Source organism: Nuphar pumila, chromosome 13 (assembly GCF_984573655.1).
Source record: "Nuphar pumila chromosome 13, dmNupPumi1.hap1.1, whole genome shotgun sequence".
Classification (NCBI taxonomy): domain Eukaryota; kingdom Viridiplantae; phylum Streptophyta; class Magnoliopsida; order Nymphaeales; family Nymphaeaceae; genus Nuphar; species Nuphar pumila.
In genome coordinates, this window is record NC_143261.1 from 86720560 (window position 1) to 86792648 (window position 72089).

General features: G+C 37.4%; 2 protein-coding genes across 3 annotated transcripts; both read right to left on the reverse strand.

Moving 5' to 3' along the window:
• Window positions 1-9299: 9299 nt before the first annotated feature.
• LOC149818998 (serine/threonine-protein phosphatase PP1-like) lies at window positions 9300-50399 on the reverse strand. 2 transcript variants are annotated; one of them, XM_089985834.1, is made up of 5 exons: window positions 50240-50399; window positions 49809-50047; window positions 29067-29626; window positions 28757-28981; window positions 9300-9583 (listed from the first exon to the last, which is right to left on the reverse strand). In XM_089985834.1, the coding sequence occupies exons 2-5, from the start codon at window positions 49984-49986 to the stop codon at window positions 9560-9562; spliced, it is 987 nt and encodes a 328-aa protein (XP_089841960.1). In that variant the 5' UTR covers window positions 49987-50047; window positions 50240-50399; the 3' UTR covers window positions 9300-9559. The 2 variants fall into 2 exon arrangements, with proteins under 2 accessions (XP_089841960.1, XP_089841961.1); XM_089985835.1 differs by having other exon boundaries at window positions 49809-50044; window positions 50240-50372.
• A 16554-nt stretch (window positions 50400-66953) lies between these two features.
• Window positions 66954-69525, reverse strand: LOC149818999 (low affinity inorganic phosphate transporter 1-like). Its single transcript, XM_089984566.1, has one exon. The coding sequence runs from the start codon at window positions 69238-69240 to the stop codon at window positions 67639-67641; it is 1602 nt and encodes a 533-aa protein (XP_089840692.1). The 5' UTR covers window positions 69241-69525; the 3' UTR covers window positions 66954-67638.
• Between the last annotated feature and the right edge of the window lie 2564 nt (window positions 69526-72089).

The window sequence follows — 72089 nt, forward strand, 5'->3', positions numbered from 1 at the left end:
CTCATGGGTGACAACAACTCTACCTGGAAATGAGCAATGAGAATGACACTGAACGCGAAAATAAGCTTGCATTCGTGGATGGTTCATTGCCCCAATCAGAACCCACCTTGAATGAGTACCAACTATGGAATCGGTGCAACAACATGGTGTCGTCCTAGATTTTCAATGTAGTTTCAAAGGACATTTCAAATAGTATTATTTATGTGGACCTTGCAAGTGAGGCATGGAAGGATCTAGCAAAAAGGTTTTCTCGAGGTAATTCTACTCATATTTATCAACTTAAAATTTTGATATATGATTTGTGCCAAGATCAATCTCCCTTGGCCACATACTTTAATACCTTAAAAACCTACTCGAAGGAATTGAGCTCATATTCTATAATTTCAACATGCACCTATGGTGCATTTAAGAAGTATAGTGAATGTCAACAGAGGGAGAAGGTGTTTGAATTCCTCATGTGCCTTAATGAATCCCTCTCTAGGATTCATAGTAACATTTTAGCCATGGACCCTTTGTCTAATGTGAGCTGAGTGTATTCATTGGTAAGTCAAGAGGAGACTCAACGTCTCTTGACACCATCAACAAATTAAGCCTCCAACTCGGCAACATTAATAGCAAAAGGCATTAGACAATACACTAGTCGCCTAAATGATAATCAAAGCATTAGGAGGGGGACGATATTTTCTCACCATCGTCGATGATTTTAGTCAAAGCACTTAGATTTATTTGATGCACTACAAATCTGAAACGTTTGGTTTCATTCAACATTTCCTTTCTCTCATTTTAATGCAATTTCAAACTCAAGTTTTAAACATTCGATCCGACAATGGCAAAGATTTTTTTTCAAATGAAATGATCATATTTTTGGACAAAAAAGGGAATATCATTTCGAGGTCCAGAAATCTTGATTTCAAAAATTTTCAATCCAGATTCGAATTTCAATTCTTTTCAAAATTGATTTCAAAACCCTGGGTCTTCAAAATTGTCAATTCTTCCTATTTTACCCCCACGACTTTGAATTTCAAAAGATTTTCTCAGGAAAACGATCTGGATAGTTTTCAATATGGATTTTAGCTTTGAACTTTACAATTTTATCCCAGATTTTGCCCTCTTGTTAGCAATTTCAACTATCATTCTTTTGCAAAATTGCCCTACAGGGGCCACCTCTTTTCAAAATTTCTACAATTAGGCCAAGTATTTCTTATTTACCAGTTAGTCTAGGTTTTTATGAAAATTTCAAAAAAGAGGTTTTACTGTCTTGGGTTTATTTCAATAAAGAAGCAATGTGGGGTCCACCCTGAAGTGGTGCCACACGGCCTTTCCTTTTGAAAACTTTGAATTTTGAAAATCCCAAAAATATAGGAGCTTTGTCCCAGAGGTGGCGCCACGTGTCATTTTCTCTCTCCTTCCATCCTCTGACATGTGTCAGTGTGGGGCCTCTTTAAGATGGTGCCACATGTCTTTAGCCACCTTCTTTATTCCATGCCACGTGTCAATGTCCACCACCTTCATCCCTTGCCATGTGTCATGCTGATGCCACCCTGAGCTACCACATGTCATGCTCTGCTTTTTTTAGAAAAAGTGGAATTGTCTCCCCCTGAGGTGGCACCATCTGAGGTGTTCTCTCCTGCAGTGGACACATGTCACTCTCTGCTCTTCTCAGAAAAAGCAAGTGACACATGTCACTCTCTGCTCTTCTCAGAAAATGCAAGTGACACATGTCTCTCTCTGCTTTTCTCAGAAAAAGCAAGTGACACATGTCACTCTCTGCTCTTCTTAGAAAAGCAAGTGACACATGTCTCTCTCTGCTTTTCTCAGAAAAAGCAAGTGACACATGTCACCCTTTTGCTCTTCTCAGAAAAAGCAAGGGACATGGCCATGTCAATGCTCGATGTTACAGCCTTGTAGGCTATTCAGACGGTCATATGAAAAGTCAGTTGCTATTGAAAAGATGAGTAGTCAGGCAAATATTGTAAGTGATAAAGAAGATGCAACATAACAACTAGTTTAGCCACAAATCAAACCAACCAAATCAATGGGACATCAGCCTTGTCACAACTATGTGAGGATCAACTTAAACAAATAGATAAATGACTCAATTCATATTCTAAACTGGCTTCTGCTAACCTTGCAGGTGATACATCATACTCTCATTCATTTTCTTTTTCGTCACATGTTTCTTGGATTATTGATATAGGAGCATCAAGTCATATAACTCCTCACTTAAATTATTTGTTTGATGTTCAATCTATGTCTAAAAAAAAAACCATTAGACTACCTAATGGTCAGACCATATGGGTATCTCATTTCGAAAAAACTCAACTATCACCAGATCTGACCCTCAACAATGTTCTTCATGTTTCTTATTTTTATTATTATTTATTATCCGTAGAAAAACTAACTGAATCATTAAATTGTGTTGTATTTTTTCCCTTATTTTGTGTTTTTCAGGACTATTCAATGAAGAGGCGAATTGGAGTGGGTAAGCTTCACGATGAGCTCTACCATTTTGACCATCTCTTTCAACTTAGTTGTGCCCTTTATGCTAACAAACCACCAGATACCCAAGTTTGGCATGTGAGACTTGGACATCCATCTTATGATCAAACCATACATTTATCTAAAAAACCTGGTGAATTATCTTCTTGTTTTAATCGTTTGTGTGACGTGTGTCATCGAGCTAAGGAGACTTGACTTCTTTTTCAAATAAGTTTTAATAGGAGCAGTGAACATTTTTCTCTTGTGCATTGTGATATATGGGGAACCTACAAAACACAATCACATACAGGTTTACATTTTTTTTTCACTCTTGTGGATGATTTCTTCTAATGTACATGGGTGTTTCTTATGCGATATAAGTCAGAAACATATTTTTTCTGACAAAATTTTGTTCCATTGTTAAAACTCAATATAAAAGACAAGTGCAATGCATTGGATCTGACAATGGTGCTGAATTCTTGTCATAAGATATGCAATTTTTTTTCACCAGAATGAGAATGATCACCAACAGTCATGTGTGAGAACTCGTCAACAAAATGGTAGGGTGAAACGAAAGCACCGTCACCTCCTTGAGGTTGCACGCACTTTACAGTTCCAAGCCAATTTACCTATAGATTTTTGGGAAGAGTACATTCTCACATCCACACATTTGATCAATCTCATCCCTGCCCTTATTTTGAAAAACAAGACTCCACATGAAGTTATTTAAAAAAAAAAACTAATTATGATCATTTGTGAGTATTTAGGTGTTTATGTTATGCTCCAAATTTAGGATCCATCCAAGACAAATTTTCTTCAAGATCTCATAAATATATTTTCATTGGATATCCATATAATCAGTGATGATACTGTCTTTATGATCTGGACACTCATGAAATTTTTTCTAGCCGAAATGTTTTAGTTTATAAAAACAAATTTTCTTTCCTCACCAAAATTTGGCACAAGTCTCCTCACATGACACCTATCATATCAAACCCAATTGAGGATATATTTACCAATTTTGCACCCTCCTTAGCCGTTGATCATAATGAATGCCCACCACCTCTAGATCCAGACATATCTCTAGAACCTAATATCGTTGCACACCCAATAGCTCCAGATTCTGATGCAAATACACATACCTCTCCTGCAATCATTTCCAACACTCGACAATCCACTGGGGTCTGTACCCACCCCCACATACTTACTTGACTACATATGATCATCAACAATGGTGCCTAAGCAAGACTTACCCATGCCTTCAGGTCATGCCTCTTCAGGTAAACCTTGTCCTATCCAAAACTCTTTTTGTCTTTCTATTTTTTTTGCTTCACATATAGTCATGCATTTTGCTATTCTAAATGATGTTGAGCCTTGCAACTATAGCGAAGCCACTAAGAATCGATATTGGCAAGACGCTATGCTCAAAGAAATCCAAGCTTTAAAAGTGAATAACACTTGGACTGCCATCCCACTACCATTGAGTAAAAGACCTATTGGATGTAAATGGGTTTATAAGGTCAAGCATAAATTTGATGGGTCTTTTGAGCGTTATAAAGCCCATCTGGTCACCAAAGGATATACTCAAGTTGAAGGATTTGATTATCATGAGACGTTTGGACTGATGGCCAAACTCACCACCTTGCGTTGTCTACTTATTATTGTCTCAATTAACAATTGGATGGTCTACCAATTGGATATTAACAATGCATTTTTACATGAAGATCTTCATGAGGAAGTTTATATGGATTTGCCACCGTGATACAACCGTCAGGAGGAGCATCATCATGTCTGTAAATTAAACAAATCAATTTATAGATTAAAACAATCATCCAAAAATTGGTTCAATAAACTCATATTTGCGTTCAAAGAAGCTGATTTTATGTAGTCATCATCTGACTACATTCTTTTTACCAAAAAAATGAGATAAAAAATTATAGTCATCTTAATTTATGTAGATGACATCAATGTGGCAAGAAATGACAACTATACCATATCTTGAGTCAAACATTTTTTGAATTCCCAATTTCAACTTAAGGATATGGGTCGACTAAAATATTTTCTAGGAATTAAAGTGGCTAGAGCACCATCAGGAATCTTCTTAAGCCAAAAAAAATATGTACTTAATTTACTCTCTGATTCTGGAATTATGGGTGCAAAACAGTTGATTTTCCAATGGATCAAAAATTGAAGTTAAATGCACAAGATAGAGAACTCATTCAAGAGCCTACTCGCTACAGGAGACTAGTAGGACGTCTAATATACCTGACAGTGACTCGACCAGACACTGTCTACTCGATTCACATATTAAGCCAATTTATGTAAGTGCCCAGAGTGCCACATTACAATGCTGCTATTTGGGTTTTAAAATACTTAAAATCATCTCTTGGTCATGAAATTTTGCTGCCCACCAAAAGTGAACTTAAACTATCAGTCCAAGATCCATAATTGGTTATCTCACTATGTTAGGCACTAGTCCCATTTCATAAAAAAGTAAGAAATAAGCCACCATTTTGAGATCTTCCGTTGAAGTAGAACACCGGTCCATGGTAGCAACAACATGTGAGTTAGTTTGGTTGAAAGCACTTCTAGCCGATTTTGGAATTATCTACAAAATCCAAATGATATTATATTGTGATAATCAATTCGTTATCCATATTGCAGCAAAATCGGTATTTCATGAGCGAACCAAACATATCGAACTACATTATTATCTTATTCATGAAAAAGTGCAATCAGGGACCATATGCACTAAATATGTTTCTACAAAATTATAACTTGTAGACATCTTCACAAAGGCCCTTGGGCGAGACTAGTTTCAAATTCTCATAAGAAAGCTGAGTCACATATCTAAACTCCTCAGCTTGAGGGAGAGTGTCAAAGTGATAAGGATCGGTACAACTGAGATCACACATGATTTAAATCATGCGTGATATCTAGTGAAGATAAGATTACACTTCAAAGATCATGCATGATCAAATCATGTGTGATTTTAGTTGCTTCATATGCTTAGCAATCTTGCCTCATTTGGAAAGATGGCATGGTCTCTTGTAAATTTATATTAATCCCTATTATCAAGGGATCTACCGGTCAGTTGTATAAATGTAAATATCTCATATTCAAATAAAATATGTGAATTAACCCTATGCAAATCGGCTTCTTTAGAATGCCCAATCTTCTCACATATTTGACAAATGACTTGTTCTGGCTCTTATTAGAATGATGTGACTGGTTCTCCACCACCACATCTTCCACAATATCCTCCCTGTTGGTTCCTCCTATGATCATGATAGTGGTAATAACCACTGGGGTTACGATAAGTAATGTTGGCAGCAGGGCTCCCGCTGCCATGATCAAGAGCTGATTCTTCCGACTCAAGTAAGTGAGCCTCTTGAACTAAGAGAAAGATATGGATCTGACTTAAGGTAACAGGATCTTCCCTAGTCACAATCGTGGTTTTAAAAGCATGATATTCATTCGACAAAACCTTTAAAATATACATGATAAGGTCATCCTTCTCAACCGGTTTTGACACAATGACCAATTGGTGTGTTGAAGCCTTAGCAAGTAAAATATACTCATCCATCGAATTGGTTCCCTTCCAAATGTCCTGCAACTATGATTTGAGTTGCATAATCTGGGACCTTGAATAGGAAGCATATAACCGCTTCAAGGTGCTCCACACACAGCATACGAAGAGTTTAAGCTAACAACCTGGCTATGTATCAGTTCAGTAAGGAAAGAGAGAATCCAACTAAGGAGTTGGTCTCTTCTCAACCAATCAATATATTTAGGAGGCAAATATGATGTCCCAGCCTTAAACTTTGGTGGAGGGAGTTTCAAACCATCAACGAACCCCAACATATCATAAGAAATCAAAACAGGAGTGACTCGTGACTCCCATAAAAGATAGTTCTTAGATGATAACTTGACGGAAAGAAAGTGCTGAAAATTGTTTGGATTTTGCAAAAGTGGCATCAAGGTTGACATACCAGACATTGTGGAATCTGTAGAATCCGATGATTGTGCTGAAGATGATGACATGCTTGCAGATATGGTGTGACTCTGATACCATGCAAAAATAGTTGAGGCATAGTGTACTCACACGCACACTCATAAACAAGAGAAGTACACACAAGTTTACTTGGTTCGGTCGGTGTGACCTACTTCCACAGATCAATGGCTGATCTTCCTTAAATCTCTCAGCCTTTTTCTTCATTAAGAATTAATGATTCATACAATGCATGTACATTGAAAACACAACCAGTTGAAGGGACCAACTTGCCAACTAGTTTCCTATCTTGAATAGGATCCTTGATATCATAATGAGCTAAGGAAGCTTCATAGTTTCCTTGTGGAATACAACACCTTCCATCATGTCCAAGAGTTTCTGGTTTTTACTCCAATTCATCCTTAGCTGGAAGGCTTCTAGAGTTTTCTTGACATTTGGAAAGAGTTGCTTTCTTATGGGTCGGATTGGACTTGAACACTGCATTGGATTTGGACCCTGCTTGGAGAGGCAACCTTTGATCTGTTTCTCTAACGTGTTTTACCGAAGTAAATTTTCAAGTATGTTAAACATAATGCTAACCATAATTTTTCGTAGATCTCAACCATTCTGAACTGGTTGTGAAGTTGCCTCTCATAGGTAAGCAGCTCAACCTCACTGACCTAGCTTTGATTAGAGATACCTAGCCCCTAAAGATTAGGATGTCTTATCCCCTTTAACAAAAAGAGTGCATCAGGCCAGAGGCAGCTTTGACAGTGGATGTTATTCATCCATTTGACGTACAATCACCAGAACACCATCTAAAACTTTTTGTTTAAGCAGTTCATTTTTTGCGTTGTGGATGTTGTTCCTCTAAAAGTTGAATGGCTCATAAAAAATTTGAGGGACCCATCTAATTGAATGGCTCTTAAAAAAATTGCATTTTGGATATATTGGAGATCTGTACCGTTCTATATGAACTACATGCAATATTTATGAATTTAGTGGAATATTTGCGAAGTTTCAATAGGTTTCAGTTCTAGGAAGTTCGCAAATTATGTTAACTTCGTATTATATATGCGAATTTAATAGAATATTTGTGAAGTTTTGACAAGCTTCAGTACAGGAAGTTGGCAGATTTGGTTATGCAAATTTAGTGAAAGTTTCGACCGGTTTCAATTACAGAAAGTTTGCAAATTTGGTTACGTAAACTTCATACTATATACGTGTATTTACTAGACTATTTTCAAAGTTTTAAAAGGTTTCAATTACAGTAAGTTCGCAAATTTGGTTGTACAAATTTCATGAGGTATGCAAAAAATGTGAATTTACCTTTTTGTGAGAGTTTGTGATACCTAAAGGGTGTACCGATATATCACATGAACTTCAAGATGTTCACTCGTGTGAAGGGTAAAATTATCCTAAAAAAGTCAAAACATTTGAGAAATTGAACATGAGGCGGATTTCAAAAATTGTGGAGCAATTTGAGAACCTATCATTTTTGTCATACAGTCCAGTCATTTTCCGAATATAAAACATTATGGTCACTGTCATCACCACCGATATTGTCAGCATATCATTCCTCTCACAATTGCAAGCTTTGAGTGGCGCAATTCTTTCTCAACGACCTTCGGGAAGGATGAGACCAGAAAGGAAGACCATCAAGCACATAAAGATGTGATGCATAAAACCAGAAAAGTTAAGCACAACAAAAGCCAGAAGCTATACATTCTTTTTAATATTCTTGCTGATCATGTCAAGATAAGCTTGTAGATGCTTAAATATGCAGCAAATCTTAACGTGGAGAATTAAGATTAAGAAAAGAGAGACCCAAACGAAGGCACCACTGCCATGCTTATCCCTACTCAACAAACTAGATGCTTCACCTGACATAGTAATGCTCAGTTCTACAATGAGAATCAATAATGGGTTAAAAGGAATAATTCTATAGTGAGAATGTGCATATGGTATCAATGAGTTCAAACTCACAGAAGCAAGTTGTTTACTTAATCTGACCCTGCAGACGTGTTCAGCATAGTCAATTTGTTAGACATTGACCCTTGGATGGTGTTTTTTCAACAACAAAAAAAATAAAACCTTTTCTATGTCATAAAAATTTAGTGCATTTATGGCATTAATTATTGAATCACCGAAAAACCCTGTAAGCACACCAGATTATGGTGATTCAACAGTTGAACCCCACCAAACAGACCATGTAGATGGTATTCATATGGTTAGGTTCACTTTAAAAACCACGAACAATAACATATTACTCATTTGAACTCATTGATACAGTATGCACTTCTGCACCAGATTTATCCGGTTAAAAGCGGTTTCTTTTTTATGGAACCCATGTTATGAAACTTAACAAAGACCATGCATTCAAAGTATCATTTCTGGCCCTTGATCTTAAATAGATGGTGCACAGAACACATTGGAGGCTGAGCTGGGGTGCACGTGGGGAACAACACAATGCAGATTTAAGACGGTACAATCCAGAAAAAGAAAAACATGCAGGCCACTGCTTATAATATGAGAATGGATTCTTTTTTCAGTGTGAAATGCAGTCAAAGACGTTAATGGCATTGATAGATAGAAACAGTGAGATCACTGGTAAAAGTCACCACAATGTGAGGATACCAGTGCTTGCAAGTGCCATCCAAACCAATCTTTATGGTCCACATACTCGAAAGGAGATAGCATGTGTATGATGGACACATCTTGCTTTAAAGTTTTCTTTTACTTTGTTGCTCGGGTTTCAACCATGGAGTCAAAACGATGAACTATATCATCAGGGATATCTTTGGTGATGACCCTCGCAGAAGACAAGGTCTTTCATAACACCAATAAATGAAAATCACATATGCAAAGCAGGCAGAAATCTGCCACAACTAATATACATGGAAATCAGAGCGCTCCTATATGCAGTCCTAACATTCCACCATAATATCTTGCGAGTATTTCATAACAAAACAAAAGGCTTTTACACTCTCCCAAAGAAATTGAATGTCTTGTCAATTAGACGAAATGAGAGAACGCCACATAAACTGGAGTCCATTCGATACGCAAAAGCATCTTCTTGAAATCTCAATATCATGCTTTAGATCCCAAGAAAGGCTGCACATCACATGGTAATGAAATTGATATGAGAAAAAAAAGTCAAAAGGAAGAAAGAGATGGAATGACACTATAAACATGAGTGTATATGCATGTGATAAAACAAAGTCCATAGGGCTACTACATCCATGGCCTACATTCTACACACTAGCAGTACACATCAATCTTTACAGATACGATAAAAGAAAATATAACACATATGGTGACAACTATAATGGTTCCTTCGGAACCTACAAAATGTTTGCTATGGAACTGCCAAGGGTGAAAGTACCACAAGTAGATACTCTTAATAGTCATAGGGCTACTTCATAGGTTTGCAGTGAGATTTGGACAAAAAATAGTGTGTGGATATAATGAGTATATATTGGAGCTTGAGAGAAGATGAGAGTAGAGAGAGGTAAACATTGATTACATATTTGTTAAAGAAGACGTGATATGGTTCTGGATTTACATCTGGTCCAGATCCATACTTTATGTTTTGTATTTCTAATTTGCACATGTGCACATATTTGTATTTTGTATTTATAATCAAGGTGCAGCAACCTCTTGTCTTTCTCTTTCTCTGCTGAAGGTTGACGTGGCTGGAAATACAAATTCTGACATGATATCAGAGCAGGTTGAACCGATCCACGCTCACTAAGGTTGGCTTCATATTTCTTCTGTCCATCTCTTTCATTTTCCTTTTTTCTCTTCGGTTTTACGTCAGATCTGAATTTCAGAACTGGGCTTTCTCTATATTCTATCGTTTTCTCCATGCAGTCTAAGACAGATCTGGTATTGTTTTTTTCAGATCTATACTTGAAGATCTGTGATTTTTTTTAAAAAAAAACAGATCACGTCAAAACTGATATGTTCTCTCCTCTAATTATTCTTCTTACTCTTAATCGTTTTTCTTGTTCTCACAAAACCAGATCACGTCAAAACTGATCTGTTCTCTCTTCTATTGCCTCAATCGGTCAAATATCCTTTCTTCTAAAATTGTTTCGGTTAAATATCCTTTTTTTCTAAAATCATTTTTATTATTCTCCCCTAATCTCTTCCCTATTTTTTCTTATCCAGACTGCTGTATTGCATCTTAGTTTTTCACAACAGAAGTTCTGTTTTCTGCATCTCATTGTTGTTGGGTCGATTATTTTTTTTTTCAGAAAAGCCGACATTTTTTTTGGAATCGTAATCCATTGTTCTGAAATATTGGGCGTCATAAGGACCTGTGTTGTGGTTCTGGTATATAACCAGAACTAATTTTTCAAAAAAAAAGAAAGGGATACACAGCACGGGATCCATAATCAAAACGCATCGAAAAGTTTGCAATCCATAATTGAAAAATATGGATTCGTCCTCTAGCTTTCTGAGTCAACTTGTATTTGAAAAACTCAACCATTCAAATTTCTTGACTTGGAAAAGACAAATAATTCCCTTCATACGAAGCCAAGATCTTTCTGGGCATCTAGATGGATCAACTCCAGCCCCGCTTCAATTTATCACACAGAAAATACAGGATGATAAAGGGGTTGTCTCATCTCGGATTATTCAAAATCTTGACTTCACGACTTGGATGAAAAGAGACCAAGCACTAGTCGCGTACATCAGTTCTACTTTATCACAAGAAATACTGATTGCAATTCCAGATGTTTGTTCAGCCGCTGAACTATGGAATATGTTCTCAAACTTATTCTCAAATGTCGGAAGCAAAAGTTTTATATCTCAAGCGAGAATTTCAATCATTAAAGAAGGGAACTATGTCTGTTATGGAATATCTGAACAAGGTAAAAACATCACAGATCAGTTGGCACTTGTTGGATATGTGATCTCATAGAGAGATAAGGTGCAACAAGTTTTAAGCGGACTGGGAGCAGACTATCATGTTCTTGTCACGTCCCTCACATGCTTGCATGTTTGACCTAGTTTTAAAGATTTACGAGCTAAACTTTTACATTATGAGATCAGTTTGAAGAACCTTTCTGATGATGATGGTGGGCAACTTGACTCACAAAATGTTTTGGCTACTGGGCTGGTTTATGAACAAGGTCGTGGTGGATGAAATAATCATCGTGGAGGTAGAGCTCGAGTACGATATGGTGGACAAGGGGGCGTGGATTGCTTCCTACCCAAACATGCCTCCTAATTCTCATGCAGAAAATCCAAGAAATATCCCCACATGCTTCTTCTGTAATAAAAGGGGGCACATTAAAGTTGACTATTGGTTCAACCCTCAGAACAAAGGTAAGAATTCTATTATTCAGTCAAAAAGGCAGACTGATGGGAGTAAATCTAGTGGAGATGTGCAATAACTTTTATTGATAGCTATTTCAAAGATGACAATAGCACAAAATGACCAGGGAGTATGGTATATAGACTATGGGGCAGCCACCCATGTTACGGGGGATGCAGGTAAACTCTCGAACTTATCTCTTTATTTCGATAACGGCAGTATTGTCACTGGAGATGGAACTCATCATTTTATTTCTCACATTGGGAATACCATAATACCCTTCTTAAATTCATCCATAAAATTGTCCAATGTTCTACTTGCTCCTAATATAAAAAAGAACATTATTTTTGTCTCCAAACTTGTAGATACACATTCTACTGTCAAATTTACTTCCTCTTCTGTGTATGTCAAGGACCTTCAAACGAGGAAGACGTTGGTTAAAGGGGAGCGACGAGAAAATATGTATATCTTCAAGGAAGATCCTTTTGTTCATGTTTTTGCTCCTGTCGTCTTGAAGCCTTCGTTGGAGTCTGATGAATCTTCTTCTAAATGTCTTCTTAGTCTGTCTAAATGTAATAAGTCAAATATTTGGCATAGTCGACTTGGTCACTGTAATTCCTCTTTTGTTGAAAAGCTTGTAAGAGATAATCTTATCTCCTCATCTAGTTTGAGTCCTACTTTTGATAATGAGAAATATGCAAGTTGTCAATTGTGCAAAAGTCATGTTCTTCCTTTCAGTTCAATTAATAAAAGTGCTTCAAGACCTTTTGAGATTATCTACTCTGATGTATGGGGTCCTGCACCTACTTGTTCTCTTTTAGGAAGTCGATACTATGTTGTTTTCATTGATAGTTATTCTCGCTATACCTTGATATACTTCATGAAACATAAATCTGAAGTTCCTCAATTGTTCAGAACGTTTCATGCCTCTGTCAAAACTCAATTTTCGTCAAATATTATTAATTTTCAGTGTGATGGGGGGAGGTGAGTACACTTTAAATGACATTATTGCTTTTCTTCGAAACAATGGTATAAGTCGCAGAGTTTCCAGATCGCACACACCGCAACAGAATGGTGTGGCTGAACGGAAACACCGCCACATTTTTGAGAGTGCGATGAGCATGTTGCATGATAGTCATATTCCTATTGATTTATAGATAGAAGCTTTTCACTCTGCGGTTTATATTATAAATTGTTTGCCGATGGTCATTTTAGCCAATAAATCACCTTATTATACTCTTTTTGGACAGCACCCAGATTATGATAATTTACGAGTTTTTTGCTGTGTTTGTTGTATGTGTATTGACAAATCATTAAGAAATAAGTTTAAGGATAAAGCTTCTAAGTGCAGATTTATGGGATATGAGGATGATTATAAGGGATATCGTTGCTACGAGTCTCTATCCAAGCGTGTTAAGATCTCCAGAAATGTGGTTTTTGATGAGCAAAATTTTGAAGATGAGCATTTTTTACAAAATACGCGTCATAGTGTTGAAGTTTATTCTCCATGGTTGAACGTCGAGTTGTTTGCTAACATCAACGAAGAGTGTTCAACTGATTGCAGTGTTGCTCCCATGCTTATTCTTGTACCAGCTGAAACCTCTTGCACAACTCAAATCGAGATTGATAATTTGACGCCCAAGGAGATTGAGAAGTTTTCAGGACAAGTCTATACGAGAAGAGCAACAAAAAATATTTCCACCATTATTGATGTGATTGTTGATGAACCTGAAAATCATTCTTTTATCAGAAGATCAAAAAGAATTCGACACCCAATTCAGAGATGGGTTAGTTATGATAATTTCGCTTTGGATTTTCAGTTATTTCTGTCACAGGTTGAAAAGCAAGATGAACCTACTATGTAATACCCACGATTTTTATTAGATAAATAAATTTAGATTTTAAGTCATTAAGGTGATACATGAATATTTTATTGTTTTAATTATTTATTTGTAATTGGATCTTGGATAACCTATTTGGATCCTTGAAGTAAATCGGATTTTAATGGAAAAATTTCTACAACACTTTAGTGGGAATTGGTATAGCTTAAGGCGATGTTCGGATCCACAATATTGCATTTGGATCTTCGATATCAGAATTTCAATATTAATCTGGATCATTGTATTGAAACCATAAAGATCAATGTACATTTAGCTGAATCCATAATAATTCATTTGGATCCATAATTCTAAATCAGAGTAGGATCAAAACTTTGGATTTTTGGATCCGAAATTTTTTAAGGATTGGCGAAGCACAATGGATCTTGGATCCATATTGATTTATATTAATTTTGGATAACGCAAATGGATCTATATTAACCTATGAAAGACCCACAAGATCGTATCGAAGAATAAACCAAATGTATTAAGAAAATAATATTTTAAAGCTTGTAATATTTTGAATCCTTAGACAGATCCAAATTGCCCAACTGAGTGGTTTCATTAAAGATGTGGGTTGTGGGTCTCAGTGGTGGCCAAACCGAAATAGTACCCAATTGGGGTGTAATATATATATACTAAGTATAAATACACACACACATATATATATATACACACACACACATATATATAAATAAAAATAAGATGATAATATTAATACTAAGTATAAATAAAAATATATGGATCCGTAGTTGGATCCGTATGGGTCCAAATATCGGACCCAAACCATCAATGGGCCGCATATCCAAACCGTGGCTAGATCACGGGTCATGGATCCGGTTGATCCATGCCCCGCACCACACCGTGCGTTAAATAAAAAGAAAGAAAAAAAACGAAGTTAAGAATGGGGGCACTATGCAGGCCCGATAAAATGAGTGTTAGGGTTCAGAACCCTAACACAGGCCAAATCACAAGAGGAGGAGGAGGGGGCAATGCGCAGCCGCCGTGTGAAGGGGGAGGATAGCGGATCCCCTTCCGATTTTCGTGGCACCCTTCCATATCTCACCTCCTTCCTCTCCCATTTAGTTGAACCCTCTCTCTCTCTCTCTCTCGGTCTTCCTCAACTCTCTCCCGTTTTCCTTTCCGGCCACCAGCCGCCGGCAAAACTGCTGATGTCGCCGGCGACCCTCCACCTGTGGTGGCAACCTCTGAGCGCCGGAAGAGGTAGGAATTTTCTGTGTTCTCCTTGTTGGGTACGTCATGGATTGAAGCTATGGTGTGGGTTGTCCGAAAAAAAACCCCAAATCTTCGATTTGGGGATTTCGGCTGCTGTGAAGGGAACCTCAAATCCAGTTCATCCCTTGTCCTTAGATTCCTTTTAAACTTAATCTCATTGAAAACCCCAAATCACCGATTTGGGGGGGTTCCGGTTTTCTAAGTTGGAAAGGGGGGTTGTATTTCGGATCTTTACTTTAAAATATGTTACAATCCTGAGTGTGTATTTTTTTAAAAATTTCTGTAAATAGCTTCTTTTTCTTTTCATATATTTTGTTTGCAAATCCTGCTAAATTCTTTGTTAAATTATCAAACATGACTGAATCTGGATTTTTTTTGTTCTAGTACACTACAACTCAGTCGATCTTTGTAACTGCATTAGTCTGTATAACGTTAAATAATTGATAGTTCAATTTGGGTAATTTCGGTAATTGTTCCTAGCAAAAAAAATGCGCATATTTCCTTGGGTAATACTCCTGATGTGAGTAGTTGACATTAGATGTATAAATTGTCATTCTGATCATGCTTGAACCCTGAATATGATATTCATTATTACCGGATGATTTTCAATTAATCTGTTCAGATATGTATATTTTGAATTACTCTACTTATATATATATATATATATATATATATATATATATATATATATATATATCAGAATAAAGACTGACCTGTGAATTCTGAGTGAGCATTCAATATTTACTAATATGTTTGTGCATGCATATGTAGGTGCTTATGAGGCTCTTGGGCATCATGTATGCTATAACTTGTATTTGGAAGGTCTGACCAACTTATAGATTTTATTTTCATGTTCCGTACAATGATAGTGAACATGTCATTTAGTTAATTAGGTTTACGCTAATGACAATACTACGAGATCTTGACGCGAATGCTGGCATGTTTCTTGGTTTGTCATCTTTGCCCAAGAAAGAACAAACTTCAACACTTGAAAAACAATATAGGTTGAATTTTAAGAAATAAAAGTATTTTGGTTGATTTACATATTTGGTGTAAAGGACCATCTTCTATCTACAAGTTAAATGGGACATCTTGACTTCTTTGTAACACAGGTTGTAGTAAGTTCAATCCTTAGTATTTGACATATACAATGATTACATGTTATATTATTTATGTTCAAATTATGAATCTGATCCGCATAACTTATAGTTCTGTTATGTTATGTATGTTCAAATTATAAATCTATCCTAGACAGCATAAGGTCCTATTATATTGGGTATTTGATATTGTTCAAAGTTTGCATCGGATCCACACAGCTTAGGGTTCTGTTATGTTTACCAATATATTTGTGAATAGTCAGATAGTAAAACCCGATTCAAACAAATTGTGGTTATGTGATTATGCTGCATGGCTTTCAAGAAAAATTAAAAATTGGTTTGCCTGTTTTCCAGGTTGAAGCAACTGATCAGAATTTGTAATATGTTTAAACAGTAAATTGTGAGTTTGTGTGATTGACATATTAACACAGTTAATCCGAAATGTGTGTTTATGTTAAAATAGCAAATCTTTAAGTGTATGATAGTCTAAAGATGTTATATTATTATGACGGTTTTAATACTTGAGTAATACATTATTTTGTGGATTTATATTAAGACTGATTTGCCTATTATTTTGTTGGCTGTGATCAGATCTGAGTACTTGTGATCACGTATAAGCTTATACAGTTGTATGCATGATGTTGTGTGAAATAAAAAAAATGTGGCAGTCTCATAAGCTTCTTTCTCATAGTTTAAAGTATGTTGGCTGCGATTTGTTTTAGTGGAACTCATATGCTTTCTCAAATTAAGTCGGATTCAGTCATGTGCTTCTCAGTGATGTTTGAGATACATTCTCTTGTATGTCTTGTTCAGTTGATATTGCCAATTTGGTGTTCAACTGCATAGTAACTTATATATTAAGTTGATATTTAGTTGCGTATTAAGCTGCATAATTTATGTTGTTCAATTGCATATTCCTTAAAATGTTCCAATGCCCATTACGTGCATATCATCTAGAAGATTCAAATGGCCATTAAGATGCTTATTCTCCCATGTCCATATGCATGTTAAACTGTATATTTTTCTGAAGTACTTTTGCCTAACACTACATAATTGCTGAAAGTATCAAATGCCAACTAAGCTGTATATCTTGTGGAATGTTCAAATGAGAGTGTGTTGGGAGAAATGTATATAGTTGTATTACCAAATCTCTAGGACTATGTTGCATGCTCAATAAAGGACACCAACAGTGTCTTTGCGTGTTGGCAGAGTTTTTAATACATGCCACCCTGTGTTGGGATGTCACAAGTCAAAACCTAATGGTACGTTGTGGTAATTTGCTATTGAAGAATAAATAAAAAAATAAAATAATAATGATGATGAATGAGGATCTCACAACCGAACCTATGGGTCGGTTTGTTGTGGACATATGAATGTCAAGCCAGTGTGTTGAGGGTCATGCATAGACCATCGAAGTTATGATGTGAATCCACATGAAAAGGAAAATATAATATTGTTGTCTGACTGGTTTAAAGGCACCGGGGCACTTTGGGTGGGTTATGCAATCAATATGACAAAGGATTGGGATTGTTCTTTACACCTTGGTAAAATGACTAAGGTTAGGAATTCTACTGCTATGATAGTAGAAGGAAGTTAGGGAAACGCCCTGTACTTCGGAAAATAAATTAAATGAAAAGATTAACCCACTCAGATTCGGGCTTACCTTGGAGAGGGTAGGTGGTACAAAACTCCGGGGACGTGTTTATCTGTTTCGAGCTAAAGTGACTCGTTGGTCCCTAGTCCTCGGAGTTAGGGGGGGCGGGGGGGGGGACCCAGACTACCAATGTATCCTAGGCTATGTCACATGGGTGCGGGTGCGGGTGCGACACGGGTGCGGCGCAATTTCAAAAATTTTGGACACGGGGACTCGGCTATATATATATTAAATAAATATATATATATATATATATATATATATATATATATATAAAAGACTCGGTCAAAGTTGTGCCCATTAGGGGACAGGTGATGAGTTGTGAAGGCATTCTGTACACTTTCTTCATACAGGAATAATTCACTTTTGGGCATTTTCTTCATACACTGTAATAATTCACTTTCTTCATACAGGAAAAAACCACAAAAACTTGAGTTGTGCTCATTCTGTACTTAAAACTTGAAAGTGTACAGGTTTTTTAGTTGTGATGGGTTTTTTTCCTTACAGTTGTAGCCCAGAAAATTTAAAAAAAAATTCCAAAAAAAAAAAATTCCAAAAAATGGACCAAAATGACCCTGGGTGCGTTAACCACACCCAGGGTCGGGTTGACCGAGTCCGAGCCGCACCCGTGTCGGTGCGTGTCGACGCGGGTGCGGCGACCTTAGAGCCGAGTCCGTGTGACATAGGTCCTAGGTAGTAGCTCTTTGTTCTTCTGCAGAAGTTAGGGATGCATCCTGTTTTTTGTTTTGGCCTTTGGGAAATTCTCTCGGTCACTGGCCGCTCCCTTAGGATTTTCAGTCTCAGTTAGAATGTTTGGGTTAATAGAACAACTTTGAATAATATACCCCCGAACGTTCTCTTCTGTGATGGTTGCCTTGGCCCGTGTGTACCCACGGAATAAGAAAAGATAAAAAATAATTAGAACAGCTAGGTATCACAGTGAGTGGAGTTACTAAAGAGACAATTTCATATTCTTTCTAACATGTTTTATGTTCTGAGCGTGTGATGAGATGCATATCCTGAAATGTGTGGATATGAAGTAATTGAATTCATATTGTGACAATTACCTGAAGGTTGTGCAGGTTACTGTTATTGTTGTTGCATAAAAGCTTTACTTGCTTAATTATAGTTGTTGCATAACCTGTTTACTTACTTAAATATATGTCTGTTATTGCTATTGCATAGTCTGCTTTACGTGCTTTGGTATATTCTAAAGATTCACACTTAACACTCACATCACATGCTAGATTCATGATATACCTGCATTAAGAGTTACAGTTTTCCTACTTAGACGTGGTAGTCTAATTCCAATCAATTTACTATTTGTCAGGTAAAGAATAGGGTTTATGAGCGGCTGCGGGATGAGGCATCAGATCGAGATTTTTGGATTTATTGTTCCAGGGATCGCTTGAGTTTATTGTAAATTTTAACTGTTCATATCATTTAAAACTCTGATGATTTTCATTAATATTGAAATAAAATAAATGTCTTGGGTTTCTCTCCACCGTAATGTCTCGAAATGCTTAATCCTATATTATTTCTTGTTTACGCTGTAAAAAAAATCTTCAAATTTTGGGTTAAAATTTCGGGGCGTTACATACTACCATCTATCAGGCAGTCAAGTCACACAAGTAGATAGAGGCAATGAATGAAGAAATGGAAGCGTTACATGGATGTTAAACATGGGAAGTTGTTCACAGACCCAATGATAGAAACATCGTAGGGTCTAAGTGGGTTTTATTGTCCCTTGATGGACTTGTGCATGTGCACTTTGTATTTATGTTATTGTAAGGCCTTTGAGGCTCTTGTTTTGTTTTTTCGCATATTTTATTGCACATTGTATCGTATCATAAAAAACAGGGAAAAGAACACTTAAAATTGTAACAAATAAAAAATTCACAAAAAATAAGAAACAATTAGAAAAATCATAGAATACAACAAAGAGTTTAAGCATGAAGATCAACTAAATATAGATATGCCATTAACATCAAGTAAAATTCATTATATAAAGTCAGAACATCAAGCAAAAAGCAATGGTAAGTGTTTAGGACGTTCAGTACTCAAAAGCTAAGTCACAGGGACTCGGCAAAGCAGGTGCCACACCCGCGTCGACGCAACGCGATGCGGGTGCAGCACCGGGTGCGGCCAACACGATCCTAGGTGTGGTCAATGCACCCAGGGTCATTTTCGTCCACGTTTCAAATGTTAAAAAAAACGATGAAAAGGAGGATTAGGGCAAAAAATTTTACCTTAATCTCTCCTCTCCTGCGCAGCTCAACTCGAGCTCTCTCGTCCTGACGCCACCTCCTAGGCTCATCCTCTCCCTCGTCGCAGGTACGTACCCTCTGTTAAAATATGTGTACTCGTACACATATATGTATGTTGAAATATAATCCTTAAATGTACATGTATATATTTATATATATAAAAAGATATGTATATGTATCTCTATTTATATATATATATATATAAATATATATATATTTTCTCTTCCTAAAATACCGTCAAGGGTATTCTTGTAATTTGTCATTTTACGCATATTCCAATTGAAATATGCATTAATTTTTCTTTTATTTTTAGTTTCTTTTTTTTTTTGTGGTTTGCGCCACCTAGGGAGGCTCCCCAAAGAGTCGTTGGGGAGCCCCCTATGTGGGTCCTCTCTTGTGTTATAAATAGGGGTCTCCCCCTTTGTATTCTTTACTCCTTGGAGGAGCATTTGCTCAATTGTATTGGGTTTTTACCCTCTTCTTCTTTTTTCTTCAATGATATTCAACTTATGACTTTAAGTCGTATTTTGCCCCTTTTGTGGGCTTATGTGTTAGCACATTATGTGCTTGTGTTGTTCCCTTTAGTGGGTATATTCGCACTTCATGTGCATGTGTATGGGCTCATTATTGAACCTAATGTATTCAAAGCCACTTTCTAACATGGTATCAGAGCAAGGTCACGATGGGGTTGTTCTTTGGTGCAACGGAAAGCGTGTTGCTCAAGAAATGGTGAAGTATTCATTGTTCTTCCCTTTTCCTTATGTTTCCGGTATGTATCTATTTTCCTAACATATTATGCATTATGAAACTATTTTTCTTGCATATATCTTGTACATTTAGTGTTTATGATAGTTGAATCATTTCTTTTCACATTTCGCGTGTTCGTATATTTTAAAATATCTCCTTTTAAATTTGGTAAACTTGTTTGTTGTCCAAATATATAATTCTTGTTTATATATTTATCGATTACTCATCACATATAATAGTAATTTATGTTTTTCAAAATTATCTTCAACTATGAGAGATTTATGATTTCTACATAAGTATTTCATGATTGACCTATAAAGTTAACTTTTAAAAATTATATATGATTTCTTGCTAAATTAATGATCTTTGTTTAAAAACTCTTGACTCTCGTATAAAGCCTAATTTGTTTGAGTTCCTCTCTTGTTTATGGATTTTAGTGCATCTTTTGTGAAAAAATTGATAGAATTCTTGTATGAGAATCTCTCACATCTAAATCTTTGTTGTTTGTCTTTTTATGAATCCTAAGTAGTTCTTGTTAATGATAACTATTTATGAGAAAGGCCTTTCAATGTTTTTTTATTATTTAAAGAATTTTGAAAAATTGTTTGTAATAAATATGTTGTATGAACCATTGTGTTCATTAGGAAAGATCTTTTAAAAGAACTTCTCACACTATATCGAATGCATAGTGTATCTATTGCATCTTTTGGTATAAAAGATTTCATTAATTTTGACTTTTCTTCTAAGGATGCAACTTTATAAACTTGTTGGTTTGTATTTTTCACATAAGGTTTCAAAACCTCTTGATTATATCTCTAAAGATGCCTACGTTGGCCGTAATATGGTCTTCTTTGTCTTAAATTGTATGTGTCAAGCATATAATTGCATAATTAAAGTTTGAGAGACTCAAGCATTGCTTTTTCTATAAAGTGCATGCTTGCTCACTTTTGTGTATTTTTTGTATTTTGTGCACATTTGTTTTTCAAATATTTGTGCTTATATGCATTCTCTCTTTTCTATAAAATACATGCCTTAGTGCATGTTTGTTTACACCTTGGTGTGTATTTGTTCAAGTATTGTATGAGTGCCTTCGTGCACATCCATTGTGAAGCTTTTGTGCATATTTCTATTTGGGGAAATATAATGAATTTAGATATTGACTCTTTTGTTTAATCATTATAAAACATTGTAAGTGCTTATAGCACTTTATACGTTTCCGCATATCTCATCTCAATCAAAGAATATTAAAGCTTGTTGTATGGGATTTAATCCCAATTCTATAAATTTCAAGTACTTTTGAATATTCTTTCTTTGAGTATTGTGTTAAAGCTCTCTTTGAGAACCGTTACGGTTCTTGTGATTCCTTTGTTAAAAGCTTGATTGTCTTGATTATCCCAAAATGATTTCTTTATGTCATTATGTTTGTTGCAAAAGTATTTTTGCCTTTTATGACACTTATTTTATCCATCACAAGTTGTTACATGATGCATCAATCCTTTTATGGCCTTATTGTTATATTAGAGATGTTTGTTGAGGTGAGTTATGAGCACCTTGTGTTATGTCATTTTAGATTGTCCACTTGCCATATTAAAGATGGTTGTTGAGGTGAGATATGGGCACCTTGGGACTCTAAAATAATTTGTTATACGATCTCTAATTATGAGTGTGTCACTCATTTTTTTCTTTTGGCCATTGATCTAGTAGATGCTCTCATTTATATGTAAATGTGATGGATATTTGAAACCTTAAATGTTTTAAGGTATATTAAAATCAAGGTTTTTGGGATTATTGCCCAACCTTTTATTGTTTATAAATCTTATGAGTGTGTTTTCACATTTATGTTTTGTGCTTCTGTGCACAAGTGTTCTTGGTGTGTGTATATTCACACATTTATTCTAAAATATTATTGTTATGGGTATTTTTTTTGAAGAATAATGTTCTATTGATTCAACGTTTTATTTATATGTTTGTCATTACAAGTTTTATTGTCTCAAAAGTCTTCTCCTTTTATGCCCCTTATCTAAGTGTCATCATATGTAGACAAGACATACTATTACACATTTGTGTGTTGGTAGCCCTTTGTTGGTTTTTGTTCTCTTGGTCTAGTAGCTGAACACACTTGTCTTGAGTGTTATTATATGTAGACAAGGCACGTTGATTCACACCATGGTCTGTGATTTTAGCCTATGTTGGCATTTGTGTCATTGTTCTAGTCGCTGAGATTTATGCCCATAGTTGGCTTCTTTCACTCATTTCAAGTGTCATCTTATGTAGACAAGAGACGTATTGTGTTTTAGCCCATGGTTGGCTTGATACTCTTGTTCTAGTAGCTGAACATACTTGATTTTGAGTGTTTTTTTTACGTAGACAAGAGATGCTTTTGGTCCATGTTGGCGTGTATTCTCTTGTTCTTGTCGTTGATGCACTCATTTCAAGTATTATTACATGTAGACAAGAAGTATTTTTACACACCTTTGTGTGTGTCTTTGGCCTTTAATGGCATTATATTTATGTTCTTGATCTAGTAGCTTATACACTTGATTTATGGGTTTTGGAGGACTAATGAGGTAGTTGCTTGTAGTGGATAAACTATTTTTGAAATTTGCAAAATTTCGTTCATAACTTGTGTTTTAAGATATTCTAGTGGATCATATCATTGATATGCATATTTGAAAACCAATTTAATATTTTAGCATTTAATCTATATATTAAGTGCTTATGGTTTTTCGGCCACTTTTTTATTTGATATGAAAAATGAGTTTTTTGTCATTTGAGTGAGATTTTTCTAAATGTGTAAGGTTCTCTACTCAAATAACACTCATTATTTTGCCTCCTAAATGAATTTAAAACTTTTTGAACTCTTGTGTTCATTTTTTACTAAAGTATGTTTGGAGCATGATCATTAATGATTTCTTTTAAGTGTTATGATAGTATATGCATATGCTCATTATGGCCTTTTAGGCCCTCTTTTATTAAAGCATATGTTGCTTATGCCTCTTCGTAGGATTATTGTGGTGTCCCTTAGTGGACTATTTTGTCATTCCCCATTATGGGGTTGTGTTTGTCCAATGTTGGACCTTATGAATGCATTATGCATTCTTGCAATATGTTTTCACTCACTCTTTAAACATGATATATGACTTTGAAACTTTGGTTTTCTAAATTTTCCTTTCATATTAAAGTAATTATCCTATCATGTGTTTCAATAAGTTATAATTTTGCACCATGGTTTTACGGATGAGTCATCCGATATGGTTTCAATTAATCTTGTTAGGAATGTTCCTTTTGAGTAAAGTGCAAAGATATTTTTTACTTGTTCTTTGTTGTTATTCCATAGGATCTTGGAGATAGGATAAAAAGAAGTACCCTGGATGGATCGGGGAATGTGTTCACCATTAGAAGGCAATTGGAAGAAGGCATTTACAAGTTTCAATAGCATCCTTACGGAAGCCTCTTGGAGTCTTGCGCCTTTTTTCAATCTTTTTGTTTCCCTGCAAAGATTGAGGGAGGGTGTTAAAATATGTGTACTCGTACACATATATGTATGTTGAAATATAATCCTTAAATGTACATGTATATATTTATATATATACAAAGATATGTATACATATATATGTATACGTATCTCTATTTATATATATATATATATATATATAAATATATATATTTTCTCTGCCTAAAATACCTTCAAGAGTATTCTTGTAATTTGTCATTTTACGCATATTCCAATTGGAATATGCATGTAATTTTTCTTTTATTTTTAGTTTCTTTTTTTTTATTTTTTGTGGTTTACGCCACCTAGGGAGGCTCCCCAAAGAGTCGTTGGGGAGCCCCCAACGGTCACAAATGTGACCGTTGGGGGCTCCCAACGACTCCTTTGGGAGCCCCCTATGTGGCTCCTCTCTTGTGTTATAAATAGGGGTCTCCCCCCTTTGTATTTTTCACTCCTTGGAGGAGCATTTGCTCCATTGTATTGGGTTTTTACCCTCTTCTTCCTTTTTCTTCAATGATATTCAACTTATGACTTTAAGTCATATTTTGCCCCTTTTGGGTTTATGTGTTAGCACATTATGTGCTTGTGTTGTTCCCTTTAATGGGTATATTCGCACTTCATGTGCATGTGTATGGGTTCATTATTGAACCTAATGTATTCAAAGCCACTTTCTAACACCCTCTAGCTCCCTCTCGCTCTCTTCTTGTGTCGGCAATGGAGGGGTCGAGCCCCCTGCTCCCTCTCGCTCTCTTGTTTGGTCGGCAGGGAAGGGGTCGAGCCCCCACTGCGCCCTCTCGCTCTCTTGTTGGGTTGGCAGGGGAGGGGCCGAGCCCCCCCCCCCCTGCTCCCTCTGATTTCGGTAGGGGATGGGCCAAGCCCCCCCTCTCGCTCTCTTGTTGGGTCGACAGGGGAGGGGTCGAGCCCCTCCCCCCCTCTCACTCTCTTGTTGGGTCGGCAGGGGAGGGGTTGAGGCCCTCCCTGTTTCCGGCAGGAGAGGGGCCGAGCCCCCCACCTTGCTCCCTTTGATTTCAGAGGAGAGGCTGAGCCCCCCCTCTCGCTCTCTTGTTGGGTCGGCAGGGGAGGGGGTCGAGCCCCCGTCCCTGCTCCCTCTTATTTCAGGGGAGGGGTTGAGTCCCTCCCTGTTTTTGGCAGGGGAGGAGCAAATCCCCCCTCCTTGCTCCTGATTTTATTATTATATATATATATAATATATATTATATTTTTATATTAAGATGATGTCTGTATAATTGAATTGAAATTTTGAATGTATTTTTTTTATGTTTTCAGGATAAAAATGACGGATAAAGGGAAAGGACTTGCGTCATCCTCATTCCAACATGTGAGTTTTGTTGTTAGTTTTGTTGACAGTTGTAGTGGGATTGATGATGTGGGCCACCATGGGTACATGTAGATAAACTTGCAAAAATTGGAGAAGGAGGTCGTGGAAACAAGAGATTTCGATGCAAGTTCTGCGAAAAAGATTTTGTTGGGTCTTACACAAGAGTGAAGGCTCATTTGTTGAAGATACCAGGACGGCATTTCAGGATGCAGAAAAGTTGACGAGGCAATGCGAAGACAATACAAGAAAATACAATAAAAATATGAGAAGGGAAAGACAATGGCCGATTCTTATGCAGTTAATGTGTTATTTGCAAGCCACCAAGAAGATGTTGAAAAAAAAAAAAGTCAATGTAGGAGGTAGAGGAACGATACAAGCAGCATTCAATATATATGGAAGAGAAGAATTTGATAGAAAAGTTGGGAGGTATTTTTATTCTAGTTCACTCCCATTTAATGCGGCTAGAAATCCTTATTGGAAGGATTTAATAACATCCTTGGCAAATTGTAATTTGAGTGGCTATGTGCCTCCAAGTTCAGAAAAAATATGAACCACACTTCTTGTACAAGAGAGGGAAAACGTAGAGAGGTTGCTGGAGATTAAAAAATATTCATGGGAGCAAAATGGAGTTTCTATTGTGTCTGGTGGATGGACAGATATTCAAAGGCATCCACTGATCAATTTCATTGCTTGTTCGCTTAGTGGCTCAATATTCTTGAAAGCAGTTGATGCATCTGGGGAATATAAAAATGCAGAGTATTTGAAGGGATTGTTTATAGAAGTCATAAAAGAAGTGGGTGATTAAAAAGTGGTACAAATTATTACAGACAACGCTCCAGTTTGTAAAAGTGCAGCATTGAGTTTAGAGAGTGAGTACCCTCATATTTTTTGGACTCCCTGTGTAGCACATAGCTTAAATCTGACCCTAAAGAGCATCTGAAACCCCAAAGAAGAAGAAAATTCATAAGCATATGCTTTATGTTCATGGATTGAAGATTTAGAAAGAAATGTCAAAAAGCATTAGGAATTTTATTATTAACCATCATTGTACTAATGTTATATTTAATAGGCATTCTAACATGAAATTGTTGAAGGTCGCTAAGACACGCTTTGCGTCCATCATTGTGATGGTGAAGAGGATTAAAAGAGTGAAGAATGCTTTGATTAACATGGTGACTGATGAAAATTGGATATTCTATCGTGTTGATGATGATATCAAGGCTCAAGAAATTAAAAAATTCATTCTTGATGATGAGTTTTGAAACGGAGTAGTATACTTCCTTCAATTTACGCAACATATTTGAGAAATGTTAAGAGAAGTTGATAAGGATGAGTACATGCTTCACAGAGTTTATGAAATGTGGGATAATATGATTGAAAAAATACAAGCTATAGTTTTTAAGCATGAAGAAAAAAATCCTGCATTGGATGATTCAGAATTTTTTAATCATATTCATTCAATTTTATTCAGAAGATGGGATAAGAGCAAAACTCCTTTGCATTGCATGACACATTCTCTTAATCCAAAATATTAAAAAAATAAGTGGCGGGCTGGTGGTATTGGTTGTGTCCCTCCAAATTTAGATCCAGAGCTATCATGACATAGAAATATGTGCATGACAAGACTTTTTCCAGAAGCATATCTTCTACATCAAGTCACACAAGAGTTTGAAAATTTTTCATCTTCGAGATTATATGGACCAGCATTATTCGCGAGAGAAGAGCATAATATAAATCATATCACATGATGGTCAACATTTGGATCAGAAACACCTTTTCTCCAACGTCTTGTATTAAGATTGCTATCGCAGACTGCTAGTTCATCTTGTTGTGAAAGAAATTGGAGCACATATTTTCAAATCCACAACATGAAAAGAAACAAACTCACCAGCAAACGTGCAGAGGATTTAGTATATGTTCATTCAAATCTTCGATTACTTTCGCGAACCAATGATGAATACAGGTACTAATTTGCTCTCTTAGTTATTTGATTATTTTTTAGTTTTTCGTTTAAATATACTTGTATTGTATTTAACATTTTCAAATTGGATTTGTAACGCAGACAAGAAACATCCAAATTTTGAGATGTAAACCCAAAAGAGTGTGACTTCGAGGGAGAGCATGATTTCAACATAACAAACATGGATTTAGTTGAGTCCAGTATTCCTTCTAATGATGCATTTGATGATGAAGAAGAAAATTATTAAGATCCATTACTTCGTCAGGGTATACTTTGGTAAGTAATTTAGTTCTTTTCTGCTTTACTTACTTGATTGATATTTAGGTTGATTTATGTAATTGCTTTACTTATTTGATTGATATTTAGGTTGATATATTGCATGTATGATGAATGATATTATGACAATGTTAACTGTTAAATGTTAACCGTTAAAACTTCAAAATTATATATATATATATATATATATATATATATATATATATATATATATATATATTTACATTTTTGCCCTGCCGCACCCCCGCACCCAAGGTTTTTAAAAGTGCCGCACCCCCGCACCCACACCCACACCCATGTGACATAGCTCAAAAGTGTTTAGGAGCTAGCAGTTTTCATAAATACATGTGCGTGTAGGCAGCATTTTGATATTAACCTGCAACATCATGCACGTGGAATATAATGCTGACTTTCATAAAACAGAATCCTGGTAGTAAACAAAAGTCATCACGACATTGCCACAAAGGACAAATGATGTAAGGTATGTGTCCATGATCGCAGACAATCCTATCATTTTCATGCTACTATAAAGAACATAAAACCAGAAATATGAGGACATAACATGAAAAAGACAGGTGGGCTGAAAAAGAAATGTTTAAGAATGTTGGAAGGAGGATAGCAGTTGGCCTTGGGCCTGAGACTTGGCTTGCTTTATTTTACCTGTTTTTTAAATTCAGTCCTTGGGAGAATCACATCATAATGGTTTAGATATGTTTTATGCCAAATTATTTTCTTAATATGATTTGCAATTAAGCATTTTGTATAAACTGCTTAACAAAGAAAGCAAGATGAACCATCTGTCTCTTGCAAGATAACAAACACAGAGCATTCCGAACAAAGTCTGAAGAAAGGAGAAACAAAACATAACAGAAGCCAGCAATTTATCAGGTGGTTATTGAAGGCATAGTTACCAATTTACCATATATTGAAAAAGAAAAAAAGATCACATAATAATAGAAAGTTGTTATGTAATGACAAACATCCATAAAGTATCTCAAGTAAACAATGAGCATACCTTGACTCCAGCTGGCGTTCCAGGTTTTGCTGTAGTAGCACTTAAATTTCCATAAGGAAACTTTGATTTCTTTTCTGCAGGCTTTAGTATTTGAAAAGAACACATTAGAGTTTCATCTACACTCATCATAGCACCGGCATTATCAAACTCGCCACAATAGTTGGGTGCTGAGAATATTGTTACAAGCTGTCTGTCAGCAAAGAATTCATAACCATCCTCCACAACCTGCAAATATTAAAAACACACCAACACATTTTCAGACACAATTTAAAGTGCACTAGAGACAAATTAAAATTTGATAGGTCATAACCTGGTGAGCACGACAAATAAGATCAAGATCATGCTTCTGCAGAAACTCTGAAACCTTATCAGGGCCAAAGGTATAGGAGACACCCCTATCATTCATTCCCCATCCCTGGACATCTTTACTTGGATCAGACCACAAAAGATCACACAGCAAGCCAGTGTCTGGGACATCAGTTGGACGACTTAAATTTCTAATCTGATCTAAATTAATCAGATCAGGGGAAAGACCGCCATGCATGCAGAGTATTTTTTCATCAATTAGAGCAGCTACAGGCAGGAAGTTGAAACAATCCGTGAAAACTTTCCACAATCTCACATTAAATCTCCTCTTACACTCATCATAAAATCCATATATACGGTTTATAGAAGCACATTCATGGTTACCCCTCAAAAGAAAGAAGTTCTCTGGGTACTTGATTTTATATGCAAGGAGAAGACATATTGTCTCCAAGCTTTGCTTGCCTCGATCAACATAATCCCCTAGAAATAAGTAATTGGCTTGGGGAGGTAATCCACCATAATCGAAAAGCCTCAACAAATCAGAATATTGACCATGGATGTCACCTGAATTAAATAAATTAGTAAAATTAGGCATAAATGAAACCAAAAACTGACATGGAAAATGATCAGAACATGCACACATTGTACTACCAGTCTGACAATTGTAAGAGAATGTGCAAGACATGAGGATAGAAAAGCCACTAGAAATCAAAAGGTCTCACCATCTACCAGAAAATACTGCACTTTCAATTCAAACATTGGTTCAACACCTACTAAGAAAAAGAAGAAAAAACAAGGAAATCTATATGGCAGAAAGTTACATTTACGAAACACAATCACACAATAACAAAAATATTCTCCCATGACAACAAATAGATAATAATTTAGATGAAAACAAATCAAGGACTTCAAAAAATAAAAATGGTGCTTGATGAGGATGACAATTGGAGTTGGAGGCAGCTACAGGATGAAACTAAAGCACAAACCAATGAAAAAACTAGCAATTATGTTGGACCAGAGTTAAACGACTTTGACAATGTGTTCAAGTAGATGTTATCAACCTATATTTGTAAAATTATAGTTGTCCTCATTATGAGATTATGTATTACATTATTACATATTCAGCCATGTTCAGTTTATTCCATAATTAGGCATCCTTGATATTGTCATTTTTTTCTTGTGTATGTTTTAACTCTGTAATTAACTTTTCAGAAAAATGTGAGTTTTATATTCTTAGCTTTTTAATTTTCTGACCAATTTTCAGATCCTTTTTCTTTATGCATTTTGTGATATGATAGGATATAAACAATAAACCTGTTATAATTAACATTATGAAATGCTTTTCACAATCAGTTAAAAATCAACAAGGTTTATGGGTACCCAAGGCAAAAGTTTAGGACATTGCACATCCTATCCATGGATGCCCAATTAAACAAGCAAAAATGAATTTGCTAAAAACTAAAACACATAAATTTACATCATTATTGAACAAAACAATCAACCATAGACATGCTAACACAAATTTAGTGCATTTTATCCATAGTCACAGATATAGGCAATATTGCGAAAATATAGCGATGATATCACTATAAATTCATAAAATGCTATTAAAGGAAAAATATCACGATATTTTGAAAATGTCAGAAATTTATATATATCACAATACTATCATGATAATATCACAAGAACATCACATTATTATCAATTACTTCTCACTTTTTTACTTGTTTTCTATATCTTAAGTACATTTTTCTTCTTTCCTTTATATTTTGTACTTATTTCTTTGATTAGACATGTATTTTATTATCTAAACATGTTATTTTCTAACTTATTTCTGCTATTTTTATACGTTTTAACATTTTCAAGCCCTGAATTTTTCTCGAGATTTACCAACTAGACCTATATTATCACAAGAAATTGCCTTGCCGAGATATACACGAGACCGATATTTGTGACTATGATTTTATCACACTATTAAAAGAGGAAACAATTATACACCCCTTTGAGTCAAGGATCATGGATCAACACAAACCATCAAGATCAGCATCTACTGAAAGTCGTATCCTCATTAGAGCTAATTGAGTGTCAATTTAGCTTCAAAAAAAGATGGTATGGGGACATAGTTATATATATAAAGAGAGAGAGAGAGGGTTTGGGTTTAGATCAATGTTGTATCGTACCGCTATCATTCAAAAATTAGAGATTTATATCAAGGTAAAAATCAAGTTCCACACTCTAACAAAGATAACACCAGATGATCTGACATGGAAATGGGGCACTCAAGTAATAAGTGAAAACGGATTGAAAATCGAGTGCAACTATTGCCATAATATTTTTTTATATAATATGAAAGTATAAATCTTATGGCATGTTCTTAATTGAAAGATATTTAATATTTTGCATTGTCGTTGTAAGCGTGCTTGGGCGAGAGTAGTACTGGGATGGGTGACCTCCTGGGAAGTCCTCGTGTTGCACTCTCAAATATTTTGGGATGAAGGCGTAGTAGTTGTTGTTGTTCTTGTGATTGTCGTTGTAAGATAGTTGATGTTTGATGATGTCATATGCAGCTCATAGAGACATAAATACTTCATATGTGATTTTATGGTTGTATTTTGTGCAATTCATCATTGTTTCATGTGTTATGATTTTTTATAATTTTTTTAGTTTTTTCTGAATTTTTATAACTTTTTAGAATTTTTTTTAAAAAATTATAAAAAATTTATGATTTTTTATGATACGATATGTATCTTATTTTGGGCCCGACCGATACAGGTAACGATATGATACTTATAAGCTTGGTTCAGATTAAGTGTGCATCTATATTAAAATCCACTCCACACTTGATCCAGATCCACCTTTTTAATAAAAAGGTGGGGGCATGAAACCCCCTTTTTCTCTCTTGGTAACCCCACCCCACCGCCTTTCTCTCCCTCTCTTTGTAACCCCCACCCCTCATCTCTCTCTCCTCTCTTTGTAACCCTAGCCCATCTCTCTCTCTCTTTGTAGCCTTCACCCATCGCCCCTCTCTCCCTCCTCTCTCTTTGTAACCCTCACCCACGCCTCCCTCTCCCTCTCTCCCCCGTTGTAACCCCCACCTCTCTCTCTCTGAGTAAGAGAAGAAGAAGAAAGTGGTACCTCTCTCTCTTCGTTCCTCTTTTTCTTACTTTTCTCTCTCTTCTTCTTCTTCTTCTCTCCTTCTCTCCTACTATTGAGGGTGGGAAGGGGGAAGGGAAAGGGTTTACACAGAAAAAAAAAGAGATTATGGGTTTGGAGCAGAGTTACCGAAAGCGCCTATACCATAGGGGAAGCGTGCTTCCCCGATACGCGTTTCGGAAGCACGAAACGTCGCGCTTCTGAAATGCGCGGGGAAGCATCCCTTTTTTTTAAGAAGTGTGCTTCCCATAAATGGGAAGCGCATTTCCCTTTTATGGGAAGTGTGCTTTCCTTTTATGGGAAACATGTGCGCTTCCCCCTTGCTTCCCTTTTTTCATTTTTTTCATTTTTTTATTTTTTTCGCTTCCCCCTCTCTTCCTAGGTTGCTTCTGATTTGCTTCCGAGACGGTTCGTGATTCGCTTCTAAGTCATCCGACGCTTCCCGCTTCCTAAAATTTTGAAAGTGCCTCGCTTCCCGCTTCCCGCTTCCCGCTTCACGCTTCCCGCACTTGTTTCCTCGACTGGCAACCATGGTTTGGAGTTGGGTATTAGTTGGACCTGACCCAACCCATATGCCCACATACCCATACCACACCCGGTACCTGTATGTGTTGGGATATGTCAACACGAGTACGTGGCCTGTTTTGCCATGTCCCGATGACATAGCTTGTCGGCGATAATCTTTCAATTTTTTTTCTTTCATTCTTTCAAGAGTTAATCTAATTTATATCCTCAAAGTGCAAACAATACTTTGAAGCATGCCAACCCCTTCTGCATACATGTGGGTGTTAATATATACACATATAATGTAAACATATATATGTTTACGTCTATGTCACAGGGACTCTTCAACTAGGTGCCGCACCCGCATCGCACCCGATGCGGTCAACCTGACCCTGGGTGCAGTCAACGCACCCAGGGTCATTTATGTCCAACTTTTGGACTTTATATATATATATATATATAATTTTTTATATTTTTGCCGCACCCCCGCACCCAAGTTTTTTGAAAGTACCGCACCCACACCCGCACCCATGTGACATAGGTTTACATATATATGTCTATACATATATAGTTTAGGGGCATTTTAGTCTTTTACATGTATATTCAAAATAAGTGTATTTTCATTTTATTCTTTTTGTTTTTATTATTTATTTTATTGTATTTATTCCCAGCCTTGAAGGGATTTTTGGGAATTGGGTAGAGAGTCGTTGGACCCTACCCAACGGCTAGAATCTAAACGGCTCTCTATGAGCCTTCTCTTGTATATATAAAGGGGTCTGCCCCCTCTCCATGTAATGTGTTCTTCAAGGGATTATTCCCCAATAATATTAATCATTTTTATGTGTGTTCTCAGCTCATAAGTGGTCCATAAGAGGTCATATTCCCAAGTATTCCTTTACCCATAAGTGGTACATCAAGCATATACTTCAGCAAGTGACATGGTATCAGAGACTATAGACTCCTTGGTGATATTCAATTCTTTATCAAGCATATTTTGAAGTGGCGTGAAGATCGAGTCTTGCCTCGGAAAGTGTGCCTACCAACCTTCTTGATTTTTATGAACGCACAGAGACATTGGTGATTTAAAAGGAGTTGAAAGTTTGTTCAAGTATTTATTCCTCTTTCTCTCTTGCTTTGTATTCATTGGTTCCATGGCCGATAAAAAAGTTGTGACGGTAGTCCCAATCAGATTTGATGGAAAGAACTACAATTTATGGGCTACCGCAATTAAAAGAATCTTTATTGGCAAAGGATTGTGAGAGTATGTTATGGTTCCGCAATAGAACCACAACTCACAAAATCCATTAAAGAAAATGATGAAACCATTAAGGAGGAAGTCCTCAAAAGAAAAGAAAAGGAAAAAGCCCTTATAGGTTATAAGAAAGTTTTGAAAGAATGAGAAATTTCCCATGCCAAGGTACTTTCCTTATTTATGGGAAGTATGGACGAAGACACATGTGAAACTATTTGGAGTTTGAAAGAGCCAATGAAGCATGACTCTTTGTTAAACAAACTTGTAATCAATGTGACATTTCATTTAGATGGGAGCTTCAAGACAAGATACACAATTGTAAACAAGGTGACGAGTATTAATGAGTACTTTAGCTCTTTAAAGAAGTCATGGGATCAAATGGCTAAGTTAGAGCCCATTTGGGAAACTCCCAAAGATGCTCAACATAGAAAAAAGCAAATAAACAATGAATAATTTTTTTAATTTATGAGAGGATTGCAACCCAAGTTTAAGCAAATGAGAATTAACATCATTCATAGTAGACAAGATGAGCTTACTCTTATTTAAGAGGTTTTAGCTCAAGTGTGCATGAAAGACACTAGATTAAGGTCTTAAAATGAAGTAAAAGAAGCATGTTGACTGTTTCAAAACCGAAAGCCAACACCCATACATAACTTTTATAAGAACAATAACTATGGGAAGAATCGTGTGTGTGAGGGTAAAGAAGATGAAAGGAAAAGAGGAGGTATTTTTTGTCATAATTGTTGAGAACCGGGTCATATCAAACAATTTTGTCTGGAATTCAAGAACAAAGAGGAAAAGAAGGTTGCTTCGATTGGAACTTCACAAGTTGATCAGGACTCTTCAAACAAGACAATTTCAAACATGTTTCTTTCTCAACTTGTGGAAGCATTGCAACCTCAAATCAAAAGACAATTCATCACTAGTGTCGTTGTCTCTTTCTCTTCTCCTCCAAGTATAACTTTTTGGCTTTTAGACTCGAGTGCATCATTTCATATGACATATGATAAATCTATACTTTCCAATTACAAAAATTCTACTTGTAAAAGAAATGTTTGCATTGTCGATGAAACCTCACTTGATATTAGTGGAATTGAAAATTTTAAAAAATGTCCTAGTTTTAGTATTCCTCAAATAAGATTTGTTCTAAAACTAAATCTAAATTTGCTTTATGTTTCTCAAATCACTGATCATAGATGTAGAGTCTCCTTCACTTCTAACCAATGCTTAATACAGGATATCCAGTCTGGGAAGCAGATTGGGGAAGGGCATAGAGGAGACTTGTACTATATGGATAAGTTGAAAATCCCTATCAAGAATTTTTGCCTTAATGTTTAAAAATTGGATAAAGTTTTGTGGCATCTAAGACTAGGCCATCCTAGTATGTATAAATTATCTAATATTCCTCATTTGAGGATCTTTTGTAATGAACAAATCTCGCAGAAATGAAATCAATTCCATATCAAGAGAAGTTTTTTTCTGCTACTAAACTTATTGAATTAATCCATTTTGATGTTTGGGGTCCTGCTCCTATTTACTCCAAGGGAGAATATACTTATTATGTTATTTTTGTGAATGATTATTCCCGCTATACTTGGATATATTTTCTCAAATATAAATATGAAGTATTTGAGAATTTTAAAATTTTTCAAAAGTTTGTAACATTTGTTAAAGACCAATATATCTATTTTTCGTTCTGACTCGGGGGGTAAATACATGTCTAACAACTTTCAACAATATCTAAGAGAAAATAGAATACTTCATCAAAGGTCATGTGCTTATACGTCAAGGCAAAATGGTTTTGCCGAAAGAAAACATCACCATGAGACCACTAGAGCTCTTTTCATATCTAAAAGTGTTCTCAAATATTTTTGGGCTGAAGCAACTCTCACCTTCGTCTATCTTATAAACAGAATACCTTCTTCAAAAATTCAAAATCTTTCACCATATGAAAAACTTATAATGTCTCTCCTAATTATCCTAGACTAAGGGTCTTTAGGTGTAAATGCTTTATTCTCACCTATAAAAATGATAAATTATCTCCTAAAGCAATTCCATGTATATTCTTAGGATACAGAAAAAGCCAAAAAGGATTTAGGTGTTATGATACTAAAAATAATAAGCTTTATATTTCTACGAATGTCACATTTCTAGAACAAAAAAATGGTTTTGACACTGTCACGTCCAAAGATGAAAGTGAATACAAGTTTTTAGAAATATCCCCACTAAATGAAGACATTAATGAGATAACTTGCAACTAATCTCAAGCTACTGAGCCCCACGATTATCAAAATGTCATTCAATATCAAAGAAGACAAGATAATAAACAACTAAGTGGTTTAGAAAAATATTCAAACATAGAAGAACAAGAAAACACAAGAATTAGGCACTCAGATAGACCACGAAGAGTCCCAGATAGATTTGTGCCATATGAATCTTTCAAACCTCACTATAGAGCTTGTTTAGCAAAATTTTATTCATACTTTGAACCTTCCACATATAATTAAGCAAAGGACTATCCTGAATGACAAAATCTATGAATGAAGAAATTAGAGCCTTAGAAAAATCCCAAACTTGGGTCAAAAAATTATTCATACATAGAACAACAAGAAAACACAAGAATTAGGCACTCAGAGAGACCACAAAGAGTCCCAGATAGATTTGTGCCACATGAATCTTTTGAACCTTACTATAGAGCTTGTTTAGCAAAACTTTATTCATATTTTGAACCTTCCATATATAATCAAGCAAAAGACTATCGTGAATGGAAAAATGCTATGAACGAAGAAATTAGAGCCTTAGAAAAATCCCAAACTTGGGAATTGTCTGATATACCAATCAACAAGAAATTAATAGGATGTAGGTGAGTTTTTAAAGTCAAAACAAAAAGTGATGGATCTCTAGAAAGAGATAAAGCTAGGTTAGTCACCAAAGGATATGCTCAAGAATATGGTATTGACTATGATGAAACATTTGCTTCTTTAGCACGTATGACTACTGCTAGAATTCTCATAGTCATAGCCTTCCTTAAGAAGTGGCTAATTTATTAAATGGATGTTCAAATATCTTTTTAAATAGTGATTTAAAAGAAGAAATTTACATCCACATCCTGGATATAATGTTCCTAAGGGAAAAGTTTTACGACTTAAAAAGGCTTTGTATGGTTGTAAACAAGCTCCAAAAGCTTGGTATGATCGTTTTAGTTTTGTTATGCTTAAACTTGGATATACTTCTTGTTATGACACTACTTTGTTTGTTAAGAACTTCGTTTCAGGTATTGTTATTTTGTTACTTTATGTTGATGATATGATCATAACTAGAGTAGATAAACAGAGAGTAGATCAAGTTGAATTTATTTTTAAGTAAAGTTTTGAAATGGCTGACCTTGGTTTTCTGAGATTTTTCTTAGGGATTGAGGTTGCATATTTCCCTAGAGGGTATTAGTTGTCTCAATCCAAATTTGCAACTGAAATTATTAACAGGTCTAGAATTACTGGCGACAAAAGAGTACATATTCCTTAAGTGATCAATGCAAAGATGAAGATTGATGATGGAGAACCTCTAGATGATCCTACTCTATATCGGCAGATGATTGGAGCATTGACATATTTGACCATTACCAGACCCAACATAACACATGTAGTTCACGCGGCCAGTCAATTTCAGCACTCTCCGACCATTGTGCACATGAGTATTGTGATGTGTATTATTAGATATTTGAAAAAAATTGCTTCAGAAGGATTATTTTTATCTTTGTCTTCTCTTAATTTAATTGCTTATTCTTATTTTAATTGGGGAGAGACCCAAATGACAAATGCTCAACTACTAATTTCTTTGTTTTTGTAGGATATTCATTGGTTTCATGGAAATGTAAGAAGTAACAAAAATTATCTCTTCTCCACAGAAGTCGAATATCGAGCTATGGCAACTACTACAACTAAAATTGTATGGTTGAGGCGTCTTCTCGAAGATATGGGAGCATCCGTGACAGAGCCATCAAGACTATGTTGTGATAAAGAGTGTCATCTACATTATTGAAAATCACACATTTCATCAGTGGACTAAACATATTGAGATAGATTGTCATTATGTTCGAGAAGAGTTTTTGAAGAAGACCATTTTACTACCATATATCACTTCAGAATATCAGCTTGCAGACTTCTTCACAAAAGCCTTGCCTTCCCAGAGGTTTCACTTTTTGTTGGACAAACTTTTGGTGATTCCACCGTAAGTTTGAGGGAGAGTATTAATAATTGCACATATATATGTATGTCTATACATATATAGTTCAGGGGCATTTTAATCTTTTCACATGTATATTCAAATAAGTATATATTTTTTTATTCTTTTTGTTTTGATTATTTATTTTATTATATTTATTGCCAACCTTGAAGGGCTTTTTGGGAGTTGGGCATAGAGTCGTTGGACCCTACCCAATGGCTAGAATTCTAGACGTTGGGTAGGTCCCGACGGCTCTCTATGAGCCTTCTCTTGTATATATAAAGGGGTCTGTGGTTTTACATGTGTGGAGCTCAAGTCTGACTTGTGGCTTGTTTATTTAAATGAGTGGAGCTTCAGCTTCAGAATGGGCTCATTAGCAGCTTGATAACCTCATTAAACCTACAGCCCTTTCCTCTCCCAGGCACTTCCATGAAATGAAAATGGGTGGCATCGCTATATGCTTAACACTTGTTACCCTGGTGTCCTATGGCCGATCTGCCACTGCTTGTGATGAATTGGTTTTAAATTTTATATGTAGGTTTTTTCTAAAAGATTCTCATCTTATAGCATGAATATAAAAAAGCCCTCAATTGTCATTATTGAGAATACATGGCTGTGTTTCAAGATGTTAGAGCACATATTTATCCTTTAACATACTTTCATCAATTTATCTATTCTCAACCATCGACCACAGATGGTTAAGTGGATAGTCGTATGACTCGTATCCCATCCTAAACGGCTTAAAACAGCAACTGCATACGTGCTTACTTAATCTGAGTTTACATATATATTCTATATAAGTTAGCAGAAAATAGGCTTTAGAATTTAGATCAAGAAGTTTTCATGTTTAGGGCCCTGTTTGGATGACGGGGGCCAAACCTGGTTAGCCAAAAACCAACCCAACATGGGCTGTAGGGGGGGCATCAGGATGGCCCACCCCACTAATGAACCAACCTAGTTCGAGCTGGCCTGTTGGGAAAACCCTGGCCCACGGCCCTGCCCATTAGGCCCGTGGGCCTAATCGAGGCTTATTATAGGCCGATCTTTCGGAATGGGGCATGTGCAGTGCGGAGCTTTACTGAGTGAAAAATGCATCGAATGTAGGAACGCGCGGTATGCGTTCGCTTGATCGGTGACGTGTGGTGGTAGCACGGCATGCGATAAGCATCAGTATCGTCGTTAGTGCATCATTGTATGGCGGCACAGACATGGAGCGTTGTTCGGTTAAACAGTGACAGTGGATCAGAGAATGTTGCCTTTGGAGATTTGGTTAAGGACCTCTCGGCTTGTAAGAATGTTCCATGCGTAGTGGTTGGACGCACGGGGGTGCGTGTGGGTTAGCGCTAATTCTCCCAGGAATCACCTTAGGTGATTCCAACCGAGTATAGTGACTTGGGGCTAGGCGAGTGAATGCCTAGGCGCCGACGAATGAGTCTGAGTAGTGCTCTTCGCTATGGTGTTCAATCATCAACTGGTCTTCGGATTGGAGGTCGCAAGGTCTTGTTCCTTCAATGGCAAGGTTTTGCTATGTTGTGCGCATGGAGCTGCAATACGCTTCATGACACGTAAGGCTAAAGCAAAGTTTATACTTCTTTTGAAAGTGATAGCTGGTATGGGATGGCTATGCACTAAGCGGCATGGACTACATGGAATGTGCATTTGGAAATGCGCTTGATCAGCTTCCGCTAGGTAACTGCGTACAGGATGGTGCGCAGCAGGGCCAATGAAAATGATTCAGCACATAAAAACGTGTTGGTACGCGGCCTTTGACCGTTAGGCTGGGTAGCTTGGCGGGTCGCAGGTTTGCGAAGCATTCTATGCCCATGACAAAGCGATAGAAAGGCTTGTGGCGGTAAAAAAAGACCGCCGCACCGCACTGACTTATTAGAAAAAGTAAGCATGTGACAAATTTGTATCAGAGCATAAAGATTCACGAAAACATTGTTCTTCATTGTGTGCGATACTGAAGATGACAATGATGGTTTATCTTGATTACGCAAATGTCCGCAACTGAAGTATGTTTGACCTAGCACAAAAGAAAAATGTTGGCAAGATGATATGGGATATCTTGTCGATGATAAGCAGAAGTGTAAGGTTGTTGTTCAGTTGGCTAAGGGGACATAGATAAGCCAAAGATCGCTACCAGTTGTGCATTAGGCTCATAGGTGGAGCATGATGTTTGCCTTGTGCATGCAGATAATATACGTTGGATTCGGCAGGATGGATTTGCATATTTAGGTACGGGAGACTCAACTAAACTTCTAGATACTCTCCCAAGATTGTGGGTTAGCGGAGTGCCCACGTTGAGCAGAATGCTCGTTGTTTTGGTCCCTTGAGTTGGCAGATGTTCAATGGATTGCGCGTGTAGAAAAAAGTTGTTTGTGGCTCGTTGGTTCCTACGGGAACGATTTGCTGACTCTGAGAGAGAGTACAGCGTACTGGCTTCAGGAAGGGAGTGCAGCATTAGGGCAAAATGCCCTTATGAGGACGAGTGCCCAGGAAAAAACTTTGAAGGCTCGCATTAGGGTGATACATAAGCAGGCGTCCTCCACTTGAGGATCAATGGAAAACCGCAAGTTGGTGCTTAAGGGAGTTGATATCCCTGCGGCACGCAGTGGTAGTCATCTTTCTCTGTGAGGACCACGAAGGGCTTGGACTTTGCCCTTGCTGGGGTTGGAAGGCACCCCAGCTATGAGCATCAAGACGACAAGTTTGTTGTGAGGGCGAGGATGACCCGTTTGTTTTTTAGACTGCACTGAGCTCCCATGAGCAGAGAATGCTTGATGTTGATAAAGCAAAAGATCGTTGTCTAAGTGATCGAAGATCCGTTAAAGGTATGAAACTTAGCGTGTTAAAGATTGTGACAATGGTGGATGTAATCTAGAACAAGTTAAGTAGGTTGAAGAAAAAGAGTAAACCAAAGATAAGTACAAAGGAAAACTGGCATATCAGTGACGACTGTGTTCTTACCTGCATCAACATTGTTGTGGACGATAATGGTTTTGGGTGGGGGAGAATGTCCTGGGCCGATCTTTCGGAATGGGGCATATGCAGTGTAGAGCTCTACTGAGTGGAAAATGCATCGAGTGTAAGAACACGCGGTATGCGTTCGTTTGATCGGTGACATGCGGTGGTAGCACGGCATGCGATAGCCATCGATATCATCCTTAGTGCATCGTTGTGTGGCGGCACAGACGTGGAACGTTGTTCGGTTAAGCAGTGCCAGTGGATCAGAGAATGTTGCCTTTGGAGATTTGGTTAAGGACCTCTCGGCTTGTAAGAATGTCCCATGCATAACAGTTGGACGCACGGGAGTACGTGTGGGTTAGGGCTAATTCTCCCAGGAATCACCTTAGGTGATTCCAACCGAGTATGGTGACTCAGGGCTATGCGAGTGAATGCCTAGACGACGGCGAATGAGTCTGGGCAGTGTTCTTCGCTATGGTGTTCAATCAATAACCGGTCTTCGGACTGGGGGCCGCAAGGTCTTGTTCCTTCAGTGGCGAGGTTTTGCTATGTTGTGCGCATGGAGCTGCAATACGCTTCATGACATGTAAGGCTAAGGCAAAGTTTGTGCTTCTTTCGAAAGTCACAGCTGGTATGGAATGGATATGCACTAAGTGACATGGACTACATGAAATGCGCTTGATCAGCTTCTGCTAGGCAGTTGCGCACTGAGTGGTGTGCAGAGCCAATGAAAATGATTCAGCACATGGAAATGTGTTGGTACGCGGCCTTTGGCCGTTAGGCTGGGCAGTTTGGCGCGTCGTGGGTTTGCGAAGCATTCTATGCCCGTGACAAAGCAATAGAAAGGCTTGTGGCGGTAAGGAAGGATCGTCGCACCGCACTGGCTTATTAGAAAAAGTAAGCCCGTGACAAATTTGCATCAGAGCATAAAGATTCACGAAAACCTTGTTCTTTATTGTGTGTGATACTGAAGAGGACAACGATGGTTTATCTTGATTACGCAAATGTCCGCAGCTGAAGTATGTTTGACCTAGCACAGAAGAAAGATGTTGGCAAGATGATATGGGATATCTTGTCGATGATAAGCAAAAGTGTAAGGTTGTTGTTCAGTTGGCTAAGGTGACGTAGATAAGCCAAAGATCGCTACCAGTTGTACGTTAGGCTCATAGGTGGAGCATGATGTTTGCCTTGTGCATGCAGATAATGTACGTTGGAAGATAATGTATGTTGGATTCGACAGGATGGATTTGCACCTTTAGGTACATGAGACTCAACTAAGCTTCTAGATACTCTCTCAAGATTGTGGGTTAGCGGAGTGCCCACGTTGAGCAGAATGCTCGTTGTTTTGGTCCCTTGAGTTGGCAGATCTTCAATGGATTGCGCGTGTAGAAAAAAGTTGTTTGTGGCTCGTTGGTTCCTGCGGGAAAGTTTTGCTGACTCTAAGAGAGAGTACAGCATGCTGGCTTCAGGATGGGAGTGCAGTATTGGGGCAAAATACCCTTGTGAGGACGAGTGCCTAGGAAAACACTTTGAAGGACCGCATTGGGGTGATACATAAGCAGGCGTCCCCCACTTGAGGACCATTGAAAAACCGCAAGTTGGTGCTTAAGGGAGTTGATATCCCTGCGACAGGCAATGGTAGTCATCTTTCTCTGTGAGGACCACGAAGGGCTTGGACTTTGCCCTTGCTGGGATTGGAAGGCACCCCAGCTATGAGCATCAAGACGACAAGTTTGTCGTGAGGGCGAGGATGAGCCGTTTGTTTTTTAAACTGCACTGAGCTCCCATGAGCAGAGAATGCTCGATGTTGATAAAGCAGAAGACCGATGTCTAAGTGATCGAAGATGCGTTAAAGGTATGAAACTTAGCGTGTTAAAGGTTGTGACGATGGTGGATGCAATCTAGAACAAGTTGAGTAGGTTGAAGAAAAAGAGTAAACCAAAGATAAGTACAAAGGAAAACTGACATATCAGTGAAGACTGTGTTCTTACCTGCACCAGCATTGTCGAGGACGACAATGGTTTTGGGTGGGGGAGAATGTCCTGGGCAGATCTTTCAGAATGGGGCATGTGCAGTGTGGAGCTCTACTGAGTAAAAAATGCATCGAGTGTAGGAATGCGCGGTATGCGTTCGTTTGATCGATGACGTGCGGTGGTAGCACGGCATGCGATAGGCATCGGTATCGTCGTTAGTGCATCGTTCTGTGGTGACACAAGCGTGGAGCGTTGTTCGGTTAAGCAGTGCCAGTGGATCAGAGAATGTTGCCTTTAGAGATTTGGTTAAGGGCCTCTCGGCTTGTAAGAATGTCCCATGCATAGCAGTTGGACGCACAGGGGTACGTGTGGTTAGGGCTAATTCCCCCAGGAATCACCTTAGGTGATTCGAACCAAGTATGGTGACTCGGGGCTAGGCGAGTGAATGCCTAGGCATCGACGAATGTCTGGGCAGTGCTTTTCGCTATGGTGTTTAATCATCAACTAGTCTTCGGACTGGGGGGCGCAATGTCTTGTTCCTTCAGTGGCGAGGTTTTGCTATGTTGTGCACATGGATCTGCAATACGCTTCATGACACGTAAGGCTAAGGCAAAGTTTGTGCTTCTTTCAAAAGTGATAGCCGGTATGGGATGGCTATGCACTAAGTAGCATGGACTACATGGAATGTGTATTTAGAAATGTACTTGATCAGCTTCTGCTAAGCAGCTACGCACGGGGTGGTGCGCAGGGCCAATGAAAATGATTCAGCATATGGAAAAGTGTTGGTACGCGGCCTTTGGCCGTTAGGCTGGGCAGATTGGCGCGTCGCGGGTTTGCGAAGCATTCTATGCTCGTGACAAAGCGATAGAAAGGCTTGCAACGGTAAGGAAGGACCATCGCACCGCACTGGCTTATTGGAAAAAGTAAGTCTGTGACATATATAATGTCTCATAATAATATTATGTTATATAGTGTATCATAATATATATTATGTTATATATAATGTATTATATATATTATGTTATATATAATATATACATGGGTTGGCCCAGTGTCGACCAGTGGCCCGTGTAGCCCCAATTTGGGTCGGGCCAGGCCAAAAGCCTGGTTAGGCCATATATAATGCATATAATATATATATATATATATACATGGCCCACGGGCTGGCCCGATGTCGGCCTGCGGCCCAGCCCGTGTAGGCCCGATTCAGGCCGGCCCCGGCCCACGTGAGTTGTCTGGCCCGATGCCCACCCCTAATGGGCTGTTTGGGTGACCAAAACCCTGAACCAGGTTTTTGGTCACAAAAAAAAGAAAGAACAATGGACTTCCATTTCCCAGCCGATGGCTGACCGAGAAATAGCCGGACTGGGGTCGCCTATGTTGGGCGATGCCAGGCCTGTTAGCCGCCACCAATTTAAAAAAAACAAAAAAAAAAAGAATTTTCAAGCCATTTTCCTCCCGTTCATCAGCAGGAAAATGCCCGTCTGATACCGCCCTCGCAGGGCAGTACCAGTCCAGCCACTTTCTGGTCAATGACCGGCCGAAAAATGGCCGGACTCAAACCAGATTGTAGGGAGGTGGGGTGGGGAGAGAGAAAGAGAGGGGGCTTTTTCATTTAACCAAGTTTTACCAAAACTTGGTTTTGGGGCACAAAAACCAGTTTAAAACTGGGTTTGGGTGTCATCCAAACGGTACAGAGATGTGTTTTTAGAGCGATAAAATATCAATTAAAACTTGACGCTGAAAATATCAAAAAAATTAATAAATTGATTCAATCCAAAGCAAGATTTTTTAAAATAAACAATAGTAAACATATATCAGGTTTAGATTTTGCAAAAAAATACTTGTAACTGTCTTTTAAGTGTTTAGATGTTCACGGTTTAGAAACTACTAATTTTGCTGTGCATGTGATTGATTAACAATGTTAGTGTAAGGGATACATACATATTATGTCACACAGGTGCGGATGAGGGTGCGAAGATGTGGCACTTTAAAAAGCATGGGAGCGAAGAGGGTATATATATATTAACAATTTTAAGTTAACACTAATGAAATAAAAACAATTATCATATCATCAATTCATCATGCAAAAAAATCAAATTAACAATCTACAATTGTTATTCCTCATCAATAAAAAATAACACCATAATTAAACTCAGGCCTGAGTTGACTAGAGCCGAACCCCTTTGGCATGGGTTCATGGGTTCGGTTCTGCCTGAGTTCAGTAGATCCAATGTTTTTACTGCGAATGGATCCTCTCTTAAAATTAAAGGAATTGAAAATTTTATAAATTTTTCAAAATTTTCTATTCCAAAAGTTAGAATTGTGCTAAACTTTAATTTAAATCTTTGTTCAGTTTTTCCAAATTATTGACCATGGTTGTAGTATCTCCTTCACTTATGACCGATGTTTTATACAGGAAGTCTAGCAAGCAGATTGGGGAAGGTCATAGAGAAGGAGACCTATACTACATAGATCAGTTAATTATTGTGAAAGATACTTTTTGTTTAAATATACAAAAATTGGATATGTTTTTGTGGCATCAGAGACTAGATCATCCTAGCGTCTCTAAATTATCCAATATATCTCATTTATGAAAAAATTATAATAAAAACATCCAATATACAGATTCTATTCTTGGAAAAATGAAAAATGAAAGCAAATTCTTATAAAAAGAGAACTTTTTTTTTGCTTCCAAACCACTTGAATTAATACATTCGGATGTTTGGGGTTTTGCTCCTATTGTTTCTAAAGGAGAAATTACTTGTGAAATTTTTGTGGATGATTATTCTCGATTCACGTAGATTTATTTTCTTAGGCACAAATATACAGTTTTTGAAACTTTCAAATTTTTTCACAACCTTATTAGAAATTTGCTTAAAACCAATATTTCGATATTTCGTTCTGATTCAAAGGAAGAATACATGTCTAATAACTTTAAAAATTATTTGAAAAATCATGGCATTTTTCATCAACAATCTTATACAAACACGTCTCAACAAAATAGTTTGGCCGAAAGGAAACACAAGCATATAATAGAAACCACTAAAACATTGTTTATTTTCAAACATGTTCCAAAACATTTTTGTGTTGAAGTTGTGCTTACTTTGGTATATCTTATAAATAGACTTCTTTCATCCAAACTTCAAAATATTTCTCTTTATAAGAAACTTTATAAAACTACCCCGACTATTTAAGACTAAGAACTTTTGGATGTAAAGGTTTTATTCTTACCAATAAAAATGACAAACTTTCTCCAAGAGTCATTCCTTGTGTCTTTCTTGGTTATAGGGAAAGTAAAAAAGGATTTAGATGTGATGATTTTAAGCATGATAAACTTTATATATCAATGAATGTTACATTTATAGAAAAAGAAAGTTTTTTTATTTAAATGTGCCTATTAAAGAAAAAAATGATTACTCTTTTTCGGAATTATCTCCTTAATGTAATGATGAAGTGTTAAACAACAATGACGTAGTTAATGATGGACCTCAATATGACATCCAGTGTGATGAGTCCCATGATATTAATGATGGACCTTTAGTTATCCAATACAAAAGAAGAACTGCCTTAGAACAATATTCTAGCATAAAAAATCTCAAACAAAACACTCTTAGAAAATAAATAAGAATACATAAGGCTCCAATAGCTTTGTATCCCACAAAAACTTTAATGATGGCCTATTTATCAAATGGATGTCAAGAATGCCTTCCTCAATGGTGAATTGAAGGAAGAAGTTTATATGAACCCACCACCTAGATATGAGGTTCTTGTTGGAAAGGTGCTTCATTTAAGAAAAGTTGTGTATGGTTTCAAACAAGCACCTAAAGCCTTGTATGATTGTTTTAGTTTTGTTATGGTTAAACTTGACCTTACTTTTGACGTTGCTATGTTTATTAAGAGATCTGATATAGGTATTGTTATCCTCCTCCTCTATGTTGATGACATGATCATCACTGGTGGAGACAAACAGGGAGTGAGTTTTATTAAAAATGTTTTGAAATAAAGCTTTGAAATGACTGATTTAGGCTTTCTTAGATATTTTTTAGGGATTGAGGTTGCATATTCCGCTCATGGATATTTTCTAACTCAATGCAAGTTTTCCTTCGATATCATAGACAAGTCTGGCATTACAAATGAGAAAAGGGTAGACACTCCCAAAGTAATAAATGCAAAAATGAAGATAGATGATGACACACCGCCGGATGATCCTACTCCTTACCGCCAAATGATTGGGGCCTTCACATACTTGACCATTACCAGACCTCATATCTCACATGTAGTTCATACTACCAGTCAATTTCAGCATTCTCCTACCATTGTGCACATGAATGTCATTATGTGTAACACTAGATATTTACAAAATTTTGTTTTTAAAGCGATTGTTTTGTCGTCCTCCTCCTCACTCAAAATAATTGCTTATACTGAGTCTGATTAGGGAGGAGATCCTAATGATAGACGCTCAACTATAGGTTTTTGTGTATTTGTAGGTGACTCATTGGTGCCTTGGAAATGCAAGAAGCAGCAGAAGGTGTCGTTGTCATCTAATGAAGTTTAGTATCGTGTCATAGCCAACACAACATCTGAAACTGTGTGGTTGAGAAGATTATTGAAAGACATGAGGGTGAATATGCTCTCACCCTCAAGGTTATGTTGTGACAATAAAAGCGTCATCTACATAACTGGCAATCACACATTTCATGAGTGTACCAAACATATTAAAATGGAATTGAAATGGACTGTCACTATGTTCGTGAAGAGTATCTGAAGAAGACCATCATCCTGCCTTATGTAGCATCAGAATTTCAGTTGGTCAACTTCTTTACGAAAGCTCTTCCTTCTCACCGGTTTCATTTTTTGCTTGACAAACTTTCGGTGATTACACTATAAGTTTGAGGAGAGTCTTAAAGTATATATTGTATCATTGAAGCTCTTCAATATCTCAAATACATCTAGCCTGAGATTGTCCTTTTTTTTTTTAGAAGTAATGAATATCATTAATAGATCAAAAATAGGGTGACAAGATATTAACAGAAGAGCAAACAGAAGCAAAGGACTTAAAAAAACTTAATATGCCGTAGTCTAGCTGAGCCAATCCAAGAGAGGTCGCCATCTAATGGCATGGTGAATAAGGAGGGATTGAGAGGACTTCCCCCTAAAAACTGTCATTTCTCTCTTGCCATATGAACCAACAGGCTGAAAAGAGCCACCATTTCCAAATGTTTTCAGCTGAAAAGAGCCACCATTTCCAAATGTTTTCAGCTCTTGTCGAATATGGATCCAGACTGGATCCCCCATCCCCCCATGTAAAAATTTTCCTTCTGATGTTTTCATAAGAGCAGGGGTGTTAAAGAAAGAGTATGATTCTGTCAACATTAAACTTGATTCCACATGCTTGATTTTAGTTATACTTAGAATTTTAGGGGGTTTTTATTATTATATATATGAATGATGTTTGTTAGGATTTAGGTTTTATATTTAGTTCGTTTTAAATAGCATAAACATTTAATTAAATTTTAGTTTGTTTGTTTTTGCATTTTTTCCTTTTTATTGTGCATTTGTGCCCACCCTAGTTTAGATACCTGGCCCAACAAAGCTTAATTCCAAGTGCTCAACAAAGTCATCAACCAACTGTAGGTTGGTGAAAATAACAAGGATGTGGCTTTATGTAGGCCTCATCATATAAGTCACCACTAAAAGTATTAAAACATGTTCTTTATATCAGGATGATATGGAGTCCAACCCCAAAACCAATAGGAAAAGGAGTGCATATGGAAGCCATCAGAGCAACAGGAGCAATATTTCAATTGTAACAAATGCCATATTAGCAACCCACTCCCAACTAGCTAGGGTATATATTGCCTCATTTCATAATTTCTATTCTAGTTGGCCCTATAGAAAGATAACTGAGCAAAGTCCTGCAACATCTCATGCTAATATTTTCCATGGTTATTATAGTTTAGAGAAGATCTGATTTTGATTTGCTTAACCTTTGATCAACATAGTCTGACAACTTCAATAGTATGCTACCTGCTTTGACCTATATTCAGGTAAACAAAATAGAAAATTCAAAATATATATCTTTACATAGAATGATTTTTAATCAGCTTCAAGATGCAATTACAAGTACTATGGCTTCAATATTGATAATTGAGAATATCACAGTTTCTCTTTGCCAAATTCTTCACAATAACATCTCCGAAATTTCATGCTAGTGCACTTAAACCATAAAGACAAACTCAGGAACAGAAGTGTCCTTGAAAACCAATTATTTCTTTTTTCATAGGCAGGGATATTTATATCAGACGAAACCCTAAAAAAACAGACAGTACAGACCATGGGGGGAAAAGCCTCCAAGCATCGCTCTCCAATGGCAAAGAAGCCATGCAAATAACACTTCTCTCACAAAATCCTTTATCTAGATATGAACAATCAAATGCCCAATTTGCATTTTTGGCACTAGAAACAAAACCAAGAAACTTTTCTTGCACTGTTAAAATCAAAATGACAAATTTCACCAAGAGAAAAGCTAAAAAAACTGAAGAAGCATGTCATTTGAGAAAAACATTTCAAGATGGAAAAGAAACAGATATAACCAACAGTACATATTTAATTTTTTTCTCTCCCTTCAAATCTGTTTCTGAGAGTTTGAGCCTCTAAAAGATTAGGAACTGACCACAGATTTTGATGGGGGCTTCGAGCTCTAACAGATTGGGTTGTTTCATGAAAATTTCTTTGGAGACGACGCAGAGTTGCCGGATCTCGCTCTCTGAAATCTGGACCTGCTTCCCAGGCTTCGACACTCGCACCTCAAGGAGCCGATTGATGATGTCGTCGAGCACCCCAGGGTCCATCGCCCACACATACACACACCCTCCTCCTCCCCACTTCCAAACCGAACCCCCAAAGTTTCTTCTTCACGAGATCGAACCCACAAGACAACAAAGGAAGAAAATTAATCAAATCCCTCCAGAATCGGCTTCCCCCCTTCTTCACATGCCCAGAATCAGAAAACCAACTATCTCTCTCTTTCTAGAAGAAGAGGAGGAAGACGATGATGGAAGGGGTTTAGATATGAAAAAAAATGAACCAATGAAATGAACTCACCCGAATGAATGAGAATGGTCCCTTTCTTCCCTTTCTTCTTTGCGCTCTCCCCTTCAATGTCTCCTTTTAATTTGTGCGCTCCTTTTGTTTGGCCTTTGCCTTTTCTCTCTTTCGCTCTCTCTCTCTCAACATTCCTTGGCAACTGCAGATATGTAAAGTCGAGAGAGTGATTTGATGGACCGCTTTTACCATCCTAGCCCCCTTTTTTCCACGTAAAGGGGGTGGACCGCTTTTTCCTAGTGCTCCCTCTCTCTGTTTGGAGGAGTCCACTTATCCAGATTAGCTAAGACAATTTTTTTAATATGATAAAGCTGGGGTTAGACAAACCCCTACCTACCACTGCATTAATCAAAAAAGTATATTATGACTTTACATTTGCCCTAATCAAGCCATCCATCCGGATTACCAACGGACGCTCAGCTTGTCTGACAGGAGTACTTAGTGCACGTCTCCTTGCGTTGGGACGTTGCAAGTTCGAACCCCATGGCATGGTTGTATAAATGGTAGTGGTTTGCTTATCCCCAGCTTTCTCTGTCAAAAAAAAAAAAAGCCACCCATCCGGATTAGCTAAGACAATCATATTACGAAGCACCACGTTTTTTTTTTTATGACGAAGGAAGTAGGGATGGGCAAAAGGCAGGCCCAGCGCTAATGGACCGGGGGTCGTTGCCCGGTGGTCAACGACCCGGCTAATCAATGATGAGCCAAGCCAAAAGCCCACTTCAGGCCAGCCTGTTGTGAAAACCCCAGTCCACGGCCTGCTCGTTAGACCCATGGACCTATCGGACTGGGCCAGGCCTATTGTATTATATATATACATATATAATATATAATATTACATATATTCTATATTATATGTATAATATATATCGTATGTTATATATATATATATATATATACACACACGGGCCGTACCGGTGGCCCAATCCTTGAAACACTACAACAAAAAGGATCTATAGCAACAGTCAAAATTGCCACTATAGACTTGCCAAAGTGCCACCGCAACAAATAGCGGCAGTTCAGCACTAGCACTGTTAGGTCTTGTGGTTGTTGGTATTGGTGGCAGTTATCCAACCTATAGTGGCAAACATAATTGATGTTGTACCGACCCTCAACATTATTAAGTAATTGTGCCAGAAATGATGAGAGAGAGAGAGAGAGAGAGAGAGATCGGGGGTTAAAGATAAGAGACAGGAACGGGGCTGAAAAGCACAGGAGAGAGAAGTAAAAAACAGAGAATGAAATTAGCGCCAAAGGTAGGGGAAAGGTGCGAAGCTAAATTGAGATTCAGGAGAGGTTTCACCTGCCACAATGCGTGCCAACAGTGGCTTCCATAAAACAACCGCCACTATATGTTACGACGAGTTGGACATTGTATATTCAAATTATTGTAGTGAGGATGACCCTTACCGAGAACTGGGTGGCCTGCCTCCCTGCGAAGTAAAACTCCGAGTTGAGAACACAACCACCCAACCGTGATAAAGCAATGGCAGCCCCGGTGCGCCAGCCGGATTCAGCTTGACACAAAACCCTGCTGAGCACATGGGTAACCACGGTTGTGGTAAGAAGAGCAATGTCTTGCGACTGTATTCATGTTGGTCGCATTACATCTAGGAGTGGACATCGGGTCAGCCTGATGTCCACTGCTAATTGCATCCAAACACCAACTTATTTTAGGTGAGGATGTGACCTGAGTTTGGGATGAGCTTGATCTAGATCCAGTTGGTGTCGCCTCCCAAGCCCAATTTTAAGGTGTATTAACCATAAGAGCCAGCCCAATAATTAATCTGATAAGACGATGTAGGTCCAAGACTGGGTCCTTTGAGGTTGGAATCAGGTCGGTACCACATCAAACCTGGCCCATTTGCATCCATATACAAAGAACTGACAATGGTTCCTAATAGTGACGTGATTTTGACCCAACCCAGGACCCACTATAAAAGATGCAGATAGGTTTGATCTGCAGAATGGAATCTGACCCAACCCACGAGAACTGTTTGAACTGGACCCAGATAATGGAATCTGGCCGATCTACAGCAGGCAACTTTTTAAGGGAAATTCTAGCTCAGACCCTGGTCCAGCACATGGAAGCTTTATCTTGGTTCAATCCAAACCCAACTGGATTTTCCCAATATAAACTGCATTAGTAGGCATATCAAGTCTATGTGTCTATGAGTACAATATAGATCAAATACCTTGATATCCCAAACTTAGTAAATACAGCATTCTTTATGCTTTTATTCTCCATGTTCCCATGTGTTTCAATTGGAAGCAGTGGAGAGCATATTATTTGGTCGAAGATGGTTTAGAGAGTAGAGAGCATATTCACGTTTTGAATGTGTTCCTTAACCATCAAATCATCTTGCATCTACGTAGTGGCCCCCATGAGATTCGAAAACCGATACCCCTCAATTATTATGATAGTGTGACCTAACCGTCCAGCTATCTTAATTATTTGACTCATGGCGTTTTATCCAGCCATGTCATCTTACCCATGGCGTTTTGTTCATTGGGTTAGGCAGTGGATGATGTGTCATGGCTCACCCTTATAAGCAACCTTGTCTTTGGTGGTGCTGGCGTCGGGACCGCTCACTCGTGTTGACCTTGTTTTTAGCCTATGTAAACTAAAAATCAAGTGTATCAATTTGTCATTCAATCACTTAGGCCAAAAAAAAACAAAGTTGTTGCAACATTGTGTGGCCAGGTGTAGTGATACAATATACTTTCTTTAAATGGAAAATAAACATATTGTATGGCCAAATGATACGTTTTTCTAAATGCCCTATAATTTTAAAAATTCACTCTATGTCCACATGTTTGGCTTTAAAATTACCATTTAACTTTTGCACGACCGAATTTCTTAAAGTTTAAGCAATATATCGATATGCTTTAAAATGTAGATTTACACATTTTTTTACAGACCTTAAGAAGTTCGCATAACTATGTTTGCAAACTTCTTGTAAACAAAACCTAGAAACTTTACAAATATTTCACTAAATTTGCATATATAATATGAAGTTCGCATAACCATAATTTACAAACTTTTTGTAACTGAAATATATGAAAACTTTACAAATATTCTACTAAATTCGCATATATAGTATGAAGTTCGCATAACCAAATTTGCAAACTTCTTGTAACTGAAACCTCTCAAAACTTTGCAAACTAACTTCACATACATAATATGAAGTTCGCATAACCAAATTTGTAAACTTTTTGTGTCTGAAACCTCGAAACTTCACATATATAGTACAAAGTTGGCATAGAACCATGCAAATCTCATTTAAGTAATCAATCCTCAAGGCAATCTGCAAATAATGAGTGATGTGTGCATATATACGTTGTGAAGTTTCTTCAAATTCACACTCCAAAATGACTATCACAAAAAAATGTACTAACATTGCAAATATGCTCTTTATATGCTAATTTTCAAACATGTTTACGAAATTTCAGAAATCTCATAAATATTGGGGTTGAATAAAATGTAAAGTTTCTTCTTTTTTTGTACTTTTGTATGATCATTAAATGTGAAATTCGATTGTTTAAAAACCAATTGTTTGCAACCCAAAATTATTTTCGCATAAACTAGGGTTTTTTTGTGGTCCCCAACGTGCTTCTCCCCACAACAATTTTTTTATGACTAATTCTGGTGACTTTTCTTGACAAGACATTAGTGACAGTTCATCATCGAGATTTTTAGAATCATCAACGATGTGTGATTCCAGTAAGCACATATTTAATGGCTGAAGCAGTTATTTTTTTGAAACAACGTTTTGCATCATTTTTTTTTTAAACATTGACATGAGTTAGTTATTTTGTTAAAGAATTGCATGGTTTTGAAGTTATCTTTCCATGTTCAATAGCCTATTATATTTTTTCGTTGATGAAATCATGTGAGTGAGTTTTTGTTTGTCTAACTAGTTCCTTAATGATTCATATGCCTTTATTCTCCTATTTTGTAGTTTATCTTATATTGTAAACATGATTAGGGAACATTTTTTTTAACGATTCAAGTTTTTGCATTGTTAATAACTATTTTTTTGTTTTTTGCACTGGTTTTTTAGTAGCCTATGTCATATCTCTATTGCCTACATGTTTACTTATATTTTCTATTTTGGTATTATAGAAATTTATGCATTTGTTTGTTACAATATGGCGATTGAGAATAGTGTCTCTAAGGGGTCCACATCCACTATTATTGGAACATAGCAGAAAATGCCAAAGAAGAAAATTTATGATCTGGATGATATATCCTACTATGAAGTATGAAGTAGGGTTGATACGTGGGTAGAGCGGGAGAGGCTTGCATTGTGGTCAAAAGCCTTGGTGTTTGACATTTTCTACTGAAAATGCGATGCTAGTAGTCAGAAACTCAAAAATCTATGCTCAAACAATAAACAATAGCTAACATCCTTAATGTTGGCCAAACAACAGCTAACACCTGCACAAAAGAATGGATCAATCCAACCCCATAATGAATCAATCTTGAACATTTTTGGGAAACTGTCCTCTATGAGATCTTGTTTCTCCTTTCTTCTTATTTCATGCTTTTCGAAGGTATAATCATCAGTATTGAGGATATCCCTTTTATTGCACCCACTGCCTCCGATTGTCAGGAACGTGTTTCTCCTTTTGATCATGGCATCCACAGTTTCTCGATCGTCACTAGCACATCAATGAGGGCCCAAGCTATTCGTGTTTTTCGAGAAATTTGTTAGGGTACCTATCCCAAGATAGACACTCTAACATAATGTTATATGAGATATGATGAAATGCTTGGCATTTGGTGACACTATTGGCCCTTAAGGACATGACTGTCAACATAACAGTCAAAAGAAACAGGTGAATGTGTGTGTCAGTACACTATTCATCACCAAGCTAAGGTATGGTGGTGGCCAAAGCCGTCACCACTAGCATTGACCACGGCCAAAACACTTGCCAATACAAATTTTTTGAAGGGCATGTCATTAAAGTGGCAACGGCTTGAAGTGCCACCATGCCATCTTATGGCGATGGCTACAATCATTGCAAATACTATTCTTGATGCCAACTTTCACAACGACCATAGGGTAGTGATTTGAAATGACTAAGGCCCCTGGCATTTTCAACAATGGAATATGGCACGGATCTATATGTATTCTTAAAAATATCTTCTAAACCTCTAAAAAATTAAAATCACATCGTGTGGACTTGTTGATATTTGCACAAATATGTACATTATTAAGTGTTGCCTGTTGTGTCCAATTTCACAATGTATACTAGACTTGGCAAAGGTTTACAGGAAATTTATGTGAACGTCAGGAGGTCCATACAAATATGATGTGAATGTCCATAGTTTTTTATTTTAATATTTTGAAAATTTGCAAGGTGATATGATTTTTTAGGTGCTACTTGTTTCTACTTTCCTGCAATTTTTTTAAACCTATACTAACCTAGACCTGTTTCCATTAAGAACCACTTAACCTGAATCAGATCTAACTATTTGAGCTCAAATTTTGACTATGGCCTTTTAAGACAACCTACATCAAGATCAAATCAAGCCTTGGCCTAAACCTAACCTATATAAAACCCAATTGGCCTCTACAAGTTCCAGCACAGCTAGTTGCAGAAAAATTGTTGACTGTGTGAAGTGAGATTATTAGAAGATGGCAACCATGAAGAATGATGAGATCAGTATAATTTTTCACTTAATGAATATGGGGTTGATGTGTATGATGATTGTGATTAATAGGTGTAAACGAAACCCACTCTCAACTGAGGTGAATGCAATAATTGAGAAGATTGAACAATTCTATATTGAGATCAAGAAGCGGCTAGCTAGAGAAACATAACTGAAGGTTCTTGACAACCCAAGTCATCTTAAGGAGACCTTAGAGAAAATACATTGGTCTCTATGTGGCATGATGCATGATTGATTTGATCAGCTAACAATAAACAACAACTAACATCCTTAATGTTGGATTGATTTGGATGATGCATGATTAGATGAATAATAAAATAAACAAATTGGAAATTTAGAATTGAGGAAAAAATAACCAAAATATCCTTGAAAACGGTTGTTATTTGCAAAACATGGTTAAAAATAGGGTTTTCAAAAAAAATCTTTGTAATACACTTAATCTGGGGATTAAATCGATTCAAAACAATGCCAATTCAGATGAAGAGCACCCTAACATGATTATGAAGATGATAAAACTTTAAAATCACAAAAACAATGTATGAAAATAATAAAATATGCAAAAAGATAAAATTTGTCTCTGTTTTGGTTGAATCAGAACTTCACGGGCATCCTGATTTTATGAAATAACTAAATAAACTATCAAATGACTTCCAAAATTCATAAAAATCGACATGGGAACTTCTAATAACCTAAAAATAATATGCAATCAAAAAATAAAATTTTGGGATTATTTAAATGTAAATATTAAATAAAAAAAAAATATATATATATATATAATATTTTACCTGTTGTTCCATACCTGTCATGGTGTCAGACCATAAAACTATATCAAACAGAAATAAAAAATTATGAAATTTAACAAGAAAAAACTAGACAAATCAATAAAAATAATTCTTTTTACGTATCAGGAATACAATCTTCGGTTAGGGAGAAATCATTTTGGTAAGTTGCGCTTGATTCTGGCCAACATATAACAATTTAAGAAAAGCAAGTTCTGATTTCGAGTTAAAGAAAAATAGCAAACAGACTTAAAAAATCAAATTATACTGGAGAAACTAGACATGTAGACAAATACTATACTTTTTACGGATCATCAATACGATCTTCGATTAGGGAGAAATCACTCCCACAAGATGATCCTTGTTCTGAACAGTGCCTATCGGTTCAAGAAGAACATGTTTTGATGTTGGGTTAAATAAAAACAGCAATCAACTATAGAAAATTATAAAAATTTCACAAGACAAACTAGACATACTTATGAGCATGACACTTTTTACGGATCTAAAATACGATCTTTAATGAGGGAGATATGACCTCGGGAAGATGTTCCTGGATTTACCCAACATTTCCGTGGTTCAAAAAATGGGTTTTGACTTTGATTTTTGAAAATAAGGTTACAGATATCCAACAAATATGATTTTTTTATTGGAAATTGTAGACAGATGCATGATTCTAACATAAAAATTTAAGATTTAAACAATGAACATAAACAGATAAAATAATAGCATTAACAAGCAGCTAAAAATTAAAGCTCTAAAACTTAAAACCCTAGAACTAAATGAAATCTAACTAAGCATGATAAAACTATAAATCGTGTAACTAATGTCATGAATCATGATTAAATGAATGAATAACTGAAAATAAATATTAATATAATGAAATAAAAATAAAAACATAGAGAAGCATGATCAAGAATTTGATTTAGCCATTAAAAGAGTGATTTGATCCATAGAGAGATCGTATCTCGATCTTTTTCTGGGCATTAATGAAATAAACAAAAGATAAGTATTATTCACAGATCAAAAACATGTAAAATACATTAAACACCCAGTTGATCATCTTCTTAAAGCTCTCACGCATTTTCTTGAACGGAAAAAGAAAGAAAAGCATGCATTGGAGGGGGCAGTAATGGTGGAAATTAAAAAAATAAATAAACAAAAGAAGAAGAAGAAGGAGCTCATCTTGGGTTGCAATGGAGGTTACTGGAGGAGAAAGACAACTTGAGGGAGAGAGAAGACAATGATAGTGGGTTGAGAGAGATGAGTGGGTCAGCCTCCCAATGGGGCTATTTATAATTTTTTTTTAAGCTTTGTTTTTTGAGAGTTCTGGTTTAATCGGAACTTTGGTATTTTTCTTGGAGAGTTCCAACCCAAAGGAACTCTAATTAATTAACCCTAATTGACTCCTAAATAAATTATGAAAATTCTCAAATGCGGTACCACCTATGTGGGACCACATTTGGTTTTTAAAACCTTAAATAAAAGTTAAAAACAAAGTTAAAATGCTAAAAAAAATACAGTTTTAAATTCAATTAGATTTTGACTTTTCAACTTTCAACTTGGTTAAAACACTAACTAAACCTGAACTAATTTAAATACCTCCAAATGTGGCACCACTTAATGTGGGCCCCATTTGGTTTTTCAAAAACGATTTTAAAAGGGTAAAAATAAAGGGGTTAAAACAAGATTTTCAAGAAGCATTAAAAAACACTTAGATTTATAGAATTTTTTATACTTTTGAAATAGGCAAAATATGAAAATAAAATAAAATTGGAGAAAGATGAAAAAATTAGGGTTTGGCGCCCCCTGTAGGGTGAGTCCCACTTGAAGAAAGTTAAGGAAATTGAAAATCGATTTGGGAATCAAGTTCAAAATGAATCCAGACCATTTTTCTAAAGAAATGCTTTTGAAATGAACGATATAAAGTCTTGGGGGTTGGCCAAATGGCAAAAACTGGTTTTATAACCCAGGTTTTTGAAATTGATTTCGAAAGAAAGGTTTTAAAATCGAGTCTGGATTTGATATTTTGAAAACAAGAGTGATGGATCTTGAAAATGATATGCAATGACATGAAATGCAATAAAATGATAAGAAATGACATGCAATGACACAAAATGATATGAAACGACATATGATGCTATGCAATGACATGCAAAATGCAAACCCTAGATGAGGGATTTGAAGTTCCAGACCCCTAGCAGAGACAAGGAATTAGAAATTCTTGTCCGAGGATGAGAATTGATAATTGGATATTAGATCCAACATTGGATCTGATCCAAATGTGAATTGAATCTCGGATATAGCTAAAATTTCAGAAAAAGAGTTGATCCGAGCCCAAATTGATACTTGTACCAGTTTGGGAAAATGATAAAATTAATGTTTTGGACAAAAGAAATTATTTTGCCCCTGCAAGGCAAGGTGTGACACTGAAAAATGGGGTTCGAACTAGATTCTAGGGTTTCTATACTCAGATAAACTCAAAAGACACTGACTCAACTAAACTCCTGGACTGGATGATCGAGAAATGACCCAATTCTCAGTGAAATTAACACTGGAATGAAGTGGCTAACAGGGATGTACTGAGTTTGAGCTGGAATGAAGGTCAATTATACTGAGATGAACTAAGTCTAGAGCTCGTACACTAGCTAGACTGACTGGACTTAGCTCAATTTTAGCTGAAATGAGCCAGAATGGGCTAAAGTGAACTTCAATAGTATGGGAAATGACTTAAAACTAGAACTGGGACACTTAAACTTTTGGTGAGCTCAAGTTAGACTCAAGGGAGCATGATTAACTGAAATTGATAGACCCGGGAATAATTGACTGGCATTCGAGCTAGAATTGAGCTCATTTCTCATGAAATGGATCAATTTTAACTGAAATGGTCAGAAATGAACAGTGTTTGCTCATCGTGAGCTCAGAAGAGCTAGAAATGACAGACATTCTAACAGTTCTAAACTCAAAAATGAGCTTGGTTGACTCTGACTGACAGAGATCTTAGGTGACCTAGGGGTAAAATAATAATTTAACTAACAAAAGGAGCGAAATGACACCTAAACTGGGACGGACCTAGGGTTAGACTCCTAAGGAGATGGGCATGTGTTGAAAGGGGGTGTCTGAGAATGAATGAGGAAAATTTGGGGTGTTTATAGTATGATAATTGTCAAACATTCACATACATTTACTCATTCATCTTAGGCATTGAATATGAATAACATCATGCATCTATACATAGTCACATGACACAAACTTCAATGCACATGCATTTGCAATTCAATAGTTCAAATTTAGACTCAATTTTAAGACTTTTCTTTCAAAATCAATTTCAAAAACCTGGGTTTTAGATCAATATTTGTCATTTGTCAACTCACAGGATCTTAGATTCTTTTATTTCAAAACATTTTCCTTAGAGAGCGATCTAGATTCATTTTAAACTCAATTTTTAACTGATCTCAATTCTCAGATGGGACCCATCTAGGTGGCGTTGCTTCTGGATCACTTCTTTCATTTAGATTTATCAAAATTTTAGTTATTTCAAAGTTTTAGTCAGATTAGGACTCTGTCTTTTTACCTTTTAAACCTTTTCAAACTTTTATTTTATTGGTTTTAAACCAGAGGTGGCCTTACCCCTTGCCCATTTATTTCATTTGGTCTTTTTAGAGTTTTAATCGGATTAAGACTCTATTTCAGAGTTTCAGTTGGTTTAGGACTCTAACCCTGACTTTATTTCAAAGAAAATCCTTCAAAAACCTCTTCATTCATCTTTTAAAAAACTAAATTTCAAAGTTTTAGGACTTTATCTCAGAGTTTCAGTCGGTTTAGGACTCTAGTCAGGAGTTTTAGTTAGTTTATGACTCAGTTTAAACTTTTGATTTTTGTCTGGTGATTTTAACCTTGTTTCAAAAAAACCTTTTTAATCTTTTCAAAACCCGAATGTGAGGCCCACATGGGTGGCACCACATTTGAGGGATTTTCAATTCATTTAGGACTCTAGTTGATTTAAAACTTTAGTTTTTATCTTTTGTTTCAAACTCCTTTTGAAAACCTTATTTTTAATCCATTCATTTTTTAGGTTTTAAAATTATTTTCTGAAAAATCAAATGGAGCCCACAGTAGGTGGTGCCACATTTTAGGGTATTTAGGTTAGTTTAGGGTTTAGTAGTGTTCAAGTTAGATTAGGAGTTTGAAAAAGCCAAAATTGATTATGAAACTCAATCTTTATTTTGACATTTTTAAAAACCTTGTTTTTAAAACTTGTCATTAGAGGTTTCAAAAACCAAATGTGGGCCCACATAGGTGGCGCCACATTTGGGGTTTTTCAAAGCTAATTAGAAGTCTTAATTAGGTTAATTAGGGTTGACTAATTAGAGTCTTAAGAGGTTGAGACTCCCCAAGCAAAACCGCCCCCCCCCCCTTATTTTGTTTTCTTGGAACTCTTTAAGTAAATCCAAACTCTAATTTGGAGTTCTAAAAAAAACACCTATAAATAGAAGGCTATGGGGGGTCGACTAGCATGCTCTCTCATCCTCTCTCTTTCAAATCTGTGGCTCTCTCTCTCCTCCAAGTCCCAGACCCTCCTTCATTGTTGTTCAAGGTAAGCTCTTCTTCTTTTTTTCTATTTTGTTCTAATTTTTTATTATTTTCACCATTGCCACCCCCCTATGCATGAGTTTTCTTTTCATTTTTTTGTTCAAGCCCCATGCTCCATGATTCAAGATGATGATTCAATGATCATCCATGATTCTTTTTACATTTTTGATCCATTAGATTCGTTGGAAAAACGTTTATTATGTTAAATGTTCGAAAAAGATAGAGATTCGAACTTTCGATAGGTCAAATCCCTCTTTTAATGGCTAAATCAAAATTTTAACCGTGATTCCCTGGGTTTTTTGTTTATTTCATTATATTCATATTTATTTTAATTATTTAGGTATCAAATCATGATTCATTGCATTATTTGCATGTGTTTTTTATATTTTTAGCATAAATAATCCATGTTATTTCATTCTAGGGTTTTAGATTCGTTATTCGCGACTCTGGCCGTCTGTTAATGTATTTATTTTGCCAGTTTATATTTGTTAATAAAATCTGAATTTTTATGGTTAAAATCATGCATGTGTCTACGATTTAAAAAAAAATCAGGATTTTTAGAGGTTTGTAACCCTGTTTTCAAAAATCAAAGTCGGAACCTATTTTCTGAGTTGGAAAAACACTATGGAAATTGAAGAGTACCTTTCTGAGGTCATATCTCCTTCGTCCAAGATCCGATCGACAATCCGTAAAAAAGGTTGTTTTTGTATGAATCTCTAGTTTTTTCTATAAAAATTTTACAAATTTCTATGCTAGATTGATATTTTATTTTAGTTAAGAATCAGATCTGTATTTCTGCAACTGTCAATCATTATTTAGAATTAAAGCCAACTTGCCAAAATGATTTCTCCCAAACCAAAGATTGTATCAATGATCCGTAAAAAGTGTTATTTTTATCAAAATCTCTAGTATGTCTTTGTAAAATTTCATAAATTTTAAAGACTATTTGCTATATTTCCCTAAACCCGAAACCAGATATATATGTTTTGCATCCTTATGCATAGGCCAAAACTAGGTACGTATTGCCGGAATTATATCTCACTAACCGAAGATGATTTTTTCAATTTGTAAAAAAGGTTATTTTTGTTCATCTGTCTAGTTTCTCCTTGAAAAAAATTATAAACTTGCATTGCTATTTGATACCTGATTCGGATCTGACACTGCGATGGGTATGTGACCACAAGCAAATCACATATTTTCATCATTTTATTTATTTTTTATATCAAAATAATCCCAGAAATTATATTATTTAATTTAATTTTAATTTTAGGGTTATTAGAAGTATCCATGTCAATTTTTGTGAATTTTAAAATTCATTTGATGCATTATTTAGTTATTTCATGAAAATAGGATGCCCGTCGAGTCCTGATTCAACTGAAACACAGGCGAAAATTGATTTTTTCTATAATATTTCAAAATTTTCACAAAAAGTTTTAAATTTTTAAGGTTTGATCATGTTAATAATCATGCTAGAGTGCTCTCCACCCGATTTGGTGTTGTTTTGAATTCGTTTGATCCCTGGATTAAGCGTTTTACAAAAATATTTTTTTAGAAACCCTGTTTTACAATAAAAGTCAATTTTCAAGGGTATTTTGGCTATTTTTTTCAAAATTCTGAATTTCAAAGTTGTTTATTTTTATTATTTATTCAATTATGCATCATCCTTTACTATATTTATTTCAGAGAAACATGGAAAAATGCTTATATTCAGATAAATCCCCTAATTTCAGATATTATTGGATAAATCCTAAAAAGCTGTCATATTTCCACTAACAAGTTTGCTAATTTTGCAGGGAGGTTCAAGATTAGAATTTTCTTTATTTTCCTTTTCTTTTCTTTAATTTATTATTGATGTAAATTATAAATTTAGAATAAGAATTTACTTTCCTGTTTAGCTTAGGACACATTTGCATATAGTTTAATTCTGATATAACTGCTATTATTTTATCATTCATGCATCATCTAGGTTAGATTGCATCATGAAAAAGATTTCATAGGGCCACGTTATCATCCTTGTTGAGTTATTTCATAAATCCACTTCAGAAAAATCGATTTTCTCAAAATTATCCAAGTTTCCTTCAGAAATCAATTTTCTTAAAACATCAGGATTTCTTCAGAAATCGATCTTCCTTTTCTTCAAAATACTTCCCAGATGTGGTTCACGATTTTCAAAGTATCTCTTTTTTCCAAGTATTTCAAATATTTGAAGCGTACATCATGTTTTTAGTCAAAATTTTTTAAGTCATAGCACATGCTTGATTCTTTGTGCATTTAAGAATAAAACATCAATTTATACAAGTTGAGCAAAGCAAAACACATGATTGATCCTTGATTTGATTACTCCTGGTTATGGCGCTAGGAACGGTTGAACCTCGTACCGACATGTGAGTCTCATTCCTCAGAGTTTTCTCGTATTTTAAAACGGAGGCGAGTTATTTTCAAAATCTTTTTCAAAGGTCAGTTTGACTTGCAAAATTAAAATTTTGCGATGATAACAACTGGTTGCAAAAGTTTTTTTCCAAAAGGAAGGGATTGATTATACGAAAACCTACTCACCAGTTGCTAAATTTACGTCTATCAGGATCATTTTATCCATAGCTGCTCAATATGATTTGGACATATGGCAGATGGATGTAAAGACTGCTTTTTTTAATGGTGACTTGAAGTTATTTATATGACTCGGCCAGAAGGTTATGTGACAAATAATGATAAAGTGTGCAAGTTGAAAAAAATCTTTGCATGGGTTAAAGCAATCACCAAGACAATGATATTTAGCTTTTCACAAAGCCATAACAAAGATTGGATACAAACCAAATTAGTTAGACCACTGTGTATATGCGTGGAAAAGTGGGAGCATATTCTATATCCTAGCATTATATGTTGCTGATATCTTATTGACTGGTAATGATAATTAAATGATAGTTAACACAAAAAATAGTTATACACCAACTTTCAAATGAAAGATATGGGTGAAGCCACTTGTATCTTGAGAATTAAAATCACTCAAAACAGGGATTCAAGGACTCTTTGTCTAAGTCAAGAAAGATATATTGACTATATTTTGAAAAGATATAGAATGCATGACTCCAAACCCATTGGGACTCCTGTTGCTAAAGGAGTAGACTTAAGTAAGAGTGATTACCCTAGTGAGGGCCAACAAAGTCTTGAAATACCTTATGCTCAGGTTGTTGGAGGCCTAATGTATGTGATGCTTTGTATAAGACCTGACATAAGCTTTGTTGTAGGTCTTGTTAGCAGATATCAAAGTAATCCAGAATGGCCTCACTGGCAAGCTATTAAAAGAATATTTTGATACCTTAAAGGTTCTAAAGGCTTACAACTGAGTTTTCAAGCTGACAACCTTGATTTGATCGGATACTCTGATGTTGACTTTGCAGGATGCAAAGATGACAACAAATCTACTTCTGGCTACATCTTCCTCTTTAGAGGAGGAGCTGTTGCTTGGTCCTGTAAGAAAAAGGATTGTGTGGCTCAGCATACTCAAGAGGCTGAGTATATCGCGTGTAATGCAACCGCAATATTTGCAGTATAGATCAACAAGTTCATTAAAGACTTAAAGATAGATCTATTATGTGAACCTGTACAAATATACTGTGGTAATCAAGTTGCTATTGCTCTAATAAAAAGTAGAGTTGATAGCTCCAAGAGCAAGCATATAATGGTGAAATACCACTACATACATGATATGATTGAAAATAATGAAATATTTGTGGACTACCTTCCTATATTGGATATGGTAGTTGATCCCTTAACTAAGGGCGTTTCAGAAGACTTGTTTACCAAGCATGTTGCTCGTATGGGATTAAGATATGTATGATTACGAATGAAATCCTTAACGAAAAATCTGTAATCAGTTCGAGGAAGCCCACACTAGTGGGAGCAAACTGAGCAGTCTCATGTCCAAGTGGGAGATGTTAGTACGTGTGGCCATGAGCCCTCACGTTCATGCATGAGAAGACTTGCTCATGGATAAGCAAGAGTCGACCTTTTGAAAACACAAAACCGTTTTTCAAAATGCACAAAGCTTATCTTTATCAAAACCTCGACACTCTGATATTCTCTCAACCGACTGCTGAGCCGAGAAGAGGAAATCCAAAGGCCTATAAATTAAGAGGGACTCGACTCCTATGAACATACACAGAAAATACAAGTGTAAGAAGAAAAAACCTTCAAAGCAAACCTCAAACAACCCCCATATTCTTCTCCTTTTCATTTCTTTCTTTTTTCTTCTCCCTTAAGCCTGGAGTTTCATCCACCGCTTGCTTCCCGATGAGTTGTTCTGCTGCACCTGCTCCAACGCTATATCCTTTGTTTCTTGTTTTTCTTTAATTTTATCTTTCTTCTCCGTCTCTGCCAGAGACAAGGTTGCTGGAGGGCATGACGACCCCTCCTGCACCGCCGTCACCCTCCTCTTCTGTCTTTTTTTTGTGGCTGCCAACTCTAACTGTTGTTGCCGTCTACTGCCTCCGGCAGTGGCCCAACAGGGAGGATCTCTCCCCTGCTTTGCATGTTTTCGGCCACCCCAGTGGTGGTGACTGGTCGGCGTTAACTCAAGCTGGGCTCGGGTTCCCAGCACCCTGCCGCGCTACTTGAGGCGAGCAGAGGCCTCTATCCGTGACCGAGATGCCCTGGCGGCGCCTGCACTGCCGTTGTTGAAGCCCTTTCACTCTGTTTTTTCGGGCAGTAGCAGCAGCTGCTGCATGGCACAACTGAGCTGAGCTTTGTTTTAAAATAAACCGACCCCGGCTCGGTCATGGTATTCCCCTGGTTTAAAAGAAAACCGAGTCGGCTCGGCCATCATGCCCCAGCCCCCTTGCTCTTAAGGTCGGGCTCTGCTCGGTTGAGTCCCAGCCAAGCCAAGCCGAGCCCCTCCCCTTTTTCAAAACCGAGCCCCGATCGATCAATGCCCCCATGAAGGCCAGTCACATGGCAGCTTGTTATGAACGACATTCAGAACACCATCAGTTTGCTTTGTTTTTAACAATTCATTTTCATTTTTTTATTTTTTGACAGAGAAAGCTGGGGTTAGGCAGATCCCGATCGGTTATACAAATTGGAACTTGCAACGTCCCAACACAAGGTAACGTGCACTAACTGCTACTACCAGACAAGTGGAGCCCGTTGGTAATTCAATTTCATTCTTTGTGCACTGTAGGTGCGGCTCATCTAAAAACCACAAAATGGCTTCAAAAATATTTGCGGAGACCCATTCTAAGTATCAGGTTATTTATTCATTGCGTTGTGGTTGCCGCTAACGGCATTGGGCACCTATCCCAGCTCGTCCGGCGCAATAGGCCATTGGCGGCTATGTCTTGTAATTATGAGATTGCTCATGTTTGGATCCCAGCTCGTCAGGCGCAATAGGCCATTAGCGGCTAATTGTAATTATGTGCAGCATTCACATGCACCTGTTAGGTGTTTGAAAGCAACGGTTTGGCGATAACCCAAGTTTTCCAACATCCCTGTCGCTTAAGACAGCAACGGATTCAGCACAGGTTGTAAAAAAACAAAAAAGGAAAAAACAAAAGGTACCATCGATTAAATAATTAGGCAAAGCAACCTATAATAAACTATAAAAGAAAATTCTCGAGACAATTATTTAATTAATTGACCCCAAAAAGAATTCATTTAAAACGCATGCATAATCTAAAAGTGTAATTTATTATTATCTCCTCTGCTAAATGCAAATCTCATAAGTCAAGACTAATCCATCCCAAAACTCCAGCAATTTTGCCTATAAGGAAACTGAAATATGTTTACCAATGAATATAGATTTTCAAATGTTGCATTGTAGGCCTGTTAGGGCCCTAATGAAAATCCCTGAAATGTTTTCAGCCATGACAGAAACACATAAGATTACGGTTTCATCTGCAGTAGACGAACGACACCATTGGGAGAGAGAGCAACTTTGGGAATTCACAATAGGGTAGGAAAAGAAAAGAACAAACACTATGTAGCTCGTTTTCTAAGAAACACAACAAAGGCAAATACCCCACGATGACATTGATTTCGAAGATTTTTTTTCATTATTAATTACTTGAGATTCGAGAATCATATTACAAATATCTCAAAAGTAAATACTTACCATGCAAATCAAAAAAAGAAGAAAAAAATAGAAGTGACTAACAAGCAAAAAATTCACAGGTAGCCACTAAACGAAGTCGAACATAAGATCACCTCTTGCTACACATCCCACCCAACAACCCGTAACATTTACCCGGAGAACCCCACCAAGAAAAAAAAAAAAAATAGGAGAGAGAGAGAGAGAGAGAGAGCCGAAAGAATTTCAACATTAATACTCATGAAGATCAACTAGAGAGAGAGAGAGATCAGACCGGAACGGTTCGAGCGTAGCTGGGCTCGGTTCCCTGCTCGTCTTGCTCGGCCTCGCCGGACATCTCCTCGAGGGACTTACCCTTCGACTCGGGCACCAAGAAGGTGAAGAAGAACCCGAGCGCGTTGCACACACCCAGCAGGATGAGCGCGTTCTTCACTCCGATGCCCGTAGGGTAACCCGCGTCTGTCTTCTTTGGGTCCCTGCTCTGCGCAGCGTACAGGAACCCGAAGGCACCAATGATGGCGCCAGCTTTGCCCGCGGCCGCCGAGATACCGTGGCAGGTCGACCTCAGCCTCGCCGGGAAGATCTCGGCAGGCACGACGAAAGTGGTGGCATTGGGGCCGAAATTGGCGAAGAAGAAGGTGAAGGCGTACATGACCACGAACCCGATGCGGTTGTCAGGCTGCGTCCAGTGGTTGTAAGGGATGGCGAGGGCGAACATGAAGACGGTCATGAAGAAGAACCCGAGCAGCTGTATGGCGAACCGGCCGATGACGTCGATGAACGCGACGGTGAACCAGTAACCGGGGACGGTGGAGCAGAGGGCGATGAGTGTCTGGGCGCGGGCGATGCGGAAGACCTCCTCGATGGCGTTCATGGTGGCGGCCTTGGGGATCCACCCGATGGCGGAGAAGACGTCCTTCTGGAAGAGGTTCTGGCTGTAGAAGGCGATGTCGAGGAGGAACCAGGTGGAGGTGGTGCCGAGGAGGTGGAGGGCGTGACGCTTCAGGAACTCCTGGCTGAAGAGGCCGTAGCTCTGGCTGTTTCCGGCCGCCTCGATCTTGTCCTGCTCGTTCTCGAGCTCGACGTTGAGAACCTTCGACATGTCAGCGGCCGCCTGCTTAGCGTTCCTCGCCACCAGCGCCGTGTACCTCGCCGTCTCCGGCATCTGCATCCGCCAGTAGTAGGTGAGCGCGGCCGGGAAGGAGCCGAACATCAGGATGATCCTCCAGACGTAGTCCGCCTGGGGGACGGTCGACTGGGCGGCGTCTGTCGCGTAGGAGGGAGCCGGGAAGTTGTTGTTGAACGCCGCGGAGATAATGATGGAGACGATCCCCCCGCCGAGGATGCCGAACCCCTGCATGGCGAACACGGCGGCGATGAACGCCCCCCTGGTGCGCTTGTTGGAGTACTCCGACATGATGGTGGCGGAGAGTGGGTAGTCCCCGCCGATACCGAAGCCGAGCCAGAACCGGAAGAAGCATAGGGTCGCCATCACGGACTTGGGGGTGCTGCCGAAGGAAAGACCCGAGGCGATCGAGCAGATGAACATGAGGAGGAGTGTGAGACCGTACACTCTCTTCCTCCCCATCTTGTCGCCGAGCCATCCGAAGAAGAGCTGGCCGGCGAGGGTGCCGAAGAGGGCGACGCCGTTGACGGCGGCGGAGACGTTGGGCGGGAGGGAGCCGGGCTTGGCGGAGCCGGGGACGTGGTAGTATATGCGCCCGAGGAGCTTGGTGACGAGGGAGATGCAGAAAAGGTCGTAGGCGTCGGTGAAGAATCCCATGCCGGCTATGACTATGGCGGTGAAGTGGTACCACTGCGTCTTGGCAGCGTCCAGGGCGTTCAGAACCTCCAATTGCCCCTTCGCCATGGCGTTGGAGTTAGGGGACTAGTCGCCGGCCAAAAAAAAAAAAAATTTACAAAAGTCTCGAAGAGAAGGTGAAGAGTTAAGAGTGGCTGGTTCTTGGTTTGCTTTTGGGTTGAGGACGAAAGGGCTGAGGTGTCCTTTTATAAGACACAGAGAGAGAGAGAGAGATCTATAGTTGCTGTTAATAGAGAGTCAGACGGAATGTACAACGGAATATTCCTTGCCACCGTCTCCCCTCCTCCGGATCCCCCGACTCGGGGAGGCGATGCGTGAGTTGGCTTGCCGTTATTGGTATCTGCTCTGCTTGGTCAAAAAAATGAGAGGGGTTCCTAATAAGTAGCTGCGTATTCCTGGGGAAGAGAGAGTGTGTGTCCGTGTGTGTGGTAGCGTCAAGCGTGTACGGGGGTGACGTGGACACGCCTCGGTCCTTCCTCCCCGATTTCACACGCAATTACCTCATAAAAGCGCAGCGCGTTTTGTGACGGGTCCATCTTTGTGGGACCCGATCCGACTTTTGCCAACTCACTAGGGGTGATGTTATGTCGTACGCTTCCTGCTCAAACATGAAGCCCGTCGTGGTGCGACTTGCTGGGGCTTGGGTATGGATCTCGCTGAATCCACCACGAAAGAGAAACTTATATTGGGCAGGGTCGGGATAAAGGGGCCACATGCTGTTTAAAAATACTTAAAAGTAGTTTCTAATATAATTTAATATTATTTTAATTTTTGACACCTTTTTTTTTACCAAGGGGGGCTCCCTGGGGTTTGTTAGGAGCTCTCAGTGCAAGTCTCTTTGTGGTGGGACGTTGCAGGTTCAAACCCCATTGGTGCTTTGAATAATAACTGGTGGAGGTCTGCCTAAACCCAGCCGGTCTTTAATTTTATTTTTTACACATTTTCAACTGCTGGTTGAAAGTTCGCCGATTCAGTTCAATTGATAGGTGAATCAGAATAGGCAGATTCACTAAATTCAAGGGCAGATACTATAGTAGGTTTAAAGGCCAAATTCTACTATGTTAATTTTAAATTAAAAATAAATAAATAGAGTATATATATTTAACTATTTATATTTGTTAACAAGACAGCTTGAGCTGAGCTCCTTTAACTTGATTTCGCCACGAGAACAACAATCTTGGCTCAGCTCGCCATAAGATTGAGCCAAGATTGAACACCCTCTGTTCACTTTGTTCAGCCCGTTTACCAGCACTTCGTATGCCTTAATTCGGTTGCAAAATCAGATGTGAGTGGTTGTGTTACCGAGTGTGGATCTGATTGGCTAAAAATTGTAGGCATGTTTTTTTATGTGTGATTGGATCGGGATATTATTCATATTCAAAATCGGATGCAAAATTTTCAACCTAATCTGAATCAGATTACTAATTGGGTTCTCCCATATCTTCCAAATCCACTAAATGGATTCGGATTTGATCAGGCATCATATCCAAATATGAAACGCTGACATCACTATAACGAATATTATATTTGCCATAATAAGTGGCTTTATCGACTTATTTGGAACATCGAGAGACGTAATACCCTAAGGATAATTTATTCAACTTGCCGTTTTACCAGAGTTCATGATGCAAGAAAGAGAGAGAAGCTTTTCATATGGAATTTTTTTTCATCTCCAATGATGGAGAAAATTTTTTATGTGACAATGTTGCACTTTTGGAAAAGTTTTCATGTGGTTTTGTTTATGACGATTAACCTGCCTAGGAACGGGGGTTGCTTAATGCCTCCTCTTCCCTCTTAAGATACTAAGCTTTGGTTGAGTGCCCAGTGGGCAAGCCACCAGTATGTGAAATTTTTCCATCTTCAGGGATGGAGAAATTTTCTATATGGAAAACTTGCATTTTTTAGAAAACTTTTTATGTGAAATTTTTTCTCATTTGGAATAATTTGAAAACCGCACCTTTTCCTTTTCCTCGCATTTCTCCTTGTCTACTTTCCGCTTTCAAACATACCCTTAAATAAAGAAATATCCAAAAGGGTACCCATCTTTTGCCATAATTTCATATGGGCGACCAGCTTTTTATATAAAAGCACAAAGTACCGGTCCAACACTTTCATTAGCAAACTATCAATGGAAGGACCCAACAGCCTCCTTGCATTTAACTCAAAGTTCGCATGAGTCAAAAAATAAAATTGTCAAACTACTCTTTATGTTGGAAAAAATAAACAAAATGATGTTGCCAGAATTAGAATTTTGTTTTAGTTGGAATTTTTTGGTTTGTATAGTTAATGATGGAAGATGACTTTGTGCTATCAAGATGTATTGGGTTTATTTAGAAAGGTACCACTATGTTTAGAGATCCGGGTAAAATATGAACTTTTTATTTGAAAGTTTCTTTTTTTTTAGACAGAGAAACCACTCCCAGGATCAGAGACCTAGCCAGGCTCTGAACTCAGTGGACTTACCCTTGCCCCAGAGAGTCGTCACGCTTCTTTTTGCGCAAAAGATAACGCCCATGGGAATTGAACCTAGACCACCTGCCTAGCGGTCTAGGTCCATCCCACTATGCCAAACCCCTTTAACGCAATGATTTTAAGAGTTTATTGTTGAAGATTTGGAGATTTACACTTTTAATGCCTCTTGGGTCAGAATAAACATTTTTTGTTGGTAAAGAGGCCTATTCCTCCTCTTTTTTTCCCAAAGGCAAGCTGGGGTTAGGCAGACCCCTACCAGATAACTCTTAAGCCCCATGTGGCGGAGGGATTCGAACCTGGGCCTTCAACTTGGCATACAGGACCCCGCTTACCACATGGGATACCACCTCGGTGGTAGGCCTGTTCCTCTTACTCAAAGAGGCTTACGCTAGCTTTTAGCTGAGGCTTAAACCCCCATTGAAAGG

What these genes read in the sequence shown, in the direction of transcription:
- LOC149818998 (XM_089985834.1), bottom strand. Translation starts at nt 49,986, where the DNA reads ATGGACCCTGGGGTGCTCGACGACATCATCAATCGGCTCCTTGAGGTG. An exon ending in AGCCCCCATCAAAATCTGTG is followed by an intron (nt 29,627 to 49,808) that starts GTCAGTTCCTAA and finishes TATTTAATTCAG; the next exon opens with GTGACATCCATGGTCAATAT. An exon ending in GAACGCCAGCTGGAGTCAAG is followed by an intron (nt 9,584 to 28,756) that starts GTATGCTCATTG and finishes TGTGATGTGCAG; the next exon opens with CCTTTCTTGGGATCTAAAGC.
- LOC149818999 (XM_089984566.1), bottom strand. Translation starts at nt 69,240, where the DNA reads ATGGCGAAGGGGCAATTGGAGGTTCTGAACGCCCTGGACGCTGCCAAG.